The sequence below is a fragment of the Vespula vulgaris genome, chromosome 25, assembly GCF_905475345.1.
Source record: "Vespula vulgaris chromosome 25, iyVesVulg1.1, whole genome shotgun sequence".
Classification (NCBI taxonomy): Eukaryota; Metazoa; Arthropoda; class Insecta; order Hymenoptera; family Vespidae; genus Vespula; species Vespula vulgaris.
This window is the reverse complement of record NC_066610.1, coordinates 3,726-75,814: the sequence shown is the minus strand read 5'-3', so window position 1 is coordinate 75,814 and position 72,089 is coordinate 3,726. Positions and strand designations below refer to the sequence as shown.

General features: G+C 28.2%; 2 protein-coding genes, 2 long non-coding RNA genes and 1 pseudogene across 11 annotated transcripts in view; 4 read left to right on the top strand and 1 right to left on the bottom strand.

Annotated features, from left to right (window-relative positions):
• Positions 1-20,286, top strand: part of LOC127072454 (odorant receptor 13a-like) — a 22,128-nt gene extending 1,842 nt beyond the window's left edge. For 2 of the 7 annotated variants that reach the window (XM_051012892.1, XM_051012891.1), the window contains exon 2: positions 1-5,323. This exon is cut by the window's left edge. In XM_051012892.1, coding sequence (XP_050868849.1) covers positions 1-84 — 84 coding nt within the window. In that variant the 3' untranslated portion in view covers positions 85-5,323. Of the gene's footprint in view, positions 5,325-8,992; positions 11,569-13,738; positions 14,187-15,006; positions 15,293-16,106; positions 16,207-16,274; positions 16,386-16,493; positions 16,650-17,171; positions 17,351-19,796 lie in introns of those variants that run through there. The other 5 variants (XM_051012896.1, XM_051012893.1, XM_051012894.1 and 2 more) reach the window with 5 other exon arrangements.
• On the top strand, positions 4,878-7,017 carry LOC127072410 (uncharacterized; annotated as a pseudogene).
• A 12,997-nt stretch (positions 20,287-33,283) lies between the features above and the next one.
• Positions 33,284-41,501, top strand: LOC127072457 (uncharacterized). The gene is made up of 4 exons (XR_007785453.1): positions 33,284-33,692; positions 34,964-35,151; positions 35,238-35,316; positions 41,387-41,501. It is a non-coding gene; the product is annotated as an uncharacterized LOC127072457 (long non-coding RNA).
• LOC127072456 (uncharacterized) lies at positions 39,141-45,644 on the bottom strand. Of its 2 annotated transcripts, none has more exons than XR_007785451.1 (4): positions 45,310-45,644; positions 44,937-45,021; positions 42,565-44,806; positions 39,141-42,472 (listed from the first exon to the last, which is right to left on the bottom strand). It is a non-coding gene; the product is annotated as an uncharacterized LOC127072456 (long non-coding RNA). The 2 variants fall into 2 exon arrangements; XR_007785452.1 differs by having other exon boundaries at positions 45,472-45,643.
• Positions 45,645-53,880: 8,236 nt separating this feature from the next.
• LOC127072278 (uncharacterized) lies at positions 53,881-56,718 on the top strand. The gene is made up of 4 exons (XM_051012577.1): positions 53,881-54,391; positions 55,252-55,537; positions 56,165-56,264; positions 56,333-56,718. Exons 1-4 carry the CDS (start codon positions 54,139-54,141, stop codon positions 56,483-56,485), a joined length of 792 nt encoding a protein of 263 aa, XP_050868534.1. The 5' UTR covers positions 53,881-54,138; the 3' UTR covers positions 56,486-56,718.
• The last annotated feature ends 15,371 nt before the right edge of the window (positions 56,719-72,089 follow it).

Here is a 72,089-nt window from a genome sequence, read left to right as displayed (position 1 = left end):
AGGAAAGACGCGACTTCGGAGGCGAACCAACAACAGCGTCCAATAGCAACAGACGTCCAGTCGACGTCCGTACAATCCACCTAAATAAACATCCGAGCACTTCTTCGGTCGTTATCGCTTCGAAGAACTTAAAGCAAGAAACAACATTCTTAGTAGACACGGGTTTCGAACCCAACGTTCTTCAAATCAATAGGGCCGACGATCATTTGCCGTGCAACGAAATAAACAGAATTAAACTAAGCGGTATCATCAGAGAAACGATAACGACTTATAGTTCTTGTATTATCGACATCTACGTATATCCCATAGAATTTCACGTAGTCCCGAACTCCTTCCCCATCCCTCATGGCGGTATACTCTGAGCAGATTTCTTCAGAGATTTAGCAAAAATTAATTTCTTGGGGAAAATGTATCCCGGAAAAGAATCATAATGCCATTCGTAGTGTCGAGAGAAAAAGTTATCGCAGGAAGAAGCTGCGATCACAAAAATAAAAATAATTAATAACGAAGTCAAAACGGGTTACATTCCTGTTCTAAACTTAGGCAACGGCATCTACACCGGCGAAGCCATCGTTATTGATTCGAACGGACAAGCGAATGTTCAGTTAGTAAAATTCGAAATAGTTGGTGGCCGTCCCTAGGACATGACGCACATGTGGCCGAAATCCAACGAATTTTTCCCACTGCGATCTCTTTAGCACATGTTCGCCTAAAGGATTGTAGTGGGGATCTGATACGCACTGATACGCCGAAATTACCTTCCCTATAATAAATAATAGAAGCGCGACCGTATCAATTTCAGATCACTACTTTCATCGTTAGCAAAACAAGGCGAGATCTAAACCTAGGTGAGATCGGCAATTTCATCTTTTCCTCCTTCGAAATCAATCGTCCCTGTAAGACGATTACTGAGGCATCCGAAAGCCGATATGAACAAGTATTTCGATATATCAAATTGGACGCGTTAAACAACGAAGAAGAAAAAGTAGCGAAAAGCACGATCAAAACTTGTTTCATTAGCCGGGAGATAAACTCACTCATATCGATTCGATTCCAGTATCAGTAAAGCAGTATCAATTTCCCCCGATCCACAAAAAAGAAGCAAGCAAACAGATCGACGACCTTATTAAAAACGATGTGATACGACCATTGATATTATTTCATACTTCTTTGTTATGAATCGTTCCTAAAAAGCCAAATTCGGACGATATACTGATTTACTCAAATTCTTTAGACGAGCACATAACAAATTTAAGAAGTTATCGGATAGGCTAGAGAAAGCAGGCTTAAAATTACAACTCGATAAATGCAAACCTCTGCGTAGAGAAGTGGCTTATCTGATCAGCGCCACGGAGGTGAAACCCAAGCTGGAAAAAATAAAAGCTGTAAAAGAATTTCCAAGACCCAGGATCTCCAAAAATGTTAAACAATTCTTAGGACTCGCAGGTTACTATCGACGATTTATCTCCAACTTCTCGTCTATGAGTAAAACCTCTTACAAATCTTTTAAAGAAAGACGTGCCTTTCAAATGGGAAGATATATAGGAAAGGGTCTTCAACTATTTGAGAGATCTTTTGTGTCAGAAACCTTTGTTACAATACCCTGAGTTCACGAAACCATTCGTCGTCACGACCGACGCATCGAATTACGCGATAGGAGGCATTCTTAGCCAAAGCGAAATAGGCAATAGCATGCATGCACCTCAAGTTTTCTAAACCAAGCAGAACAGAACTATTCTACGATAGAAAAAGAATTATTAACCATCGTATATACACTAAACTATTTCAGGCTGTACTTATACGGAACTGTACTTATACTTTTTTTTAGTCTTGTTACCGATCATAAATTCTTCGCCTGGTTAAACTCCGTGAAAGATCGCACGTCTGCATTAATTAGCTGGCGACTAAACTCGTTAAATATGAGTACAGTATATAATTTACAAAACAGGAAAGCGTAGCGTGAACGTGGTCGCCTTATCGAGGAATTCGGTAGAATCATATAAACAAATATTTCTTGATAGTCAGCATCAGCAGAGCGATAACTGTATATAACTAGAGATAGATACTTGAAATCTCGAAAAATCTCTTGAAAAAAGATCAAGATAGGATCGAAGAGGTAAACGCAAATAGTTTCGAGGATACTAAAGCACGTGCAATCGGAAACGCGAACAATAACAGAATTGACGACGAAGATGAGATTTCGTCCGGTGAAAACGACTACACGCATATCGATAGCCCTCTCATCGAAATCCGAGATCGCGTAATCATGTACGCGAATGAATGAGAGAAGAAATCGAAGTGAAAGAATGAGCTGATAACGGTAAATTACCATTTACCGATTTCCGAAATTACGCTCGGGAGAGTAAAAGTTACAAAGCGTAATGAAAAACATTTTATAGCACTACCCGTCAAGGAAAGAATATTGGCATTGATGCAGTTAGAGATATTAGACGAAGTCTTGCATTCTCTTCTTGACGCGACTCTGAAATTATGATTGAAAACAATAACCATATCTAGAGAACCAGTGGACGACGTACTCGGGATCAACGTAAAATCCAAACTTCGTTCAATTTTCTCGGGCAGTCAAAGAAAAATCTTAATTTTGAAACATGAAATAATCATATCCAAGAAAATCGAACGAACTTGGATCATTCACGAAAATTATGCGATTCATAATGCGGACATAAAGGAATTACTAAAACATATATTGAAATAAGAGAGAAGTTCTTCTGGTCAAAATTAAAAATAGAGATTAAAAACAAAATTATATACAGAACTGCCGAAACTGTCAGAGGAAAAAGCTTATGAGATTAAAAATGCGCGTGTACTATGCGGGTGTCTGGATTCAGCATGATGATTACCGACACTTCGGGGAAAGCGTTCGACAAAATCTCAATGGACATCGTAGGTCCTTTGCCCACTACTGTAACGGGAAACAATTAGATTCTAACTATTCAAGATCTTTTAACGAAATATTCATTAGCCATATAATTACCACAAGCTTCTTCGAGCGAGATAGCCGACGCTTTTATAAAACATGTCATTTGTCGTTTTGGCGAACCCAAAGGAGTCTTAATCGATCAAAGCACGAATTTTCTGTCAGAATTAATGAAAGCCGTAACTAAAAAGTTTAAAATAAATCAGTATCAAACAAGTGCATATCATTTTCAATCGAAAGAGTCGACAGAGAAATCGTATCATGTACTAACGGAATTTTTAAACACTTTATATCTGACAATAACGATTGGAACAACTGGCTAGAGTATACTAAGGCACGCAATACATGCCACATGAGCAGCCCATCTTTGGTCAGTTAGCCAGAACGCTAAATGTCTTTTTCATAAATAATTTACGAACTGAAACTTATGCATATTATTTAAAAGAATTAACGAGCAATTAAACAAATCTCAAAAAGCCACCAGACATAATTTAAACTAAGCGAAAGAAAGATCAAAAGAGTATTACGATAAAAGAAAAGGATTAGTAGATATCTAGACAGGAGATCGTGTATATCTCCTAAAGGAAATTCGATACTGAATACTTAGAATCTTATCAGATCATATCTGTATTAAGAAAAAATAATGTAAAGATTCAAATGAATTCAGGCACCCACATGGTACATGCGCATCGTCTAAGGTCAGATAAATCAAACGCCGATACAATCGTCTCATGGAGATCATATGACCGATAGACGGTTCAAGTAAAGCGCAGCATGGCGCATTATTCGTTCTCCTTTCCATGCGACGATCGATAAGGAAGATTCCCATCATTCCGCTAGTTAGTAAGTTAGGATTTAAGTAACGCGAATATAACTCCGAACATCATTCGCTTATCGACTTTTAGATTAAAACCATTAAGCGAAAATGAAGATTGTAATTTTACTTACTTGTGAAACGTGGCGAATGCGTTAATTGGATTCGACTGTACCTATATCTCTTTCAACGTATCAACTTTTTCTTTATTGGACGTAGTAGAATGTGAAGTACCCAACCTACAGCCGATCAATAGTACAATTTTTATACAAATTGTTACAAACATCAGATTACAGTAAAGTAAAGATGTGCAATGCCATATAGAAATCAATAGGACACTCATACATTTCTATATCGCATACGGATGAAGGGAATATCTATATTCCGTCACCTATCATCAGCTATGTCAACAATTGCACACGACGGAAGCCTTTCATTAGGGGCAAACATCTTTCTATCGAGGTTGAAGAAAAATAATACGGACACACGAATCCTTACTCTTAGTGGCACTGTTCCACGAATGGTACCTGCAAAGGATCTCGATATAGCAACTCATATGGCACCTGGGACGACATAGTCATTCAAGCCTCTGTAAAAATTACGTTACGCGACTGTGATATACCGCCGCCAAACCACAGAATAATCAGATTCTACTAAAATCCGAAATCACCTGCGTTTTAAATGAAGAGCATTGCATTGATACGGATGATAATGAGAGCTATTGATCTGCTATACCAAGCGACATTGCGGTTTTAACGAGTACGATTTCTCTACGAAGGACCAGCGGTAAAATTGATCCCTACAGTACCGATGGAAGGTTCCACGTGGTAGATAATAACCATCAAAGATGTTACCTTCATATTTACTCGTACGAGCGAATTCGCTCTCTGTGGACAATTCTCAGACATTCTACGTCACAACAGACACACTAATCATTCAAAGAGAAAGCAGATCTAAAACCTCCATAGAAAATCTAGACATATTCGCTTACGTTAAAAATTTATATACGTAGAACGATATATAAAAACATAGTTAACTACGCAATACGTAGATATCATAAAATTTATTCTAGAACAGCAAGTACTAGAAAACGTGCTTTCGTTAGTATTTATTGCTTCAGACGAAATGGCCTATTTAGTAACGACAAAACCAGGATATATGGCAATTGTAGCATCGGAAGTCATTCCTTTAATCAAATGAGTTGCAATCGAAGTAAAAATACGGCAAATAGAAGACTGTTACAGAGAACTACCTAGAACATACGAAAATAAGTCGTACTTTTTAACTCTAAAAACACGAATAATATTGAAGGAAGGTTCACCAACGGATTGCAACGAGTTGTTTCCCAACATGTACAATTTACAAAGTACATAATATCGAATAACACCGAAACTCGTGGAATCGATAACCCCGCGAAAGATACAATCTCTAACTAAACCCAGTTAGGGGTACATCGTTCCTGAACACCTGGGAACGAACAGAACTTATTCAAATGAAGACTTTAACAAATTACGATCGCGCATCATGGAACCAATAGAAAAACGCATCATCCTCGACACATTTGCCATAGGAAATAGCAGGAAGTAGATGTGGACAAGTAAAATCTCACCGTGTAACCTCATAGACGAAGACTCATTAGATAAGATTGCCGCAAGCACAGAGGAGCGTTCGTTACTTTCGAATCAGCAAGTACAGGCATACCCGCGACGTTCATCATTTTTCGATTCATAAACATTACATGGCATTTATGAATGGAACCTCCACATAATAGGAGTTTTATAGGACTTACTCACACATTTTTTAATTCATCTAGCCAGAAAACTGAAAGAGGCAAAAGGAGACAAAGATACCTCGGATTCATAAGGTAACACACGAAGAATAGGGAGAAGCAACAGAAAATTCAGATAAAACTGAGACTACGTATGTACATTTTCAAATGAGGAAGGAAGTGTTACGTCCTACGCCAACCCGAAACTATAAAATAAAACTATAAATTACGGCTCCAAAATTTTTCAAATATTGTTATGAATAAGCGACATTTTATTTTTGTATACTGGGATAAGTTAGAATTAGAATGGGAATCTACCTTAAATAAAATCATAATGACTCACATATCTTTATTGATAGATACATGTTAATAATATTGTAAATAAAGAGCGATGTGAGTCTAGATGTAAGTAAGCTAGAGTAAACTAAATCTAGATGTATGAGGGGTGGGGTATAAGGCATGGGCACTAGTATGAAATGAGCACAAATCCACGGAAACCTATCCCCCACTACCAGCATGCAATATTTCACGTATCTGCAGCTAGCGGTAGCAACAAGTGCGATTTTATTGGTCATTTCCGCCGTAAGCCTAGGGTAGAATCGTGATGATACCGCAGCGGCAATCCACCCCTCGCTAATTTGTCAATGTTCTCTATAAAACCGGCTGCACATGCCGTTTTATCGATTATTATTGCTGATAACTATCAATTACTATTCGATTATTTTCTTAGATTTTATCTTCGATTATCTTTCTTAGATCATTGTTAGACTATTAAGTTTCGATTACTCAACTGTTAATCGATTATTACTATGACTATTCCTTCGATTATTTTTTTGAATGTTCCTTAGATTATTTTTGAATAAAGATTACTTTTGAATAAATTCGGTATTGTCGAATCAGCCTGAGTTAATAATCCCGATTGCATCTAACGGAAACGATGGAATTGTTTCAGTTATTCCAAACGAATCTTAAATGAAGATTTGATTCGTTTGCTTACAAATTATTTAACGTAAGAATATTGTTCTACGCATAGTCGACAAACTCCCACGTATAATTTCTTTTCCAATCACCACGACGTTTTGGGAAGCGAGCCAATCGAACTGAAAACACGGAGAATCGATCCATCCGGTATCAATTACACCGATTGCATCAATCAGGAGATGGATTTCAACGACAAGTTCGCCCTCGATCGATCCCCGTATTCCGAAATACTTCGAAATCGGAAAATTCCAGCATAGCCATTCGTGGAAATGAAGATAAGTGCCAATCAATCGGCTTATACATCCCGTTTGACATCCTGTTAGATGCCAGTTCTGTGCCATTAAATTGCATTCAGCAGGGTAAGGCCGAAAGGGCACAAAATCTCACGCTCTAGGAGCTCCTCGAAGGAATTTAATTTCTCTCGAGACCTGTGCTTAGGTGAGACGAAACAGCATGTTAGGTCTCAGGAAAATAATTCTCCTTTAGAAGTTTCTGTTACGTGAGATTAATGTGCCCTTTTGTGTGCCCTTTTTGTTAATTGTCTGCTAATCATTTGTTAATCATAGTTCTATGGCACGGGGCTGGCACTCAATGGTATGCCAGACGGAGTACGCAACTAATCAAATGATATTCATTACTTTCGACAAATGAAATGTTGCGATTTACCTCTGTTCGGTATGAGCATTGGATGACGGGGACTCAACGCTGGAATCCACTTTTTTTATTGGTGGATTGAATATATTCACTACAGGATAGGTCGATTCTCTCGTCCTCGGCTCGATTGGCTTGGTATCAGAGAGAGTGGAATTGATTGGCGGTGAAATTGGACGAAAGAATTTGTCGATTGTGCCGCGGAAAATGAATTCCTCGATCGCGTTTAAGCGCACCAATGCGCAGCTGACCAACCACACGCTATAGCCACACAGATAATTATTGAAGAGAAGATCCCAAATTCGCAAATTGAGAACAGTATGAAACTTTCGAGATATATGTAGAGCGTACATAGATATGTATTCTGCAATTTTATTTTGTCGCTCCAAAATTTCAAGGGGATAAAATCGATCATTGAAAATTCGTCTATTTCCCGATTTTATATTGTAACTAACAAACCGTAAGAGATAGAAAATAAAGTTTCAGATAAAAGTTATTTCTTTTAATTAGGATTAACATTTGATGAAATATCAAGTATTCATCGTCAATTATTATTATGATTGAATAAAAGTTATAAACAAAAGTATTAATCATTTTTTCTAAAGTTTACTTTTTCACATGAAATCAATCTGGTTAATTATGAACTTATTAGTTCCATAAGAAAAATCAAAAGTCATTAAACTTTCGGTTTACCCAAAGGAATGTTTTTACATACAATTGTACGGTTTTAACTCAAGATATTACTTGATCTTCTGGAACGACATATCTCCTATGGAATCTGACATATCGACTTCGTCTGATAGCGAATCTGACATTATTTCTAGCTCAGCATCGCTATTTTATGTACGACTACTATTCGATGACTCTTGACAGTCGTGATCTGTTTCTCTAAACTGTGGAAAATGAAATTGCTGGATTTGCTCTGTTCGTTTCATATTCATTATATGTCAATAGAAATTAAATTATTAAGCGATATAAGCGACAAAGAACAATTAAAAAAAAAGAAAAATAGATCTCTGATGAAAATTATTTCAATTGACCAGGCACGTCTTTCTTTCTTTAAAAACGTTAGAAAAAATTGAAGAACTCTAATCTTAGCTGGGATAATGTATAACAAAATGTTGCGGCGAGACGAAGAGGTTGTTATATGCTCAATATTATTTACGTTTGATTAATTTTTTGTAAACTGTCTCGGAGTCATAGTCGATCGGACGCAATCGTCACCAGAATTAAAATGTATATAGTGAAGGACCTGTTTATATAGACGTAAACAGCGAAATGAGAGGATCTATACTTCGCATTATACTGTCATAAATCCGCAGTAGATCGCTTTGTGAGAAAGTAAGATTGCCTGTAACAAAATAGGCAACCCAGACGCGCGATACAGACGAGTAACAAGTGACGTATAATGATTCATAGTATTTGATCGTAGTTTTCGTTGTTAATATAAAAAATTAAAAAACAACAAAAAAAGTGTCAACAACGCATAGTACTTGGATGGGTGACCATTCGGGAACCAAGTGGGTTCCCAAGTGAGTTGCTTGATTTCAGTGATAAGACGAGAACTGGTGCTTTCCAACGCAGTGTGATCGTTGATCTGCGTTTCTGGTTTCATGAAAAGTGATTCATTATAGAATATTTCTCATACATACAGGTATATTCAATGGCAGTATATGATTTTAAAAAGAAATATATATATATATATGGTTTTTTATATATAAAAATAATGTTAGGATTTGAATTTATTAAATTTCAATACTATCTTTTACCGTCAAATATTAATTTATAGTTGTCTACATTACCATTAGGCGATATTACCGGCGGTATAGATTTCTACCTTATTTTAGGAGTTATTAATAGAATTATTAATACAAGTTTTATCTTACCGTGGATCAATAGATAATTATGTATTACCGGCTGATACTAACAAATTAGTTAGTAAGAGATACTAATAAAAATAATTATTATTAGTATTTATTACTACTATTTAAGTATAATAATTATTATTAGTACCATATGCTAATTTACTAAGTATCCAGGTAACACACACATGCATGCGCGCGCGCACACAGACACTATTCTTTTTTCTTTTTTACACTATTTTCTTTTTATTACTTGCGATTAAACATTAAATGTAGGGTGAAAATAATAACATAATTTTATTGAATTTCTCGATGGAATATAAATTGCTTTATAAATTAAAATTGTTAGTGAAGCCCTACGATGAAAAATGTTATGCTTTTGATTGCATGGACGAATTCTTACGTACAATAATGATAATTTCTGGATACGTCGGAACTGATTGTTTAGTAACTTCTAACAGTTTTCAGTTTACAAGGCAATTAGCAATATTTAAGTTTAGAATGATGAATGCTTTAAATGATATTTATAATTCACGACAGGGAATGTAAAAAATTTTTTCGACATTATCATTTAATAAGATCATAATTTTTAAGATTAGTAGGCAATAATACTACTTCACACTAGAACAAATTTGTTTTTTGTACGAGGAAGATGTCGTTATAAAAAATCATTTATCTTCTTTGTATCATATTACAGGATAGTTTTAACATCGTTATTAGTCAACAATTATTCGAAACAACAATGCAATTTTGTATATTAGATATGTAATTATTAGATATTCTCCGTACCTATACGTCATTCGAATTGAATTACATTCATTCCTAGTAAATAATCTTAATAATTTTTATTACACAGAGATATACAAGACGTTTCTGAAAATATGGACATAATTTCAAAGATCGATTCAATATGCTAAAATAAGAAAAAAAGTTTATACATACATATGACCGATATGATCTCGTTTTCGAATTATAGCCGTTTTTTTCTTTCAGTAATTAGTATGATTCTCTTGTTAAGAATAATTACTCATCATTTGATCGGACCAGTTTTTTGAATGAGACATTAACTGGCGAATCAATTCATTTTTAAGGAAAAATTTACATGAACTATTGGAAGATGTATTGCTTGATGTCATCAAACGTATGTGGTTTATGCATGATATATGACTACATTTTAATCGACTAACGAGACAGTTTTCAAATGAGGAATTTCCTAATAAATGGATTGGTCGTAGAGAATCAATTAATTGGTCAGTAAGATGACATGATTTAAATTCATTCGATTTTTATTTATGAGGGTACCTAAAGTCTTTGGTTTACATTGCACCAGTAAATGAAGAATTGCGATATTGTATTCAAGAGTATTGTCGCTGAAAATAAACATTTGATACTTTTGAACGAGTGATCTATGATGCGACGTTTGGAAGTCTATATTCAAGTCGAGAGTGACCACTTCGAACAGTTTCTATGAAAATTATTCAATAACAGGTTTCACATAAAAACTGCTATAGTTCAGAAATAAAGTCATATTGAGAATATGTACTTATGAACTTTTGTTCTTATTTTATCGTACTAAATTTATCATCGAAATTATGCTTATATTTTTAAAAACACCCCGTCTAATGTATATTATATGTTATTGATTTATAAATTATAAACAGTTGAGAATAAATAGGGAGGTATATAATATGCGACTATTGACATTGCATATAATTATACGTGTAACGTGCTAATTGTAACGTAAGAAACAAACATTTAAACACTCAGTTTTTTGTCATCAATAATTATTAATCGATTATGCATATTTACCGTAATTTAATAAGAAGAAGTAAAATTTATATAAAAGTAACATAATATTTTTGAGTTATGTTCTTTCATATAATAAAAATACTTCACCTTGGTAAATACATACTTCAGTAAGTCCAGTCCTCATGTGAGTAATAATTTTCGTCACATGAAAATATTTTTGCTTAACTTTCTATGTTTAGTCGAATTTAGTAACAACTTTTGTTATTTCCAGCGGCAACTCCAACGATGTTCATCGATTCCATTTTAATAGCATCGATACTCCACCATAATTTTTGACACTACATAATAACCAGTTTGAAGAAAACAGAAAAAAAAGAGACTTGTGAAAAGCTAGAATACAACTACTCAATAACTTGGATACCCTTTTATTTTCTTTCTTTTTTATTCCGTACTAAAAGTGAGTGTCGTCGTTTCCTTTTTTTGCTCAAGAAATATTCACGAGGACGGTATGTAGAAACTTTCGAAGGATATAGAGTCCGAAAAAAAATTATTCCTTAGCCGATTTCGTTAGTTAACAACTAACCCCTTATTATCTTTTTTTTTAGTCCGTACCTTCCTCCGATCGAAACGGACTCAAAAACGGTCTCGTATTTTCTCTTTTTTTTTTTTTTTCGTTAATCGCATAATTTATTCAACCAATCAATTTCAACCCCTTTCGTACATAGTTTTCTTCGGGAGTAGTTCGTGCCCGGACGAACAGTCCATTGGCGACCTTCGAGGGAGCAATATGGAAGGAACCAAAATAGTACGATGATAATGTCGTTTTATAATTTTTTTTTTTTTTCATAAATAGTCGTCGGTTCTTTGGATAAGTGTGATGTTCAGTGATAATAATTATCTCAAGCTAATTTGTTTGGATTTTCGTGAAGGAAAAAGCCATTGTGACAGTTTCAAAAAATCGAAATCTTTTGTTTTCTTCTTTTTCATTACATTTTTTCAACGTTTGACCTCTCGACAAAGCGTCGACAATTTTTTTAGGGTGCAATCGGAACTACCATTTGGTTTTTTTTCTTTTTAAAATTTTTATTTTTTTAATCATCTTCATGATTTCAAGAAATCGTAAATTTGTTTCGAAAATTTTTTGACCAGTTGATTGTTACAGTGGTATTTCATGTGATTGTTAATAATTTTCTCGGTGAAGTAATGGTATGATTATATTTAATTGATGTACGAATTATTTAATTCATATGTGGTTACGTTGAATGAACAAATTTTTTAATTATATAAATAAATAGAAAAAATGCTTTGTTAAATCATTAATGATTGTTATTAGCAATTTTTCTTTTTTTGTTACCAAATTATAATAACGAAAGTGAGAATAGTAAATATTTATTTTTATAATTTTTTAATGTAAATGTAAATTATTATATTGAATATCATTGATTAGTGTATTAGTGTTTAATGATTCAAGAGTTAATTAACATATTTAACAAAAATCACATTTTATGAGAACGTAAATGAATGTGTGCTTTATTATTGCAATACTTTTATTTTTTGTGTAATTTTGTGCAGTTTTTGTTCCAACAATTTTACATTTTTAATCGACTAACGGATTGATAAGGGAAATTGATATTTTACAACAAGAGTAATTGAAATTTTACAAAAGTAAGGGTATAATTTTATTTAATCGTCAGATCAACAATAATTAGTTATTACAATACAATTATTATAATTATTATAATTTTACTGTAGTTTTTAGGATGAGATATGGAAGTGTTATTGCAGTCAATGTATTCATTTTTGAATGTTAAAAAATCTGCTTTATTAATATTTATATACGCATATGTTTATATAGATATATTTTTATCTTTCAACATTTATTCTCATACAATTTTTTATCATGACATTATATATATATATATATATATATATATATATATATGTATGTATGTATGTATGTATGTACACTTTTTATCTATCATACGAAGAAAAGAATATTACTATATGTAAGTTTATTGACGTGTAGAAAAAGATCTAACTTATCAAAAATAATATTTTTACTTGTGATGATGTCACAATGGTTTTTTTTTAATGATTATTATGAATGATATTTCATCTTCCTAAATAAGATAATCGATTGTATAGCGAAATACAAGAATTTGTAATAAATTTATTTTCATTTCTATAACTGTTCTTTTTAATATTAAATATAAAAAAATTTCAATCTTTGTTTATTTTTTTTCATTGTTTATTAATTATGAAAATATGATTTTAAAAAGTGTTTTCCATACCATAAAAGTGATAACATTGATCATTTGCATTATACAAATTTTTTTATATTTATTTTTAATTTATGATACGTTACTCGCATCTCATTAATCTACTTATTGATTTTTAGGCTCATCATTTTTTGATTTTAATATTTTTTAGAGATATTCCTTTTTGAATTGTTTTATTTTATTATATTTACGTAAAAGTAAAAAAGATTAATAAAATACAAGAAATAGAAAATTTTCTTTGGTGATGGAATTAATCTAATTTTTTTTATTATTTATACAAGATCTTATTTATATATGATGGCCACTGATTTGACCAGAAGTTCATAGACGATTTTAAAAAATCACAATTATTAAGATGGTCGATAAATAATGTCGGAATATTTAACACAGGGCCGGCCGAAAGGGTTTCTAGATGATTTTGAAAATCATTAAATTTGCTTTAATTTAATTTTTAATTTTCTTGACGACTCAAAAGAAGACCATTAGTTTCGAAAAGTCTCGAAAAGGAATAATTGATTTTTGAAATCATTTGGATACTTTAGATCCCACATTGGTATTAAAAATTCCGACATTGCGTATCGATTCATTGGCCGATTGAATGCTATTATTTTAAAGGTATACTTCAGGCTCGCAAGTATACTTTTGAATCTCCAATTCTATATTATACTATTTAATTGCCGTTTTATTTTTTTTAAGGTTACAGATTTCACCAATGCCATGAAAGCGATAACGTGGAGCAAACGTTTGCTTGGTTATTCTGGAATTTGGCCATTGAAAGTTCGGGATTCGCTGTTCCTACCATTTTTGTTTTACGGATGTCTTTACAGTATTCTAGGATTTCTCGATTTAACAGATTTCATCACTGATTTCCATTACGTACTGACAAACATTATGGAGAACATGCTGATGTTTATGACACTGACGAAATTTGTGATATGCCGAATGAAGTGTCAATCTTTGTCAAGATTTTTGATAGAAACAGAAAACGATTATACCGTCGATAATTATAAAACTAAAGAGGAGAGACTAATTTTTATGAAATATAACAAAATTGCCTCTAGATTTATCACTATTACGTTCCCATGGATGACCTTCGTACTTGTTTTACATTATTGTAGATCTGTTATACCGAATATACTTATGGGTAATAACATTATTTTTGATATTTTTATTACATATTATATTTTTTAAGTTATATTAGATTCCCTTTTAACGTACTAATAGACAAAATTCTAATATATGTATTCATCAATTTTTCCAACGAGAGTTGATTGCAACGGAAAGATTTTTATTTAGTGAAAGATTTCAAAGTCATTGTAAGGATAACTTTGTTTTTTCAACCAAAAAAATCTATATTTCTTATAATAGAAACATATTCTTTGTTAATTAAAAGTAACTTTTTTCAAACATTTTTTTATTCGTTTCCTATTTTTGGAGATATTTAAACGATGTTTGTTGTTTAAACAATTTCTTTCAAAACATTAAGATTCCCAAAACGAAATTTGTAACGCTTTATTTTAAACATCCGGTATATATTATGCATATGTACGTATGAATACATAGTATAAATATATAAATTCATATGTAATATATTTCAGAAATCCAAATTATGAATCAATTAAATATAAGCTATATATAATTAATAATTATATATAACTATAAAAATGCAAACAACAACATATAATAATAATTATAATGCAATAATAGAAAGAATGTAAAATATAAAAAAAAGACTTTAGTAAATACAATAATGATAAACAATTGTCCATAAAAATTAAATTTATAATAAATAATATATATATCAAATATAATACGAAATATATAAAAAATTAATTTATTTTAGATAGAAAACAAAAAAATATTCGTCCTTTTCTTGCATTCGACAAAATAACAATTATCTGTGAAAATAATTATGAAAAAAAAGTTAAATTATTAACATTAATAATGATTCTTTTTCTACGCAGTTATGGCGAATTCTTCAATAGAATATAAATTACCATATAAAATAAAGCCGTTAGTGAAGCCTTACGATGCAAAAAGTTATGCATTTGGTTGCATACACCAATTTTTCGGCATAACATTGATCCTTTCTGGTTACGTCGGAACTGATTGTTTATTGGCTTGTACCGGTTTTCATCTTACCGGTCAATTGGCTATATTGAAGTGTAGAGTGAAGGAACTTTTAAAATATACCGATGGTTCTCAGGGGCGAATTCGTCAAATGATTCTTCGACATTATCGTTTGATAAGGTAATGTCTATTGAGCGAAATCTTCTTTACATTTCAAACGATTCAAATCCGTAGAACGCTATGAATTATGAGATGCGGTTTTTTTTTATTGTATTTGTAAAATATGAATTTTTTGAAACTTTTCCTTTTTTCTTAAAAGTTTGTTACAATTTTGTTGTGAAAAAATTATATAGTTTTGTTCATAAGTAGAATTGCTTTTAATAATACAGTTTATTAATGTGATTGTAAGCAATTTAATTGCAAGAAAAGTTTTTGAAGATCGTTGTGTTTCGTCGCAGACTTATTAGAAAGTAAAAAACGTTTTCAACAACAGCATATTAGTTTTAACATTCAAGATTTTGTTTTTAACAAACATATTTTGGTCATAATTAAAATATGTTTAGTATAATTTAGTGTATATATAAAAACATTTTTCTTTATATTAGTTTATTTTCTATTCGCATTTTATTACGAGAAATTAATATTAAAGATGATCCTCTTAACCCTTCAAGTTGCTTTTCAATCCCATTATTTTATATTTAAAATAATACAAATTTTTATTTTTAATACGTTTTTTCGATTACAACGAATTATTAACATGTTATTTTTTCTGTAGAAAAATTCGTAGGGATGGTTTTAACCCTTATAGCCGTTCCTTAGCAAAAACAAAAATGACGCGAGTTTCATACATTTTTAACATCATAATGCATTAATAACACTTCACAGTGGAATAATTTTTTTTTCCTTTTGATCTAACGAAAATGTCACTATAATTAAATAATTAAAATATAATATTAAATATAAAAATAATTTATTTTATTCGTTTCTGTTTCAGATTAGCAGATATATTAGAAGATAGTTTTAACGTTGTAATTTTTCTACATTTGGTAGGTTCAACAATTCTACTTTGTACGTCGAGTTATCAAATGCTCTTCGTACGTATATGTTATTCTATGCAAATTTACACCTTACATCATTTAATAAATTATTTCTAATTTTCTAGAGTTTAGCGGAATTAGAAAAAATCTATATATTTACATTCCTCATATACGTTTGCCTTTTGTTGTGCACATTGTTTGGTTATTGTTACATCGGTGAATGTCTCATCGAGGAAGTAATTAATCGAATTCTTATTAAATTGCAATTTAGTCTGTAATTTGATTCAATCTTTTATTGATACGATTTTGTTTCTTTTTTTTTTTGTTCTCTTTCTGTAATTCAGAGCACGAACTTGTGCGAAGCGATTTATCATTGCAACTGGTACGAGTTGTCGACGATCAATTTACAATCTATTTGCATTTGCATGGTTCGTGCTAGAAAACCACTGCAATTGACGGGTGCGAAGTTTTGCGTTGTGTCCTTGTGCACATTTACCGATGTGAGTCGTTATTGTTAATATTTGTTCTTCTTCTTTTCTTTTTTTTTTATTTGTCACTTGTATTTTTTTCTTTATACATACTCATGTTTTTTTTTCTTTATTTTTCAGTTTCTATTTCTTAATTGTTCCCGTTAATTCCTTACTTTTCTTAGATTTTACTTTAATAATTATTTTATTTTAATAAACGCACTAATTGTTCTTTTTCATTTATTTTTTAGGTGTCATTCGCATTTTACAAATTATGAATTTTTTCAGAAGTTTTTATTTTTATTTATTCTTTTTATTTTTATTAATTGTTTTTATTTATTAAGTTTTCATCATTTATAGGGTTGAAATGTTTCTGTTAATATTTTTTCAATGTATCATTTGTATTATTTATTTGTTTTATTTTTACAAAGAAATATTATATCTCATCGATCGGTTTTTTATTTTTATTTTTAGTTTTCTGAATTTTTATTTTGAATCGATAGTTCAAACATTTCAATATTCAAATGATTTGTCATCTTTTTATAAATTTTACAGATAGTCAAGACATCGATGGCGTACTTATCAGTAATACGAACATTTATGTAAACAAAATATTGAATTAATTAGTCTGGAATAATTATTACTGGAGTACCATAACTGATATGTTGATAAAAATTTAAAACATACTACATGTAATAGATGTGCATACAATCACGTTATATAGATAAGTATCGGTAAGATAATAATAGATGATATATTTGTTAATTATATGAATATATTTGACTCTAGTTATCACTGTTCAAGTGACTTCTCATTTTATTATCTTTCTTTTCCTTAATTTTTTTTTAAATATTAATAAAATAAAAACAAAAAAATATATATAATATAATTATATATATATTTTTTAATATTGATATACCAACACATGATTAAAATCTGGGATTCACCAAATACTGTATATACATATCATAGAACTTGTATACTAATACATAACAAATTTCGAATTTCTAACGAATATTTTATAAAAATGGCTATACTTGCGGCTATTACTTTACAAGTATATTGTACTTGAGATACCCTCCATAATTTCAGACCAATATCTTTTTATATCTTTTTTTTATCTATTTATATCTTTTTATAATGTTTTTTAAAATCCTTTATCGTTAATATACAATGTGTGTAAATTGTTACTAATAGTCTGACGATTTAGAGAAATTTTATTTGATTTCTACGTTATACGACTTGTTAAGCTTTAATATTGCTTTTAATACTATCAATTTAATTGATTTTGCTATTTGAAATAAATCTTCAATGTGGACATCCAGAGACAGATGCGTTCATTTGCAACATTTTATAAGTTCTATAAACATTGAATTACAACTGCACTGTTAAAAATAATTAAAAAAAGAATTAATGCTTTATTTCGGAAATTCGCAAAAGCTTAGGATGTTTTTTTCCCAAACTAATCGTTTGATTTTTTGTAATAATCTAATCTTTTGACAAGTAAAAATTATAAGAAAAGATTATATTTAACACATATTTCTTTATAACGTCATTTAATTGTTTGAATCTAGTATAGTTTTTATTTTTAGAAATAATAGAATCGATTAAAAGTCACACCGCTTGTTTAAAAGAATCTTTTTACAATTTATCACTGTGTGTAAGTAATAAAATAAAGAAAAAAAATATTACTGTTTGCAAAAATTTGTTTTTCATTTACTTTACTCACTTAAAGTGATACATAATAGACAATCACAATTGCATTAAAAAAAAGAAATAAAAATTATCCTCTACTTCTATAAAAAAAATTGAGAATTTGTTAATAATGTTTTAACAGTTTAGATTATAACTTCTTGTAAATTCTTTAAAAAAATAATTACTCAATAAAAATCAAAATATTAAAAAAAAATCATCGTGGTTTATCTTATTCATAAAACGGATTGATGTCAACAATTTAAATGTTTAAACTTTTAAACGTTCTTTTCGCATTATAAATTAGAGACAATCATTTCGAAATGTGCAATTATAAACTTATATTTTGATAATGTGCACAATAATAAATAAATACAAACTAATATTTGCCGTTAAGAAAGCGTTCGTATTGGTTTGTACACTTTCTAACAACTGCTAAGAAGAGAAATAACAACAAGGAGATCCGTAGAAGTCATTAATTCAACCATTTTGAATACACCTTTATTTTATAGTTCGCAGTAAAAGTGTCGCCGTTATTTTTTTTTTTTTCTTTTCTCTTGTTACTTTTTCTTTTGCTTGAGAAGAAATATTGACAAGGGCGATACGTAAAAACTTTCGACGGATATAGGATCAGAAAAAAAAATTGATGACAAAGTATATTCTACCTAGATGATCAACGTCAACCGTTCATCAATTATTTTTGAATCGACTGCGTTCGGTAACGATTCAACCCTTCTCATTTCCTTTTTTTGTCCGTACCTTCGATAATGATCGAAACGGACTTAAAAACTCTCGTATTGTCTTCTTTCATCTTTCTATTTTCTTCTTTTTTTTTCGTTAGTCGCGTGAACTATTGAACCATTCAATTTTCGACGAATAGTCCATCGGTAAATTTCAAAGGTGCAAAATGGAAGAAATCAAAGTACGGTTATAACATCGTTTTATATATTTATTTATTTTTATTTCATAAATACTTGTCAGTTCATTTAACGAATATGACGTTTTGTAACAATAATCATACTGAGTGAATTTGTTTGGATTCTTCTGAAAGGAAAAGCCATTGACATGGTTTCAAAAAAATCCAAATTTTTTCTTTCCTTTTTTTTTGCTTTTTCCTAACTTTTGATATTTCTATAGAATATCGATATTTTTTTTTATGTCGGAATTTGAATCATCTTTTATTCTTTTTTTTTTCATTTTGTATTCGCTTTTCTTTAAAGATCATTACGATTTCCAATAATCATAATTTTCTTCTTGGATTCTTTTTAATTGCTCGTTGCTACAGTGGCATTCCAGGAAACTGTTGATTATTATCTCCTTTTTTTACGTTTCTTCTTTATTAATTATTTCATTCGATTTACGAGAAAGTAGAAAAAGGAAAATGTCGATAAAAGGTTGAAATAAAGTGTGACACATCAGACATGATTTTTTTCTTTCCATTGTACTCATAGCATACGATCGAAGATAATTTTTTATTATTTCTTTCAGGTACCAAATTCGTAAAAGCGACAAAAGGGAGTAAACGATTGCTCGGCCTTATAGGGATTTGGACTACTTACTTTGGAAATTTACGAATCGGTGACGTTTGCGTTCTTACTTTATGGCTGTGTATACAATATTCTTGCATTTTTTAATTTTATCAATCACATAAAAAATTTTTGTTACATTATAGTGAATGTAATGAAGAACATATCAGTGTTATAATAAAGCATCGTTCATTGTCAACATTTCTGATCGAAACCAAAGCTGAGTACACAACTGATAATTATAAAAATGACGAAGAGATTAATTTTTTTTAAATATAACAAAATTTTTTATAGTCATTTTCATCGTCATTTTATTGCCATGATCGACAATCTTATTTCTTTTATATTATTGTAGATCAGTCTTACCGAATATACTAATAGTTTCGATCATATTAATAAATTAATTAAACATTTTCATACGTTTCTATCAATATGATATAAAATGAACAAGGAAAAAGTATTTGCATTATATATAATCATATATACGTATGTACACAGCGAGTCTTAAGCATTTTTACCATCATTATTAATGCTTCTGTTTCTTATTTTTCTCTTTTCTTTTTGTCTATCGTCTGTAAGACATAAGATTTTTTTTTTTATTTTTAAGATCTTATCTTTTTAATTGACATCTCGTTAATTGTTTTTTTTCTTTGATTTAACTTTCGTTATTCTCTCACGATAATTTTTTTTTTAAAATTTGTTATATTTATCTATTTGCTATTAAACGCTTTTATTTATTAGATTATTTAGATTATAACTACGTCATTTATAGACGTGAATTGTTTCTATTAATATTTTTTTCTACGTATTATTGTACTTCTTGTTTGTTTTATTTTTACAAAGAAATATTATATTTCGTTGATAATTTTTATTTATTAGTTCCAATTTTAATTTTGAATATTTTCGATCGTTTAAAAATTTCGATGATCAAACGATTAATTTTATATTTCATATTATACGATTAATTAAATATTATATTTTTATAAATTTTGCAGATAACGAATACATCAATGACGTACTTATCATTCTTACGAACAATTACAGAAACTTTTATATAATTAATCGTGAATAATAACTGTTTAGCTTAATTAATAAAAAAAATTGCAATAATAAAATTTAAATAATACATACGTGCAATCTTTTTGCTTCACATTGAATTGGAATTTGCATCAATAGTCGACAATAGCGTCGATAATCGATTGTGATCATCGAAGTATATTTTGTACCAAGTTGACAGTATAATTCGTGTGGCAAGGACCTCCAAATCCAACGATCTGTCGAATTAATTGCTTCACAGTTGGAGTACTCGTCTCCCACGAAGTCTTTGCTTTATATACGTCCAGACATTTTTTCGATGTGAATTAGCGTCGGACGACTACAACGGCCATTACAATCGGTCGACGATTCAAATTTCACTTTCCGGATAATATAAATACGGTTCCTGATTTTTCGGTTCGTTGTCCTCCTGTAAGATGCAATCTTCATTTTTCTTAAAAAAAAAAAAAAAACAATCAACGTTTTTAGCGGATACCGATGATAGAGTTTTTTTTTTTTTTTTTTTTGATAAATTTTCAACATTTTTTGTCGACAGTCGTAGCACGCGTAAAAAATTACAAGCATTTGCAAATTTGCTTAGATGGGACGATTCGGTTAATCATCGACTTGCATTTTGTTTCTTCGTAACGTTTCAATCACTTTCTAACGGATGTTCTTAACTTATCTATATATTCTAGCGACAACTGCTTTGGACATTTTCGGGTTGCGTTCGGTATTAAAAATGAAATACTGGTTCAAAATGCGACTTATATACAACATTGAATGATGATAACCGAAATTACACTTAAAAATATTGTTGTTTACTGTTGGTAGTTTGTGAAAATAATGAGAAATTTTTTTTTTTTTACGAAACTTCGGAAATTACAGAGGACGTATGTAAAATTTCAATCCCAACAAATCTTGATTAAATTTGACAAAATATTATCTCGGAAATTGAAATTTGTATATCTTAGTATATAAGGTGTGTGTGTGTGTGTGTTATATATATTCACATGTACGGATATATATATATTGCAGTCTCTAATCTTCAACAAGTATTTCAATATCAAAAAAAAAAAAAAAGATTTTTATTTCTTTAGAATATCTCTCAATATGTTTTTCACATAATTATGATTACAAAAATTATAATTTGTGATTTATATAATATATAAAATTTTATTTGGAATAGCGGGTACATATGTACGCATACAAAATTACACAATGAATTAAAAATTCATATTTAGAAAATGTTAAAAATCTAAATTTTCAATGAATTCAGTAATTAAATGATTACTTATTAATATTATTATTATAGTAATGCAAACGATAATAATAACAATAAGAAGAAAAAGAAAAAGAGATAAAAAAAACAATAATAAATATAATTATATTAAAATATTATGTATAACAATTAATTTTGTGATAAGAAAAGTATACATGTAATGTATATCTATATAAAATATATAAAAAATTGATTTATTTTGAATATAAAATATAACATAAAGGAAAAATGTTCTCTTCTCTAATTAAAACGTCTACTGAAGGAAAACCTTTTGTTTTCATTTCAAGAGGTTCAATTACCTATAAATTATGAGACGCTAATTTTTTGGGTATATTTTTAAGATATAAATTTTTTGTAATATTTTCTTCCTTTCTTAAAAACTCGTTAGAATTTTGTTAGAAAGAAATTATATAAGTTTGTTCTCCAATAAGATTATATTTAATGATATAGGTTTTTATTAATGAGATTGTAAGCAAAATTTTGTAGAATTATCTGAAACTAATAATCCAAAAACGTTTTAAATGAGGCCATATTTTAATATTCAAAATGGAATAAATATAGTTTTGTCTTAATTAATATATATTTAGTATAATTTTGTATGTATAAAAATATTCTTTTTTTATATTTTGTTTGTTTTATTGTCAATACTAAAAGTCGAGAAAGTCGGTTTTAGTTAATTCAAGACATTTTTTAGTCACGTTATTTTAGATTTAAAATTAAACAAATTTTTGTTTGAAGACGTTTTTTCGATTACAACAAATTATTAACATTTTACTTTTCTGCCGAAAACTTCGAAGGGGTTATTCTAATCCATATAAAATACATTTTTTTGCTCGTTTCTTTTTCTGTTATTTTTGTTCTCTTGTTATTTTTCTTTATTTTGTCAATTTTTTTTCGCTTTCAGTTCGTTTTTTATCGTTCGCATGGACATACATTGTACGAGACTATGAGATTAAAACATTAAAATTTTTATAACGTTATCGTTTAGATTAATAATAGTGTTTTTGTTGTTCTTTTTTAATTAGAAATGTAAAGTAAAGAAACGTAACGTTGGCTATTTAATTAATTTCATTTTTTCGATAAGATACTTTTTTTTTTAATGTAAGGCTTAAAATACTGTACTGCATTTTGTTTTTTTTTCTTTCTAGTACATTTTTTCTCGTTTTCTTTTTTTACATAAATGTTCCAAGTACATTCATCATTGATGTCTTCCGAACCTAAAAGCGTAAGGGAACATGTGAATAAGGGATAATAATGATGATTCAAAGGATTATATAAAAATATGTATATAAAAATTATATATAAAAATATTGTATAAAAATTTATATATAAAAAGAAATGGCAAAGGAAGAATAAAAAAAGGAAAGGAAGAATGAGAAAAATAATTAATTTCTATTCACACTTGTCATTAATGAGAACGAGCAGAACTTGCCAGTAAGTTGTGTTTGCTTCGCCGATCGCCATATGAATATTTGCATTAGTTTAATCTCCTCTTGTGATGTTATACATTTCCTAGTGATAAAATGATTCACCAAAATACAGACCTTGTAAAATATATTTTACATGTTTACAAGTTTATAATTATAATTATCAATTATTTTCGCCGGATAGAGAGACAAAACGCCATGATAGGTTAAATAGAATTATAAAAAGAACGAAAAAAAAAAAAGAAAAAGATTGTATCGAGATAAGCTTCTGAAGTCCTGATGTCCTAAAATTCTGAAATACGAGATCAAATTTTTTGGGGACATAATATAATATATATTTGTGAAAATATATGCATATATAGGTACATTAATTTGTTTATGCACATATATATATTATATATATATTATATATATATATTATATATATGTAATGTTTTAAAAAAGTAATATCAAAAAAATGTAATAAGAAAATAATAATAAATAAATATAATAAAAAATATATGTGATTATATATGTATACAGTAGTATAATAATAATATACGTAAGTATATAAAATGAATAAATGAACAAATTAATAAATAAAATAAATATGTTTAAGAATACATAGAAGCAATGGAGTAATACAGAGCAAATAAAATAAATATAGTTAATACTATACACACACATACACACATATAATTGTATAAGTATTTTTAGTAGTTAAAAAGTGTCTGGAAGAGGAAAGCAATATCAATACCATTAAAAAAATAATATCATGTGTTGTCCTCTATCCTGGTAACAATATGGACCCGATATATATATATATATATATATATATATATATATATATATATGTATATTCATTATTACATTATTTTAATATAAATTTATTATATTTATTTTATATACTTACGTATATTATTATTATACTATGTATATTATTATAAATTGATACAGACAAAGGCAAACGTAAATTGTTAGCCTAGTTGGTGCGACTTTTGTATGGAAATCTGTATCGGTGAGATTAATATGCCACGACTGTAAGTGACAAAATGATTATAAGACAAACATTTTCTTTATTAACAATTTTTTCTGTTTTTTTTTTTTTTACTACAGGATAACTATAGACCAAAATTTAATTCTTTAATTTTAATTGATAAGAAATGGAAACGAAATCAATTTTTGATTTTCTGCGATATAATAATATTATAATTTTTTATAATATTATTTATATTATATATATATATGTATATATGTATATATATATTTTATAAAAAAATATTCTTAATGAATTATATAAGAATATTTAATATCTTCCTCTAAAAAATATTTTAAAAATAATATATATTTAATGTAAGAGATATAGAAAAAAACAATTAGAAAAAGAATTATATAATTACAAAAAAAACAATTACAAAAAAGAAATATCAATTAGAAACATAAAAATATATTTCAAAACATATTAAAATAAAATATTTTAGATATAAAAAATTATAATAACATAAGAAATTTAAATAAAAAATTAGTTTATATAATTGATATATATATATATATATATATATATATATATATAATAAATTGAAATAGATTAAAATATTTAAAATATATTTACAAATAATTTATATGAAAATTATTCAACAAAATAAGAAAAAAGAAGATAAATAAAAATGAAAATAAGAAATAGGAAAAGGAAATAATTGAGGAATATTTGCAAAAATTGTTGATCGAAATGAAAAGAATAATAAATAGATACATTGTCGAACATAAAGAAAAAATTATTATTCGACATAAAATAAATAAAAAAAAGAAATAAAAAAAACAATTCATTAGTCAAATAAAATTTCGAATTAATTATAAAAAATTTACCAATTTCAATATTAAAAACTGAACTGGATATTTAAACCAGTACAGAGAAGATCGATATTAGAGTGAAGTGGACAAACTTGAAACTGAAATTGTTATATTTTAAAAACGCGATCTTTTTCTCATCGGTTTTGTATCTTCTTGAAATAAGATCAACTTTGATGTCCTTTAAAATTTCAGTCAACGAATTGCTTTTCATTTTGCATATGTATATCTTCAAAAGTGTCGTAAAATTGAATATGAATTGAACAGCAACCGATAATGTATTCCAAGTTCGACAGGTCATCAGTAATCGAGATGAAACTCATAAGTTGTACGAGCAAGTAAACGAAAAAAAAAATGGAAACAGGTTTGTGAGTCCTTTCTGGTTAAATTCCCGCGCCATTTAACACACCTTTGTTCAAATCCATCATCTTACTATTACCACGAAAGTCAAGTATTTAAAACTAAGATTATCTTACTTTTCTTATTCTTTTTCTTTTTTTTTTTACATCCTTTATTTCTCACTTATTTCTTTTTATTTATTTTTTTATTTCTGGCTCTTTATTATCTTTTTAAATCAATCAAGTTAACTTAATTAACTCGTTTAGCTTTCTCAACTTATTGATTCTTCAATTTATAAATTAATTAAATTTCTATTATACTAGTTTTCTTTGTTTCGTTTCTTTTTTCATTTTTTCTCTCAAAAAATCACCTGGTAACTTTAGGCTCAACTTCTCTCCTGCACGCGTACAACGTGACGTAGACATGATAAATAATAACAGAGAAAAATTTGTTTTGAAAACAACAAATACAAGATCATCGTTCTTGTAGATACATTTCTGATGTGAATCATGTGAGTTTCGTGAATTTAACCAATCCTTTCTTTTCGAAATCGTCGTATTTTCTTTTATTCGTTCGTTAATTAATGTTTCTTATTGGACGTACGAAACAACAATGTATCGATCGAAATTGAATCGAATAATGTTCGAAGATTCGACAAAAAATCCGAAAATGAAAGATCGTGTAGTGAGGCAATAGTAGGAAATGGGAGTATAAGCTATGAAGAATGTGGGTAAAAGACAGGAACGAAAGTGTTTGAGGAGTTCGTAGAGAGTAGGTGATGGTTTAGAAGATTCGTTGATTTTTTTCTTTTTTGTTTCCGAAACTTTCCGAAACTTCTTTTTGATTCTTCATTATTTCGTTTTTCCTTTTTTCTTTTTTTTTTTGCATCGCAATTATCTTACCTACTTTCGTGTATTTAACTTCAATCTGTGTCTTTTTTGTCTTTTTTTTTTCTTTGTGAGTATCCAACTCTGCTTTTTCGTTGTACTTCGTACATTTAATTGAATTAATGGGTAAATATATTTTTTGATTGTACCTTTTTTCTTATTTTTTTTTTTTTTGTATGGGTGGAACGTCCTGTTCCAGAACTAAGAAACGTGTTTTTAATGTAAAAATTTAATGATCGTTTGAAAATGTATATTGTGAGGAAAATTATGTGAGAGCATTAGTATAGAGTGTGCAGTGATATAGTAATAGCAATTTGATTGACAGTTTACGATAAAGAAAATTTTGCTTTTAGTTTGGACGATTTTGAACTTTTTTAGTTCTTTTTCTTTTTAATAATGAAGATCCCTAGACTAAGTTTTGCAATCAGATTTCCAAAATTTTTTTTTTGATAATAGAGGATACCGGTATATGATATAATAACTTTTGCGAACAGTTTAGACGATTCTGAATTTTTTTTTTTCTTTAACATAGGTCGCCGTACGATGTATTATTCCTTCTTTTTCGAACTTTTAAATTATGAGCGAGTAGAGTTATAAAATATTCGAGAGGAAATAGAGATAAGAATAATGAACGTTACGCGTTTAAGTTAAGCTCATATTTCCGACTTGAAATTAACTTTTCAAAGAAAACCTTTCTCTCCCTCTCTCTTTCTTTTTCTCTCGATCTCTTTGATTACTTTGCTACGATCGATGAATGCTCGTAAGAGACTCCATGCAATTATTATCGTCAATCGCAAACAGCATCATCTTCCTACGAAGGAACAGTAAGTAGAGTTATCGTGAAAGTAAGATATGAAAATTTTATTTTTTTTTTCTTTCTTCTTCTTCTTTTGCTTCCTATTCGCATTTTAAACAGAAGAGTCATTAAATGAGTCTTCTTTTTCATCTTTTCTTTTTGTTCTTTTTTTTCTTTCATTTTATTCCTTATGTTTATTTAAACAGAAAAAAAACAAAGTTACTTATTTACCTACAAAGTTTAGGTAATAAATAGTTTTTTTAGTTATTTTTTTTTTAATCTGTTGATATTTTTTGTTTCATTACTATTCTGTTATTCTATTTCCATTTTCAGTTTTTATTTATATTTCTATTTTTCTATTTTCTTTTTCCCTATCTTGTAGTCATAATCATCCTTGTTTCTATCCATATTCGTGGATATAAAAATATCTTTGTCTATTAACTTTTCAAAATACTACATGCAATAATTAGAAAAGATATTTTTTCGTCCATACGTATGTAGATTCTTTTAGACTAATCTTTTATAAAAAATTTTAATTGTTAAGAAAAAAAATGTGAAAAAAAGAATAGAGAAAGCTCTCACTTGGAATTAGTTATATCATATTTACCATATTAATAAGTTATATCATATTCAGATTTAATTCGCTTTTCTTATATAATTTATATTTATAATTAATATATCATCTTATATTATCTAATTTAGATTCTTTTTTATTTTATAAAGATAATTATATTAAACCATTATAAACAATTCGCATGAAAAAGAAAACAAAACAACTTAAATGTTTGACAAAATCGTTCAATAAGAATTTCGATGGAATCGGTTCGACAATTAAATTAATTTTTCAAAACGAAAAATTTGTGTTTTAATAAATCGTCATTTTATAAAAAGGAAAATAATTTCTTATTTTATTAACAATTTTCGACATTCAAAAACATATTCATATTCTCCATGAATTATTCTACTTAAATTCGACTTGGCTCGATTCGACTTAAAAATAATTCAATTTAAAAATAATTTTTACATGACAGAGTTCACGATCGACTGGAGGTCATTTCGAAAACTTCGAGAATACAACAATTCAACTCCAATTATTATTATTATTATTTTATTCGTCTTATTTTTATTTTTCTTTCTTAATTTTTCTTTAGTCACCGTTACGTGCCGGTTTCAACAATGACTGAAATTCTTAAACAATAACTTAAATTTACTATTTTAAAAAATAAATGATATATTAATAATATATAAGTAATTAATAAATTTGCGATCGTAAATTTGCAATGTCAAACTGCAATAGTAAACTTACTATTCCAGTAGTAAACTATATTAAATTGCAACTGATGTTTGCAATTCATGATGTGTCGGTAAATAATAGCTGAAGAAAAGATTTTTATGTGTAAAATTTTTAAAAGTAAAATTGCAGTAGAATTTGATAATCTTTTCATAGTATCTTTATCGGTAATAAGACTACGTTTAATGAAAAATTTAGAAGTAACTATGAACAATTCTGGACAAGTTCAACGAAATTTGGTATCTGTTTATAAAAACGTACTTCGTATATGGCAATTTTCTTTAAATAATTAAACGAACGAAATTTTTGGCGATACGCTCACTCTGACAGAAAATTCAAGCGTATATAAGATTCGAGCAGGAGTCACCGATGGTACGCGCCAGCGTGAACATTTTAAATAAATTAATGGACATCGTTATTAATAAATTATCAATACGTAGTATAAGTTGCCAGTATTAAACCGATCGGTACAAAAACTATAAGAATTTTAATTGAAATAATTGTGTATGTAATAATTTATTAATATTTTAAGAAGGTAGATGAGCATTTACAATAAATCCCGACGCAATACGAATACGACATTTGATGGTTTATTATATGCTGACAATTTATACCGCGTACTGATATTTTATTACAAGTAGCAATAGAAACATTTATTGATTTACTGCTTGTCCCTCTATACTCTGCTCTTTCTCGTTCTATCTCTCTTTTACGCACTGGAGAAACGGATACGTAATGAAAAATGTGAAGTTAACGTTTTATCTCACTTTCTCTCATTCTATTTACATTATATTTTTTCATATTCCCTTTTTTCTTTCATTATAATTTTGTTTCACTTGGAAGCTTATTCGCATTAGAGAAGTTCCGTTTGAATAAAAGGTTATCGTATCGTATAAATACTCGTATAAATACGTACGAAATTAAAATCGAAGTTCCCACCTTTAGTTTCGATATTTTACAAAGTTTGGCTACATCGGATGGCCATTCTTGATGAAATAAAAATTTTCCAGGCAAGCTGAAAATTTAGGTAGACATAACGTCATTAAAAAAAAAAGAAGAACGTTTTGAAATGAGCTGATATGACTTATATTTTTCAAATTCAACGAGCCAAGATATATGTCATGAATTTTTACGAGCCAACCTCTAATTATTATTATTTAACGTCACAATTGCCCAAATATTGTAAGTTCCTTCCTATAAAAATAGTTATATTAATGATTTATACTTTTGCACCTGGCTAGCAGAGAAAATATATGTTACAAGGAAATCACCAAGCCAAGTCCCTCATCCCTCAGGATAAAATAAATATGCGAAAATAATAATTGAGTCACAAGTAAACAACTCACGAAATCTTCAATCGGCTTATTGCATTAAAGTAAGTTGCGTTCCTTTTTCTTGAACGTATCAAAAGATAACTGCGGTTCATATCAGGGCCTGTCCTCAACGATTTCTCGATCAATAATATTCCAATAAATTCTGTTCGTTTGATTGTGAATATATGGATTTGACCACGGTTAAATTTCTGAATGAATGTGAGAACGTCGATGTTCTCACAAGCAACTTCTTGTTCTCTCTCTCTCTCTATTAATGGAACCACCATTACTTCCACTACTTGTATAAATCGATCCGAATCAAACGTAAATGTGAAGACATTCTCTGTTTCTCTATCGCATTCATTGTTTCCTCTTTTCTTTCTACAGCTTGTCAATTATTTTTAATTCGCTTCTAGTATCAGATTGTGATTAAAAATAATTGACAAATGTATATGCTCTATATGCATTTGTACTAATCAACATTTGCAAAATTATGAAAAAGCTATATATTTTGAAAAAGCATTTTATTTGGCATAAATAAAGTCGACGATTTTAACACGGTTGTTTGCAAAGAAAATAAAGCCTTTTCAAAGATTCGAGAAAGATCTAGTTGATGACAATTGGTCAAGAATTAGAGCTGTTCTCATCGGTGGCGTAAACCATTATAAAACCGTGAGCGACGAACAGCCTTAATGTCTCTCTTTGTAGTTGAAATTATAATTAAGAATAGTATAATTATAATACTATTGAATATAAACGATAATGCAATTTTATAATTAAATTATAAAATATAATTTTATAATATATAATTCTTTTCGTTAAATCCGCCAAAAAGTTTGTTCCTAAGGAGGTGTACATCATTTACTTTCGTATCCACTCTCGATTACCTGAAAACTATTGCCTGAAAACTTTCTACCGTAATATTTATTCATTTTGTATTATTCTAGTTAACAAACATTTCTCTTTATTGCGCAGTAGCAAAAGATATTGATTCAAAGAAAATCTTTGGTCATATTTATTTCTCTGTCGTGATTTAATATGATCGTTTTCTCTTTTACGTATTTTTTTTTAATACGCTTTACACGAGACAGTCAATATTTCCTATTAGGTAGTCGAAAAGACGGCATGGGTTGCGTCTGGATTGGGAGGAAATGAATTTCCCGACTAATCCCTTCGAATTCGACATATTATATTTTTTTGTTTTTAATTATCGCACGAGATAATCCATATGGCAATATGCTTCGTTTTTACTGATCGCTAGAAAATAGGAATAACATCAATTGAAAAGAAATTAATTTTTTTGTTGATATTTTCTCATATTAAAAATATGTTGTGGACGTTCATACAGATATTTTTCGTTCCAATCTGTTCGAAACATCGGCCAAAAGTGTTGCTTATGCCAAAAATATTTATTTTTACGATTTTTTTTTGGTCGTAATAAAAATTATATCATGGGCGGCTTAACCAGCATTAGATGTATCTGCTTTTCTATTATTATTATTTAATAATTATATATAACATCAACTAACATCGTTCCTTCCTACGAACTATTATATTTCTAAAGAAATCGTTTGGAGGAATCCTTCACCGAAAACATGATCCAATTCATCACCATAACGTGATCCAATGAATTCATTTTTCAAGCGTCTAATTCTGGATTTAATTTTGACGAATTTAATTTATCGTCCAATACGGTGTACTTTACCATTTTAAGATTTTGTTAAGGAAAAAAGGAAAAATACATATCCATGTGTCTCATGCATGCGTGGAGAGCACACAATTATTAATGGTAATAATTTATGGAAACGGTCAGCTGTCACGGAAATCATTCTACTATCGGAAGATTATCAACGGCTTCTTGAACTTTATTAATGCCTATATTTTTATTGAATACTATAAAACAACGTGTTGCATTTAAAGGCAATACATTTCCTTTTCAAACATCGCCTTTGCTTTCAAGTGATTCTTAAAGTCCATATCGAGATTAACCAAAAAGGAGAAGGAGAGAAAATTTATAACGGCAGCGACCACGTACTTTGACGAGATTACATTTTGTTTTAGTGTGTTTTACAAAGGCTTATTCGAACGAATATCGGAGCATCTTAACGAGACGGAATGTCTTTTTCAAAGGGTCCGAAAGTCGGCAGCTTCAGTTTAAGAGGATTTAATCGATTGCGCTCGGAATTATTGTCGAAGGGCCGTTCGATGAGACACGCGCAATGCGGATCAAAGTGGAATTATGTACCGTTTCTCAGGATAATAACGTTATTATCTTGGGAAAGCTTTAAAATCGTACGAGAAATGTTAATACCGCCATTTTTTGCCATTTGCCACCGTGTCAATCGATTGGACACAAGCAATCGTTCGACATAATCTGAGACAGAAAAAATTGTAAATTCAATGTCCGAAATTGTTTGCTATAATATTAACGACATGTACTAATAAAATATTCGTAATGATTAATAATATTATAAATATTTATAACATTAATGTTTAATACAAGCAAAATATACAATTTCACAAATATATTTTGCAAAATATATAAAGGGACTTGTACAAATTAATTCGCAGCGTACCGCGAATTCGGTTGTCAATAAGTTTGAATGGAGATTAAATGAAATTGCGTCTATGTGATACACGTTGTAGAAACCCCATGTATCGTCGGGTACCTTCATTAGTTATCATTCGTTTTGTTATAATCCTTCTCCCTCTGGCTGTGCACTTGGACGCGTATGTATACGCTCTGTCTAGCGTCGCGGGTCAAGACTGCGTGCGCAGATGTGTGCGCGCGCTGTGTATACTGCCAGTTTTAACAATGACAAAGGTATTTTTTCACTCGTTAGACAATAGTAGATATTATTAAACGATAGTAGATAACTGGATAATACGATTGGTTTTATCTAATTATTTAATCACCCGTTCGTTTCTTTCGCAGTTACAGTTGTTACCACATTGTTGCTAATTTACTTCTTTCGTACGAACGACCACATTTTCCTGAAGATTTACTCCCTATTGGAGAATTTAAAAAATGATCGAACCGTACTTTCGGTTCATTAATAATTCGTGCTCTACTAGTTCAAATCTAACTGGTTAGTTCCTACAAAAATATAATATTTCTCCAATCGTTTATTTCTTATTACGTATAATCGCTATAGCATTATTATTATTACTATAGCATTTATTATATTTCTAGCAGTATAACATTTGGGATTGCATTGTCAGAATGATTAAATTTCTCAAAAAGCACTTACGTCATACTTCCCCAACATATACGTCCAATTGTACATCTAAATTATTTCTTAAGACAATGATAAATATTTTGATGATATGATTTTCCATGAAAAAACAACGTTCCCTTCTAAATACAATCTTTTACATTCTATATTCTACAGGGGGAACTGAATGGCGCATACACGACTGGGTTGCGTCTGGGTGTCGGAGGTAGACCAACCTCTTGACGAGAGTTGGACATACGAGGGTTATTACGAATCGAGACACTAATGCGACAAGTGCTAACAAGTTCCAAAAGTGGAAAAATCAAGAAGGAAGATCTAAATAGGAAGATGGGCTTACAAACGGAAATACGAAGCTGAGAAATGTTCAAAAATTTGGAATTGACTTGTTACTGAGAATCGCAGATGTTCTACGTTTCATTGTATTGGTAAGATAAATTATATTTGAATATTATACTAACATGTAATATCCAACGCAACGATTTATTTTCATAGACTTTTAAATTCTTCGTACGCAATGCTATAGAGAATGCTCCATAATTCTATATACGTATCCGTGAGTATACGAGAGACGCTACGTTATACACGATTTTATATTTTGTATCCAATATTACGATCATACCATATTATAACGTACTATAGAAGCTCGCATAGTTCTTTATTATTACTTTACACTATATATTATCTATTCTTTTATATTATATTTGTACATTTTACATTATATTCCACGTGTAATTTGTCTTTGACGTATTATCGTCAAATATAATATTAAACAGAGGGGAAAATATAATTAGAGTTATTTGAATTAGGATGTTCCTATTTAGACATTTATATGACGTATTAGAATAATCGTAAATAGGGTCAACTGTTGCGTAACTCTTTCCTGTTCCTTGACCATCGGTGAAATTAACTTTGACGAGTCATTGGTTAATAATTAATTTGCTGGTTTGACACTAGTTGAATCGTTCCTCTGCTGGTTAGTTAATCAATTGGTACAGAAATGCATGATTCGATTCATTGACTACGAGAACAGAGAAACAAAAAATAGAAGAAGAATAGAAAAGTCCCTGAACGCTCTCAACGAATCGTTGGATCTCTGATTAAACCTTTTAGTTTTTGTTGTTTCAATTATTAAACGGATATTTCGTGAGGTTTGCACGATACGAAAAAGTTCGTGCAATTTTGAAGATGTTTCAAGGAGATTCTGACATTTTTTTCTATATGAAATTAAAATAAAATTATGAATGTTGGCTAAAATTTTTCCATAAATAATTGGAACTTATTTAATTGGAATTAGTAAGTATACTGACAGATTCGTCGAATATTTCGAAGGACACATTTTTGACAAACTTTGAAGTATATTTAATAAATATAGAACACCAAAGGGATCAAAATCTTTTAACAAAGCTTTTTTAAACATACTCTATCAATGTTTGGATCGATTGAAATTATTACCAACTATTCGGAAGGAGTAATTTAAAAGTGTTCGACCGTTATAATATGTCCTACTAATATTATCATTATTAATATTATCCTTTAAATGACGTGCCTCGCGTCGAAATACAATTTGTAACAAGCTTATTACTTATTATTTACTATTTATTCTCAGGAAAATTAATGAGCCAGATCGATCGAAATAATAACATTGAAACTCATTTCTATATGTAAATACGTACTTATTTATAATTTTTCTTCCTAGAAGATGGTGTTAACGGTGTCTCACACGATCGCGCCGATAGGAGAAACTATTACATATTTTCATAATAACTGAAACACGGAATTAACACGGAATAAAAATCTAACATGAAGTAAAAATGTTTGATGGAGCACTAAAAGTATCTCTCCTCGACTACCGAGAGCGTCCTTGATTGATCCACATGGCAAAGAGTAATAATATTTTATTTTCAATGAAACCAATTTTCAAGGAAAGAAATGAAATTAAGTGAGAAGTTAATATTTCGTTCAATGTCCAGGACGTGACGCGATGACAACGATGCTCACATTGTTTAAACACATATGTAATATAAGCAAGCATGGATTCCTGGCAATGTCGTAAGTAATTTTCAATTTTTTCTTTAGCAACAACGCATAATAATGATAGCGATGAAATTAAAAATTCTGCTATAAATCTTTCATCATATTATAATATTATAATTTCATTGCTGCGAAAGCAATGACTATACCTATTGGTTTTCCGCAAATCTATCCCACATTCCCGTTATATCACGTTGCACAAAATTAGAAAACCGTAACAATTTTGTACCTAATGATATATACATCAGGGTGTTCTTAAGGAAATTTAGTAAAATATTTGTAAAAATTTAAGAATACCTTAAAATGGGTAAAATTATCAGACTCCTTTTGAAAGTAATCAGAATACTTACAAAAGTAAATTTCATTCGATCAATCGTGATATAATATTATGGGCTAAAATTTTTCTTGAATACCATTCTGCAAAATTATTATTAAACGATAACTTGCTTCATTACAATTGTTAATAGAACTAGAGAGAATAATTTTCGCTAGTCCGTTGTGAGATCACTACATTATATTTACGATCAGCTCAAAGATAAAATTATGCAATATTTTTCCTTACATACACGTGTATCAATGTAATTTTCTTTATTCTTTTCAGACGACACCAGTATTAAATACAAATAAATACACAATTATATCTAAAATTACGTCGAAATCATTATGTTTTATCGTGTAACAACGCGAATGTGTCTGTATATGTGAATTTGCGTTTGTATCTTCATCTTCTATTCCTATTTATTTTTATACTCGTGAATGTGTGAATCAGATTAATTAAACCTATATATATATACGCACACATACATCCATGTATGTACATATATATATATATATATATATATATATATATATATATATATATATATATATATATGTATATATGTATATGTATATATACACTTATAGAACATGTGTTGATATGTTTTAATGATTACGAATTTTTAAACGGAAAGTTCCTCTATATGTAGGATGTCTCTGTATGTAGAATGTATATAGGGTTAGTAGACATATATATGTATGTGTGTGTGTATGTGTGTATATTTATAAACATACACATATCGATACCCACAAACATATACATATATTATATGTATGTATCTGTGTATGTATGTACATATTAGTATTGATATATAACTATAAGGTACTTGTATCCATTCGAACACATGTAGATATTTAGAAAAATTTATAATTAACCCGTTGCATTAGGGGCCCATTCGGACTGTAGTTTCGATCGAATTACTCATATTTGATTTAGACGAATTTGTAAACCTAAAAGAACATATTTTTTTTTTTTGCAAAATTCAATATTTTATTCCTTATAATTTTCTCGGTACGATAAGTGTTGATGGAATCCTTTTACACCATTTTCATTGATATCGTTATTTATAAAAATTTCTCGTTTTCCGTTCGCTCTGAGGAGACATCCGTGTATGAAGGGATAAAGAAGGACCAAAAAATAAGTTAAAATAAAGCGAAAAAAAGAAAAGAAAATAAGAATTGAAAAAGAAGACAAGAGGATCAGGAGTGTAAAGAAGAAAACGAAAAAGATTAAAAAATAAATCAAAATCCAAAAAAAGATTAAAATTTAAAAAAGGAAAATAAGAAAAAAGAATTAAAATGGAGAAACAAATTCTAGGAGAAAAAATGAAGAAGGAAAAATAAAGAAAGAAAGAAAAAATAAAATACAAATAAATACGTATCGTGAAATTGTACCGATATATTTCATATTTATTTCGAGTAATATCTGTGTCTAATCTCTGTGAGTCGTTGTGATAGCGATCTCGCAAGTGTAAACTCAACTTTTAGTCGATATTTACTAATTCTTCAATTATTCATAATATTGGAATATTCTTAATCGACCGCAGAATTTGATCTTAATTTCTTTAGTTTGATCAAAAATCTTGATTGAGAATGCGGATTAACCGGATATTTCAGGTTAATTCTCTAATCAGTTTGACGACACAAAAATATAGATTCGAGTAAATTTGTTAAAAGTTCGAATAAAATTTCGAGTAAAATTTATTAAATTATATATTGAAATACACTTATTACTATTATAATGTTTAATCAGGTAGAGTTGATTATGTAAAAACTGTAAAATAATTTTCGTATGATATAACAATTATGTTAGTAATGTTAATCATTTGTTAAACGAGATACCTTTAATTACATCATTGTAATAGAGTTAATTTTCATAAAAGAATGATATTAATTATCGACATTACTGATTAAGATATTAAGTCAGGGAGAAAGGTTTCTTCGCATTTTAATGCAAAAGCGATTACGATTTACGATTGTTTAGAATAGAGATTATAATTAATAGATTGAACGGACGGCGACAGTTGAATCCCATTCCATAGACCATGATCACTTTCGCGCATGATTTTGTGCATGATGGACACTTTCAAGAATGCTTCGGTTCCGTTCCGTTTTAGTAACGATTCGCAAATAAAAATACGATCCATTAAATGTTTCATTAATTAATCATGCAGCACACAAGCATTGGATTTTTATTCTTCTTCAATAATTTAAAACTATTTTGTGATGGACGGTTAGTTCCTTGACGGCATCATTTGGATCACTTATATGATACCATTCATACTGGAAACGTTTGATACAGCTTTGTTTGGTGTTGCCGGAGGTTTGACAGACTTGCTTTTTCAAAAGTGACGAACCAACCCTACACGGGACTCGTATATTTTTCCGAAATCCTCCAAGAAGGACCATCCGTGAGTATATCGAAAATCTTTACAATCAAGCACTTGTACGGCAATGGTGTAATATATATTCACAATTGAATTATTCTAAGCTTCTCAAGAAGGTACGAATGATAATATTGGACGATAAAGAATCAGGGGAATAACTACTAGAAATGCTCCAACAATTGGAGAAAGATATATAAAAGCTGTAAAAGCAACTCTACTTTCTAGACTCTCGAAGGGCGAGTTTTCATTGGGTATTTCTGGCAAGATCATGAATACATTCGTTTATTTGTTTGAAAGATATTACGCCTTAAAAATGAGAGAGAATAAAGAAGATACACTTGGAAATTTTATTACAAGGTAGATAATGCCGTTCCAGCTCTTACAAAAATTTGTGATCGATGCGTTATCAATGGCAGTCGCACATTTCTACATCAAACGTTTTCAATATGGAACGTATGATGTTAATAATGCAAAGTGACGTCGACAAGGAACTAACTATCGATCATAAAACAGTTTGATATCATTTGAAGAAGGCTAGATGTAAGAAAAATCCAATGTCTAGGTTCAAATAGTGAAGTACTTAATGGATCGTATTTCTATCTGTGAATCGTTACCAAAAATCGTAACGAAACCGACCCATTCATGAAACGGCCCATTATGTATAATAATCTACGGAGAGGGTCATGATCCATGGAAGGAGAATCAACCGTTGTCGACCGTCCAAACTATTGATCCTAATCTCTGCTTCGGGAACAACAATCGGGAAATGATCTGCTTTTGCATTGAAATACGAAAAGACCTTTTCTCCTAAGTTAATATCTTGATTAGTAATGCCATGGATTAATATCATTCTTTTATGAAAATTAACTCGAATTATTGCAATAATATGGTCGAAGGTGTCTATCTTGCTTAACGAATGAATGACATTACTGATAGAAGCATTCTATTACCTAAAGATTATCGTACACTTGATTAACTGTATCTAATTAAACATTAAAATAATACATTTCGATATTTTTCGATATACAATTTAATAAATTGTACTCGAAATTTTAGTCGGACTTTTAATAAATTTATTCGAATCTATATTTATGTGTCGTAAAACTACTTGAAGAATTAACCTTAGGTATCGGGTTAATTCTCGCTTTTAATCAAGATTTCTAAGTTGATGAAATTGAGATTAAATTCTGTAGCAGATTAAAAATATTGAAATGTCGTAAGTAATTGAAAGAGTAACCATATATCGACGAAAATTTCAGTTTACACTTATAACACCGACATCGCGTAGATTTATGCGCATTATACACAGATGTCATTTTGGATAAATATGGGGTAGATCAGTACAATTTCCCGATACGTACTTGTTTGTATGTTTTTTTTTCTTTCTTTCATAGTATTATTATTTTTTCTCCTTTAATCTCTTTCTTTTAATTTTTATTTTATCTTTCTTTTTGCTGATTTTAACTTTTTATAATTTTATTTTCCCCTTTTAGATTCTATTCTTTCCTTCGATTCTAATTTCTTTTTTATCTTTTTTGTTTTCTCCCTTTTATAGGTTTTGATTTCTTTTTCAATTCTATTTTTCTTTTTTTCTTTTTTTCTCTTTTCATTTTAATTTATTTTTTAATCTTTTTTTAACCCTTCGCATTCGCTTGTTCCCTCAGAGCGATCAGAAACCGAAGAAATCTTATAAATGATGATATCGATGAAAATGGTGTGAAAGTATTCCTTCAAAACTGCCCGGAAAATTATAAGAAATAATATTTTGATTGTTTTGCAAAAGCATATATTCTTCAACATTTACTAATTCATCTTAAGCAAATACGAATATGTCAAACGAAGCTTACGTCCGAGCCGGCGCTGAATGCAAGGGATTAATTTTAACTTTTGCTAAATATTTACATGTATATTACATACGGATATAGGCCCATTACAGTTATTCATCAATATTAATACATACATGTACATGCGTGCGCACGTGCATCCATTAACCCTACGTACATTCTATATGTAGAGAGTACCTTCGTTTAAACATTCGTAATTATTAAAAAATATTAGAATCAACCCTACAAATGTTTTGTATGTCTATATATATGTATATATTGCGTTGTTAATCGATAAAACATAATGATCTGGACGTAATTTTAGCTATAATTCCGTATTTACTTGTATTTAATCCTGGTGCTGTCTGACGAAAATAAAGAAAATTACGTTGATGTACATATGTATAAGAAAATATATTATATAAGTTTATCGCTAAGCTAATTGTAAATAAAACGTAATGAACTTAAATGTAATGGACGTAAAGGTCAGTTTTAGCGGATAATATTGTGTCGCGATTGATTGAATGAAATAAACTTTTGTATCTACCCTAATTAATTGAAAAGGAGACTGTTAATTCTTATCATTCCAAGGTATTTTGATATCATTAGAAATATCTTCATTCCTTAAGAATACCTTGATGTAAACATCATCTGTTCAAAAACCATTCAAACATCGTATCAATGAAGCAATTGGAACTAATCTTCTGTTACAAGAGCACGAATTTTCTTCCGAGAATTTCTTTCTCAAACAAACGAATTTTTTTTTCGATACAATAATTTGCATCAGAGAATTTCTGGTATCAATGTTTTGTCAACATTTAACTCATATCATAACTCGTTATCTCTCTCATTTCGAACACGCGTTTTGTTCATTTCTTTCTCTTGATACGTTCGATGTTGGAAATTCGAATAGTTGGAAATTACGTCCATAAATCGGCGCATTGTTAAATTAAAATCTTGAAATTGGCTTAAAACGGACAAAGGATATCGCTGAAAGACTCCTGTCTTTCACTTGTTGACAATATTATTGATTGTTCTCAATTCTAATAAATAGAAATTATTCTTCGCATAATTTGATCCATCCGCCATTTTTAATACGTTTTATCCATACTGTCCAATCTTTCATAAATTCTCAACGGGAAAGTCCCATTTTATCTTTCTTCCTTCTCGGAGGATTATTGAAAATCCATTCCCCATGGTTTCACAGGTTAATTACTTCAACTTTATAAACCTTTGGAATTACGTAATTATTCCTTCATTATCTTTTCTTGCTTGAGGCCTGTGATCTTTTAATCGACTTGATCGATCCGTCAATCAACTAGATCGATGACGTATTTCTGCTTTATCCTCATATTTCATTCCTTATAAGAGACAAGATATCGATTCGAACGTTTCAAATTTATTCGGTATTTGGAGTGTACGCTCAAAATGAGTGATATGTCATTTCCACGTGGCGCAAAAGATTTTTTTTTTTGTTACGCACAAAATCATTTCGAGCTAGTTTTGATAACGCACGAATGTTATATTTCAAAATTTCGAACGATTGAATTTCAATCGCAGATGTACTCTCCTACAATATCATCATCCCTCTCTGTCCTACGAAGCGTTTGGCACATCACAAACTCGACGTACGACGTTCCAACATGTTTGAACGATTTATCGACCAACTAAACTCTAACATCTACGAATTCTAACAGTCTTGAAATAATGTATCTCTTGTTGTCGCGAAAGATTAAATGAGATTTTGAACAATCGTCCGTTTCAAAATTGTTTTTATACGAAACAACTGCTCTATTTACGCATATATTCAAGGACACAAACAAAGAGATAAGAGACATATAGAGGCTTTTATGGAATTAGTGATTGGTCGAGTTAGTACCTTATTAGTTACACATATCAAAAGAATTCATGATATTATATCTTTTTCGATTTAACCGTAATATACGATATTTCTAGAGCGAAAGGTTTAGATTAAATTAAAAGATAAGAAGTGCATTCATTTTATAAAAAATAAAAAAATACAACTGCTCGTGTGTATCGCATGATATCGAATGGCAAAAGCGAAGTTCTATTTCTATTTTAACTAAAGTTTCTAAATATTAAGTCAATATTTTTCAACATTTTTAATCGTTATTTTAAATAAATTAATGGTCATAGTTAATAATAAATTATCAATACGTAGTATTAACCGGTCAGTATTAAATCGATTATTAGAAAACTATAAGAATTTTAATTAATATAATTGCAAATGTAATAATTTATTATTATTTTATATAGAAAGATAAGCATGTACAATAAATTCTGACAACATTATATTTGATTATTTAATTTATATTGACCATTTATACCACTTACTGATATTTTATTACAAATACTAATGAAAATATTTATTGATTTACTGCTTCTCTCTATACTCTGCTCTATCTCTCACTCTCTAACTGTTTCGTACATCCTTCCTATTCCTTTCATACGGTCAAGAAAAACAATAATACTCTATATCACTTCCTTTCTTACGATATCTACATATCTCCCTCTTCCAATGCTGAAGAACGATATCTTTCTCTCTCTCTTACTCTCTCACTCACTCACTCTCTCTGTATCTCTTTGTGTCTCTCTCTATATCTCTTACTATTTCTCTTTCAGACACTAGAAAAACGAAAACGTAATTAAAAATGTGAAGTTAACATTATAAAGTTTCGTTTCAAAAGAAAATTACGCATAGACATATAAATACGTACGAAATTAAAATCGAAGTTCGCACCTTTAGTTTTGACATTTTATAAAGTTTGGCTACATCAGATGGTCATTCTTGGTGAAATAAAACCACGTCAAGCTGAAAATTTAGGCAGAAATATTGTCGTTAAAAAAAAAAAGAAAACTGTTTTGAAATGAGTATGCCTTATATTTTTTAAATTCAATGAGCCAAGATATATGTTATGAATATCTATATCTTATCTGATTTATATCTGATCTAACGTTATACTTCAAATATTATAAATTCTTTCATATAAAACTAATGATAGTAAATTTGAGTTGTACTTTTATAACTGCCTACCAAAGAAATATATATTATAAGAAAATCTCTAAGTTCATTCAGGATGAAATAAGAATACGAGAATAAAAATGGGATCACAAGTAAACGACTCACTAAATCTACAATCATCTCTTTACGTTAAAGCGTTCTTCTTTTTTTTTTGAATGTCTTAAGAGATAAATGCGTTTCATACTATGGCCTGTCCTCAATGATTTCTCGATCAATAATTTTCCAATAAATTCTGTTGTTTGGATTATGAATATAATTTATATAATTATTATTATATAACTATTATTATAATAATGAATATAATTTGACCATAAGAAGACTTCTGAATGAGTGTGAGATTGTCAATATTCAAATTGAAAAGAAACTTCTTATTCACTCTTTTTTAATGGAACTAATATTGTTTCTACTTCTACAAATTGATCTGTGAACATAAATGTAGAGACATTTTGTGATTCTCTATCGTACTTATTGTTTCCTCTCTTCTTTCTACATTAAGGTTTTTAATTCACTTTTAATATCAGATTGTACGAGTTAAATTAATAAAATAATACCTTTCCAGATAATGTTTTGGATTTGCTCCATCGGTCATTTTAATAAGTTTATTATAGAAAACTACCTAAAAACATGCAATTCTAACACTGTAATTTATTATAATTACAATTTTGATTTGTCATTATTCATAACCATTGGAAATTATGAATAACATATACACGCACTTTCAAGTTGCAATTGTGCAAAAAATAATAGTAGCACGAAATAGAATTATAGACCTATCTCACTAACGTTAAATTCGCTAACTTCATGATCTATTTTTTGAAGAACTGTTGCGTTCAATTTAATGAAACTTTCATGGGTTACTTATATACTTTGTATATTTATTCTTTTATTTTCATTGAACTACATATATTAAGAATTAAGACAAAATCTTTCTTCTCTCTTCTTTACATTCCATCTTTCTCAATACTTCTGTGTTTATTTTATACTATATCTCTATAATTCTAGAAACTTAATATCAAAAAAATGTTACAAATGAACTATAAAAAAATTAAGAGTCTTATTATAAGTTATTATATATGTCTTACGTACTTATATAGTTCCTGAGAAAACAGATTTGTTTAAAAAAATAAAGCTTTTCAGAAATTGCATATAAAAAATAATTTAAATAAAAATTTTCTTTTTAGTAAAAACAACAGTCAAAACTATTCATTGCTTTAATGTTCATCTTCTTCTGTATTACTCAAATGAATTTTCTTTCATCTTATTAAAAATCTTGATTTGTTAGACAATATTTATGTTTGTATTTCTTCTTTGTCAACTTGCTCCTTGTTCAGTTCCTTCCAGTATGGCCGTTTTACTTCCTAATTCTTTCTATCTGCTTGGATTACCAGCAGTAAATGTGACGACGGCATCATATATACGAAGTTTCAATGTACGAGATTCCACAAATACATTTTTTGGTACACTTGTTCACACGACGTTATTGAATGATTCATTTACATTGTACCTTCTTCTCGAGACATTCTTGTAAATAAAGCTCTGCTCCAATTATTTTACATTTACAGCAATTGCTTGAAGAAAAATTTTGAAGTTAATTGTCATCCACCGATACTATATGGAAGAAAGTTGTACAAATGGCTCTTTTTATAACATTTAGGTTATGTTCGTTGTATCGTATAACTTAACCATAATATTCTAATAGTTGATCAATGATACAGTCTGGGAGACAACCCTTGATAGTCTTTTCGTCAAAACATGATCTCTCTGACAGATTCTCTTTTCTCCGTTGAAGTCATGTTTCCGTTCTTTTCATTATCCTTGTGGTTAGCCAATTTGAAACATTGTTCGTGGCTTATACAATTTCGACAAGAAATTATTGAACTCTACAAACGAACACATTTCTTGTAGCAACGTCTTTAATGTCGTTCCTTCTCCCTTCACTGCAAGCAGGAAATTATAATCATTAAATACAGAATTGAGGATACTCAAATCTATGATTATATCATTGTCATTATCGTTTGTACTATCTTATTTGAATATTCATTTTATTAAATTTCACTAATCTTAGACCTCAATTTTTCAGAAACTTGATGAAGTAGTAGTTTATATGGCCGATGTATTGAATGCATTTCAATCCTAACTTTGCTGACAACATCTGAAATAACAAGATAAGTTCTGTATTTAGCTTTATTTTTTTACTTTCGATTTGCTTTATTTTATTACTTTCTCAAATATTTCTTTAACTCCTGTCATTGTCAAAAATTATAATTAATAAGAATCAAAACATAACCAAATTAAAAAGAGAAAAATTGCACTAACATCATAAATAAGAAGAATAACAAGTAAATTAGAAAGATGAAAAAGTAAAATAAAAATTGTAGATACTATTTTAATGATAAAAAAATCAAGGTTAATTTTTTTTTATCAAATTGCACTACATAACCTTTCTTTACACCGTATGGACATAAATTCGACATGTAGGAGAAAATATGTTTATTCGATAATTTGTCAAGAAAATTGTTTTCAATTTAATAATTAACCTTATGAAAGCATAAATCAAACAATATCATTCAAGATTATTTTTTCACAGAATATAAATAGTAACCTCTTTTTCACGATATGTAATCGCAGCTTAGTAAAATGCCGAAGTACATGTATACATATGCGTCCTCGGAGAATGTACTATTGAACGGTTGACTAATCACAGGGTAATGAAGCGACCAATAAGAATGCTTCATATGACAATGGTGCATATATAAATATGAACGAAGACTGCCGAAATGCTTGCACATATAAAATCTGTACATCATTGCGTATTAATTATTAATGTTAAGTTCTTTCAAGAGAAAATTCCAAATCCGCAAATTTCAGAAAAGTGTGAATGTATCGAGATATGTGGAACGTATATAGGTATGATTAAGCAATTTTATTTTGTTGCGCAAATCCACTTCAAGGTGATAAAATCAACGAGTGAGGATTGGTGTATTTTTCGATTTTATGTTGTAATTAGCAAAGTAATAAATAGAAGACAATTATTTTTATAAATGGATAAACGTTATATACAAAAGTATTAATACTTTTTTCTAAATTTTATTTTTTCACGTGAAATCAATCTGGTTAATTATCAACTTGTTAGGCTTATACTTGTTTAATAATTTTTTAAAGATAATTAAAATATTTAAGTTAATTATAAAAGTATCGGATATACTGTAAGACAAATCAAAAGTCGTTAAACTTCCCGTTTAACCGAAGATAGGATGTTTTTACATACAATTGTTCGGTTTTAATTCAAAGTATAAAATTGATCTCTTCGAACGATGTATCTTCTATGGAATCTGTCATATCCACTTCGTTGGATAGCGAATCTCACATTATTTCTGGCTCAGCACCGCTGTTTGACCATCACCCGATGACTCTTTGCATTCGTGATCGCATTCCAGAAATCGAAAAAAATAAAATTGCTCGATTTGCTCTATTCGTTTTATATTCATTAAGTGTCGATAGAAATCAAATGATTAAGCGATGTCAATGATTAAGAATAATTTTAAAAAATTGAGCAAAATAGACCTTCGATGAAAATTATTTCAACTGACACGTCTTTTTTTCTTCGAAAGCGTTAAAAGAAACTGAAGGTCTCTAGTTTTAGCCGGAATGTTGTACGACAACAAAATGTTGCACCACAAGGAAGAGGATGGTCGATAGTATTTACGATCGATTAATCTTTTGTAAATTGTTTCGGAGTCATTGATCTCGATCGGAAGCAATCTTTCCAAGAACCACCATACCTACACAGTGACGATCTATACATCAATTATACTGTTATAAACTCGCATCAGAAACTACGACAGTAAAGGACAAAATTTAATTTCTTCATTTTGGGAGAAAGTAAGATCGCATGTAACAAAACAGACAGTTCAAACGCTATGCAGACCTGTAGCATCTGACGAGTAGATTATGTGCGTAAATAAGGACGAGTGTACGATTTAAAATATATATATATATATATATATATATATATATATATATATATATATATATAAATTCTGTTGAGATATTAATTTATTAAATTTCAATTTAAATTTTACCGTCTGATATTTATTCATAGGTTTCTACATTACCATCAGTCGACATTATCGGCAGTGTAGATTTCTTCCTTACTTTGAATTATTACTTGGAATTTTAATGGTATTTTTATCCTATCGTTAATGGGCGGGTAATTGTTTATTTCCGGTCAATGTTTGTAAATTAGTTAGGAGGATATTATAGTAACAATAATTTTTATTAGTATTTATTACTAACTATTTAACTATGATAATAATTACTATTGCTATTAGTATTACTATTAGTAATATTAGTATTATATTAGTAATTTAGTAATATTTACTATTAGTATCTATTATTAATTACCAAATATCTGGGTAATAAATTAGTATATTACTCATTATTTACTATATACGTAAGGAAGATATATAGGGTACTTGTATATATTTTATATCTTACGAAATAGTTATTTTTGATTAGTTATTCGTAAAAATGTGCAATTTAAATAAAATCGATGTAATTTTTCGAATATTTTCTTTCTTTCTAAACGAACTTTTATTAGGTACTGTTATTAATAGAGCGTTATGTATTTCATGTGATTTCGTGTTCGTAAATATAATATAAAAGTATTTACGTTTAATGATGTAGAAACTGGTCTTTTATTTGGTAATAATATTTATGTTATTTATTTCTTCGTGATTTTTTGAATAGGAATTTGATATAATTGTCTTGTAAATTTACTTACGGCTTCTAGTTGATATAAGTACTATTACGGAAATAGCTGTCGACGAATTCAAATTGATTATCGAACATACGTTTTCAAATCGACGGCAATATGATCCTATATATATTAATTTTTTAAATTAACGAAATGGCCGAATGGTTTCCATTTAAATTTTACATAATACTTATATGTATTATGAAGACGTTCTATTTTAAATTTCAAAGAAGTTAGATAATTATATAAAGAATGATGTCCATTTATTTTACGTAATTTAATCTAATTTATAAACTATCCATAAAAGCGGTTTACTCGTTATTTTTTTGTTCTGCATTCAACACAGGACCGAATCAAATGTCATTTATTCTTGTTATTATCTTTTCTTCTTTTTTCTTTTCTTTTCAAATAATAAATTTCTCTGATACAGTAGAAGCGATGACAATCGACAAACGATTGCTTGTTTGTTGTGTCAGGAATTTGGCCATTGGAAATACGCCACAGTTTATTCATATCGTTTGCAATTTGTGGCTGTGTTTTCAATATATTGGCACTATTAGATCTGTTAAAATTCATAAAAAGATCTGATAAAATAAATTAATGTAACGATTGTTATTAATATAGATTGAATTAATAACATTCGTTACATTATGGCGAACATAATGGAGAACATGTTGGTGTTAATGACGGTGATAAAAATCTCAATGTTACGATTAAAGTATTGTTCGTTGTCACAATTTTTGATCGAAATCTGGAAAGTGGAGTATATAGCTGATAATTGTAAAAACGATGAGGAGAGATTAATTCATTATAAATATAACAGAGTTTCTTATAAATTTGTCGTAATTTTGTTTGGTCGACGATTTTAATTCTTCTATATTATTAAAAATTTTTCTTATTGAATATACTAATGGGTAATAGTTTCGATCATTCAAATAAATCAATTAAACATTTTCATTCATTTCCATCAAGATTAAAAAAATTGAACAGAGAAAAAATATTTCGTTATATTTAGTCAAATATATGCAGGTATATAATAAGAATAACCATAACTATATAACCATTTAAGATTTTTTAGGAAATAATCCATCTTCAATTCTATTTAAATCTCGGACATGTGAACGTGCATTATTTTTTGTCCTATTTAATGAATTGGATCATGGATTCCTCATTTTGAACAAAAAAAGAAAAGTTTATATCAGAAAAGTCAATATCATAAAACAAAATGGAAGGCTAACAATCATCGAAAGAACACGTACGTTATCGTTTGCAGTTTTATTTTCGATAAGGAAGATCAATAAGTGCCAACGTCGGTTCAACAAATTTAATAAATGGTCAGATTGATTTGATTCGATAATATTCGAAATGTATAACCTGTTGAATTCGATAATGATGTTTTAAAATCACTTCTCGAATCGGATCTAAGATTTTCAGTGTGAGCTGACACATTTGCAGTCACATATGCTGACACATTGCCGGTCGACGGTGCAAGGACACCTTCATGAAATCGGAAAGGTATCTAATCAAAGTATTTCTATTCTAATTGTCGAATAAGAACGAAAGTCAGCGGGATAGAATTTGCACATCGTTATTGATCAGACAACATAGTGATACATTTTTTAAGCGTAATTGTTTCCGTAAGTCAGAAATGAGTCCTGTACAGCAATTTGAAACGACACCAATCAATAACTTTCTTCGAAACATCCAGCTCTATTCATATCTAAGGTAAGTTTGAAATTGAAAAATTTCTATCGTGCGTTTGACGATACCACATAGGTATAATTTATTTTGAGTTTCCATACGCCAGTTTGGATGAAGATTATTGTCCACAATTGAAACGGTGGCTAAACAATAAAAGCGTAAGAAAAACAACCCAAGAAAAAAATAAACCAACTAAAAAAGCACTATTATTGACTTGTGAGAAATCTTGCGTTACAACATTTTTTAGCACTTCTACCGACATGAATTTTTAACGTAAATACTTCTACTCTCTTTTTCTTTTTTTTTTTTGCTTGCAAAACAAAATTGCTCAAATTTATTTTTCAGGCTATTAACGTTTTAATCGGTATTTTGTTCAATTTTTTCCCTTCATTTAACCTCCGCTATTTTCTCACGATAATCTTTTTCTAGAAATTTCTATATTTATTCGTTTTTCATTAATCGCTTTTATTTATTAGATTATTTAGATTTTAACTACGTTATTTATAGATGCGGATTCTTTCGTTTAATATTTTTTTCTATTTGTACTTTTTGTTTGTTTTATTTTTACAAAGAAATATTATATTTCGTTGATAATTTTTATTTATTACTTTCAATTTTAATCTTTAATATGTTCGATCATTTAAACGAATAAAACCTATTATATTTTTATCGATTTCGTAGATAGTAAATACAACAGTGGCGTAATTTTCGTTCTTACGGACAGTTACTTAAAGGAAACTTTTAAATAATTAATTGTGAAATAATCCTAATAACTACTTTAATTTATAAGAAAAGTTATAATAATGAAAGTTTGAGAAATACATACGTACAACTTTTTTGCTCCGCGCAGAAATGGAATCGACTACCATTACCGAGGTAAACTTTGTACCAGGGTGACAGTATAATTCGTGTGACGAGGACCTCCAGAATTCAACGAACCTGTTCCATTAATTGATTCACGATTTGAATACTCATTTTCCACAAAATCTTTGCTTCCAATACGTCTAGACATTTTTTCAACACAAATTAATACCGGACAACTGCCATGGCCATTACTGTCGATTGATGATTCATATATCACTTTCTAGATAGTATAGATTCAGGTCCCGATTTTTCGGATCATTGTCCTACTGTAGAATGCAATTTTCATTTTTTTTCAGAAAAAAATCGATGTTTAGTAGATGTCGATAATACCGTTTCTTTCTTTAATGAATTCTCAACATATTTTTTCGGCACTCATAGCACTTGTAAACATATTCAAGCTTATTATATTTATATCCTTATAGTATATTTTCGAAAAAACCTTATACATAACCTTATATATATATACATACTATATGTATATATATAATATGTGTTATTAATTTATAAATTATAGACGGTTACGAATAAGTCTGAATATATGTGCATATGTGACTGTTGACGTTACCTATAATTATATTATGCTAATACTTCCAGTATATCTCTTAAGTACTAGTCTCAACAGATCAGCCATTTTTATAAAATATTTTCTAGAAAATTGAAATTCGTATGTATTAATGCACAAGATAAGTGTACGTATATATGTACATATATATATATATATATATACATATATATATTCTCACGTGTACTTCGCAGATTTATATTCTGCATGCGTATTTCAATATCAAAAAAAAGAAATTTTTATTTCTTTAGAATATCTCTCAATACGTTTTTTACATTATTATGGGTATTACAAAAATTATAGTTTGTGCTTAGTATAATATGTAATATTCTAATTATACACACACGCAAATACACACACACATTTCGTCAAATTTATATTACATATATGTTATTAATTAGCAAATTATAGACGGCTAAGAGTGTAAATACGTGACTATTGACATTACATAAAATTATACATGTGTACGTGCTGATTGTAACGTAAGAAATAGAACATATAAACACTCAATTAATCGATTATATACATTTACCGTAATCAATCTCTTGCGTAGTATAACAATTTTCGGATAGTTTCTTTGTCATAATAAAATATTATTCATCTGGTAGTTCCTCACTTCAGTAAGTCTGCTGTGTACGTAAGTAATGATTTTTGTCGTATGAAAATATTTGTGCTTAACTTTATACGATAATCGAATTTAGCATCAATTTTTGTTATTTTCAGTGACAACCTCAACGATCTTCAATAATTCCATTCTAATGGCATCGATGTTTACCGCACTTTTTGTATACTTCATAACGACTGGTTAGAAGAGAACTGACAACAAGGAGACTCGTGGAGAGATAGAATTCAACTTCTTAACAACTTGGATACCCTTTTACTTTCGTTTTTTTTCTTTCTATTCCGTAGAAAATGTGAGTGTCGTCGTTTCCCTTTTTTACACGAGAAATATTCATGAGGACGGTACGTAAAAACTTTCTGGGGTATAACGTCCGAAAAAAGAAGAGAATGCAAGGCATATTCTACTTGGAGAAAAGGGATATATTAACGTAAAAAACCGTTGATCGAGTTAGCAGTAGGTAAGAACTTACTATTTTTTCTGTTTTTTTTGGTCCGTACCTTTGATACCGATCAAAACGTACTGAAAAATTGTCTCGTATTTTCTTTTTTTTTTTGTCGTTAGTCGCATGAATTATTCAACCAATCAATTTCAACCCCTTTTATACGTAGTTTTCGTCGGAAGTAGATTGTGCTTGGACGAACAGTCCGTCTGCGACCTTCGAGCGAGCAAGATGGATGGGTCTATAATAGTACGGTGATACCATTGTTTTATTTTTTTTTTCTTTTTTTTTAGTTAGTTGTCAATTCTTTGGTTTGTGCAATAATCGTCTCGAGTTAATTTGTTTAGATTTTATTGAAGGAAAAAGCCATTGTGACGATTGCAAAGAATTAAAATCTTTTGTTTTCTTTTTTTCTTTACATTTTCTCAACGTTTGAGATCTCGACAAAACGTCGGTTCTTTTAGATCGTAATCGAAACAGTTTCGTTTCTTCTTTGCTAAATTGTCATTTTGTTCATCGTCATGATTTCGAGAAATTTTCTTTTGGATATTTTTTGGCAAGTTGATTACTACAGTGGTATTTCACATAATTGTTACTTATTTTCTTAGTGGAGTCGTAATGTGATTATTTTTAATTGATTTAAAAATTAATTAATCCATTTGTTAAGTGACATTGAATAAAAAACTTTTTTAATTTTACAAACGAATAAAACAAATGCTTTGTTAAATCATTAATGATTGTCATTAACAATTTTTTCTTCTTGTTAACAAATTATAATAATGTAATTGGGAATAATAAATATTTATTTTTATTTTATTAGTAAATATAAATTATTATTTCGAATATCATTGATATTAGACTTTAAAGTTTATTAAACTTTAATGATTCGAAAGTTGACTAAGATATTTAAGAAATGTTACATTCTATGGCGACGTAATTTTTTATTATTGCAATAATTCATTATTGCAATATTTGCTTCGTTGCTTCCTTTCTATCTGTAATTTTGAGCACTTTTTGTGTCAACAATTTTACTTTTTTAATCGAGTAATGTATTGATAAGAGAAATTCAGAGTAATTGAAATTTTACAAGATTAAAAATATAATTTTAATTATTCATTAGATCCATAATAACTATTATAATACAATTATTATAATTATGATAATACTACTGTGGCTTTTTCGACGAAGTATGAAAATAGTATCACTGTAGTTAATGCATTAATTTTTCATTGTTAAAAAATTTCTTTTAAATTATTATATACATACATATATATGTACACACACATACACATATTATTAATATTTATATACACATATGTGTATGTACATTTCTCAACATTTATTCTAAAATTTGTTATCGCGATATATATATGTGTGTGTGTGTGTGTGTGTGTGTGTGTGTGTGTGTATACGTATGTATGTGTATACTTTAATATTATAGAAACTCTTTTTATCGACCATATAAATAAAAGAATATTATTATAAAAATATAATTATATTATTATATGTTTATTGACGTGCAAAAAAACATTTAACATAACAAAAATGATATTTTCATTTGTAATGACGTCACAATGGCTCTTCTTTAATGGCTATTATGAATGAAAGTAAAAAAAATTAATAAGATACAATAAATTGAGAAATTTTATCGGTGACAGCGTTAATTTAATTTTTTTCTATTATGCAAGATAGCCACTGATTGGACCAGAAGAACTTAGACGATTTTAAAAATTCATAATTATTAAGAAGATCGACAAGTAATGTCGGAATATTTAATACAGAGTGAATCGATAGGACCCTTAGGTGACTTTGAAAATCAATAAGTCTATTTTAATTTGACTTTTTAAATCTGATCTCTCTAAATACTAAACTGCAGAGCCTTGAAGCGATGAACTTCTTGACGATCCAAAAAAGAACCATCAGCTTCGAAAAATTTCGAAAAGGAATAATTGATTTTTGAAATCATCTAGATACTTTTGGTCCCAAATTGGTATTAAAAATTCCGACAATGGATATCAGTTTATTGGCCAATAGAATACTTAGGCTCGCAATTTTACGAACTAAGAATACTTTTGAAGCCCCAATTCTATACTATATTATTTAATCGAAACATCGTTGTTTTGTACTATCTTTTTCAAGGTTATCAACACCCTAAAAGCAATAACGTGGAGCAAACGATTGCTCGGTTATTCTGGAATTTGGCCATTGGAAGTTCGGGACTCGTTGTTCCTACCATTTTTGTTTTACGGATTTGTTTACAGTATTTTAGGATTTCTCGATTTAACAGATTTCATCACTGATTTCCATTACGTACTGACAAACATTATGGAGAACATGCTCATGTTTATGACACTGACGAAATTTGTGATATGCCGAATGAAGTGTCAATCTTTGTCAAGATTTTTGATAGAAACGGAAAACGATTACATCATCGATAATTATAAAACCAAAGAGGAGAAACTGATTTTTATGAAGTATAACAAAATTGCCTCTAGATTTATCACTATTACATTTCCATGGATGACCTTAGTACTTGTTTTGCATTATTTTAATGCTGTCATACCGAATATACTTATGGGTAATACCATTATTTTTAATATTTTTATTACATATTATTTTTCTTAAAGAATTTCAAATTTTCTTTTGACGCAGTAATAGATAAAATTGTAGCATGTGTATACGTATACATTTTTCTGACGAGAGTTATCTGTTTGCAACGGAGAGATTTTTTTTTGATAAAAGATTTCAAGGTCATTGCAAGAACAATTTTGTTTTCTCAAAGAAGAACCTACATTTTTTATGGTGGAAACATATTCTATATAAATAGAAAGTAATTTCTTTTCAAGTAATTTTTTATTCGTTTTCAATTTTCGGAGATATTTAAACGATGTTTGTTATTTAAAGAATTTCTTTCAAAACTCTCATTGAAAGATGTAAGACTATATTTTGAACATCCGGTATAAATAGTACATATGTACATATGAATACATAATATAAATATATAATTTCATGTGTAGTATACTTAAAAAATTCAAATTATGAATTGATTAAATAATTATTTATCTATATTATACTTAAAAAATCAAAAAACAACACAAAATGAGAATAATAGTAATAATAATAACAATAACAACAACAACAACAACAACAATAATAATAATAATAATAAAAATAATAATAATAATAGCAACGAAAAAATATAAAAAAATATAATGAAAACTATAAATAAATAAAGTATGAAAAAACTATAATCCATATAATAATGATAAAAAATTGTGTAAAACTTAAATTATATAATAAAATTGGTTTATTTCAGTTAGACAACAGAAAAGGATTCTGTCCTTTTTTGTATTCGATAAAACAATAATTATTTGTAAAAATAATTACAAAAAAAAAATTACGTTATTAACATTAATTATGATTCTTTCTCCTATGCAGTTATGGCGAATTCTTCAATGGAATATAAATTACCATATAAAATAAAGCCGTTACTGAAGCCGTCCGATGCAAAAAGTTATGCGTTTGGTTGCATACACCAATTTTTCGGCATAACATTGGTCCTTTCCGGTTACGTCGGAACTGATTGTTTATTGGCTTGTACCGGTTTTCATCTTACCGGTCAATTGGCCATATTGAAATGTAGAGTGAAGGATTTTTTAAAGAATACCGATGGTTCTCAGGGACGCATTCGACAAATGATTCTTCGACATTATCGTTTGATAAGGTGACGTTACTATTCTAATGAAAACGTCTAATTAATAAGGAGGTTTTAATGATATAGGCTTTAGTAATAAAATTAGCAATTTAATTGCAAGAAAAATTTTAAAGATTGTTGAGTTTTGTCGCAGATTTATGCGAAAGTAAAAGTCCAAAGACGTTTCCAACGACGCCATCTTTGTTTTAACATTCAAAATGGGACAAAGATATTTTTGTCATAATCGATATATATTTACTATAATTTAGTATATAAAAATATTCTTTTTTATGTCAATTTATTTTTTATTTGTATTTTATCGCGAGAAGTAAAATCAGAGATCGTCGTTTTAATTCTTCAAGGCCTACTATTTTAGATTTAGAATGGTACACATTTTTATTTAAATATGTTTTTTCGATTACAACGAATATTTTAAATTTAGTTTCTTCCACAAAACATTTTGAAAGTGTTGTTTTAACCACTAAAGCCGTCCCTTAGCAAAAACAAGAATGACATCAGTTCTACATATTTTCAACATCAGCACGCATTGATACCACTTCACAGAAAACAAATTTTTTTGAAACAAATATTTTTATTTTTTAGTATAAGGAAGACGAGATCGTAACAAATAATTTATCTTCTTCGTATCTGTTTCAGATTAGCGGATATATTAGAAGATAGTTTTAGTATTGTAATTTTTCTACATTTGGTAGGTTCAACGATTCTACTTTGTACGTCGAGTTATCAAATGCTCTTCGTACGTATATGTTATTCTATGCAAATTTATATCTTACATCGTCTAATCAATAATTTCTAATTTTCTAGAGTTTAGCGGAATTAGAAAGAGTCTATATATTTACATTCCTTATATACGTTTGCCTTTTGTTATGCACATTGTTTGGTTATTGTTACATCGGTGAATGTCTCATCGAGGAAGTAATTAATCGAATTCTTATTGAATTGCAATTCAATCTGTAATTTGATTCAAACTTTTATTGATACGATTTTGTTTCTTCTTTTTTTGTTTTCCTTCTGTAATTCAGAGCACGAACTTGTGCGAAGCGATTTATCATTGCAACTGGTACGAGTTATCGACGATCAATTTAAAATCTATTTGCATTTGTATGGTTCGTGCTAGAAAACCACTGCAATTGACTTGTGCGAAGTTTTGCGTTGTGTCCTTGTGCACGTTTACCGACGTGAGTCGTTATTGTCAATATTTCTTCTCCTTCTTCTTTTCTTTTTTCTTTTTTCATTTATCATTCGCATTAAGCATATTTTTCTGTTACTATTTTTTAATGGCCATCTCGTTAATACCTTTCTTTTCTTAGATTTTATTTGAATTATTGCCTCGCGTTAATTTTTTTTTTTTTGTAGTTATCATTCGCGTTTTACAAGCTTTGAATTTCTTTAGGAGTTTTTGTTTTTATTTGTTTTTCATTAATCGTTTGTATTTATTAATTTTTCTTTAGCAAACGAGGTGGAACGTTTTGATCAATATTTTTTCTATGTATCATTTATATTTTTTCTTTCTTTTATCTTTATGAAATATTATATCTCGTTGATCGTTTTTTTTCTATCTTTTTTAATTTTCTGTATTTTTATTTGGAATATATTCGATTGTTTAAATATTTCGAAGGTCAAATGATTTGTCATTTTTTTATAAATTTTGCAGATAGTGAAGTCATCAATGGCGTATTTATCTGTAGTACGAACATTTGTGTAAACAAAATAGTGAAACAATTAGTCTTGAATAATTATTACTGAAATATTATTACTGATATGGCGATGAAAATTGAAAACATACTGTATGCAATAAGTACATACAATCACGATATATAGATATGTATCGGTAAGATAAGCATGATAAATGATATATTTCTTAATTATATGAATATACTTGACTCAAGTTGTCTGATTTCAACTGATTTCTTATTTTATTATCTCCTTTTTCTTAAAATTTTTATAATATATATATAAAATTACATTTTTTATAATATATACACATATATATATCGAACTGTATTGTAATTACAATTTCCGATTCATAATAATTTTTAAAGTTAATATATATGTGTGTATGTGTGTGTGTGTGTGTGTATGTATGTATGTATATATTATACATACACGTAAATATATATATAGAATATATATATAGAAATTAGAATCATATTTAAATATAATGAAAATTATATACATATATTATACAAATTATAAATTATAATTTTTGTAATATCGATAGTAATGTAAAAAACATTGAATTATTCTAAAGAAACACACAATTTTTTTTTTAAAGTGGAATACCAACACATGATTAGAATCTGGGACACAGGCAAGCACTAAAATGTATCTATATATATATATATATATATATATATATATATATATATATATATATACTATAATATATAATATATAATATATAATATATATATTATAGTACTTGTATACTAATACATAAAAAATTTCAAATTTACAAAACGAATATTTTGTAAAAATGGCTGAACTATTGCGGCTACTATTTTACAAGTATATTGTACTTGAGACGTCTTCCATAACTTCTTTTTCAGGACCTGTTTCATTGTTAAAGTTTTTCAAGATTTTTTTTATTGTTAATATACCTCTTATATCATCTATAAATTGTAACTAATAATCTCACGATATAGAAGAATTGAATTTGAATTCGTACGTTACAACGATTTGTTAAGCGTAACGATCGCTATTTATTATTGCTTCTAATATGATCAATTAGACTGATTTTGCAATTTGAAATAAATATTTAGTGCGGTTGTCAAGAGACAGGTGCGTTCATTTACAAAATTTTATTAGTTTTATAAATGTTGAATTATAACTGAATTGTTAAAAATAAAAAAAAAATTAATATTTTAATTTGGAAATTCGCAAAGGATTAAGATGTACTTTTCTCAAATTAATCGTTTAATTTTTTGTAATTAACTTGATTTTTTGACAAATCAATATTATAAGAAAAAAGTATATTTACCATATATTTTTTTAAAACGTCGTTTAATTGTATGAGTCTAGTATAGTTTTTATTTTAGAAAATGACAGAATCGATTAAAAGCAACACGCTTATTTAAACACGCTTATTTAAAAAAATTTATTTACTATCTATCACCACTTGTATGGAAGTAATAATATGAAAAAAAAGTATTATTATTTGAAAAAATTTGTTTTTCATTCACTTAAAGTGTATGAATACATACATAATAAGCAATCGCACTTGCGTTAAAAAAAGAAATAACAATTATCCTTTATTTCAATGAAAAAAATTAATAATTAGTTATCAATTTTTTAATAGTTTTGTTTATAACTTCTTGTACATTCTTTAAAAAAAATAATTGCTCAATAAAAACTACAATATTCTTAAAAAATCATTGTTGTTTATCTTATTCATACGACGGAATGATGATGACAATTTAAGTATTTAACCTTTAAACGTTTATTTCATATTATAAATTAAAAACAAAAATTTCGAAGGGTACAATTCTTTACAATTTTATCTAACTAAAAAGTATCTTAAAGTTTCACCCAAAGAAAAAGAGAAATAGAAACAACTTTTATTTTGATAAAGTGCACGATAATAAATACGTACAAAGTGCTATTCACTTTTAAGAAAGCCGTCGTATTTGCTCGTAAACTTTAAAACAACTGCTTCGAAAAAAACTAATAACAAGGAGACTCCTAGAAGTCATTAATTTAAACAATTTGCAACTTGGATATATTTTTATTTTCTAGTCTGCAGTAAAATTGTTACCGTTTTCTTTCTTTCATTTCGCTTTTCTTTTTTCTTTTTCTTTTGCTTGAGAAATATTGACGAGGGTATCTAAAAACTTTCAACCGAAATAAAGTCCGAAAAAAATGCATGACAAGGTATATTCTACTTAGAGGAATCGGTGGACAAAAATGATTAATGCAAAACAACGTACGTCAACTATTCATCAATTATTGTGGAATCGACTGCGTTCGATAACGACTCACCCCTTCTCACTTCTTTTTTTTTGGTCCGTACCTTGGATAATGATCAAAACGTACTTAAAAATTGTCTTGTATTTTCTTTTTCTTTTATTTCTATTTTCTTCTTTTCTTTTCGGTATTTGCATTACCGACGAACAGTCCGTCGGCGACCTTTGAGGGTGCAAAATGAAACTCCAAATGTGAGATGGTAACGTCGCCTTATTTATTTAGTTTTCGTATAGGCAGTTGTTAGTTTACTCGTCGAATACGACATTTGATGACAATAATCATACCGAGTGTATTTGTTTTGATTCTTACGAAAGGAAAAGCTATTAACACGATTTCAAAAAAATCGAAATTTTTCCTTTTTTTTTTGCCTTTTTACTAACTTACAATATCGAGATCTCGATAAAATGTCGATATTTATGTCGATAAAAATCAGAATCATCTTTTGTTCTTTTTTTTTTTCATTTCGTATTTGCTTTTCTTCAAACATCATTATGATTTAGAATAACTGTAATTTTCTTTTTGGAATCTTCTTAGCGGTTCAATTACTACAGTGGCATTCCAGAAAACTGATGATTATTATCTCCCTTCCTTTTATGTTTCTTCTTTATTCATTATTTCATTTGATTTATAGAACAATAAAAAAAAGGAAAAATTTCGATAAAAGAATGAAATAAAGTGAGAAGCTTCAGAAGTGATCTTTTTCTTTCTCATTTTGAACAAAAAAAAAATAGTTTAGATCATTTCCAAAAACAAAATAGCAGAATAATAATCATGGAAAATATACATACGTACACCATCCATCCAAAAAGTTTCAAGACTGGATTAATAAAAAATACAGAGAAGTTAAAATGGCGGTTTTAATGCTTCAGGTGCTCTATATAATCTACCCCACTTGAGTACAATGCACAAAACTGTCATACAGTGTGAACCTGTCAGAAAAGTCCTTCTTTGGGATGTTGTCCAATATGTCGTCAAAGCGTTGACCCTTTATGTGAATTTTTATTTTGGGGAATAAGAAAAAGTCATTCGGTGCCAAATCGGATGAATATGGAGGGTGATTGAAACATTGCACTACAAATGCACTCCCCTTCCATTGTTGTGGATGAACAGTCTGAACACTCGTACATGACTTAACAATTATCGCCATAAGCCCATTTCATGGACTAAATGTCACCATAGCCGTTTTACCGAGTAAAATGTGAAATCGAATCACTGCTCGTTGCTCCATTGCGATTTATGATACAACAACGTTGACATACTACGGCTGCATGTCCATTACTTAACACTGCCAGCTCACAATTGACTGATTGAATGCACATCTGTTATTTATAGTTGTTATTTCAAACTGCTATCGTAGTTACTGCGCTGACGTCGCTTATACGCCTAGAATAAAATCAGTCGCGGAACTCTTTGGACGGTCGGAGTACGTGCTGTTTGAACGCATGCGTGCACCGTTTTCTGTTTCATTTTCGATAAGAAAGGTCAATAAGTGCCAACGTCGGTTCAGAAAATTTAATGAATGATCAGAGTGATTTGATTCGATAATATTCGAAATGAATAATACGTTGAATTGATAATGATGTTTTAAAATCACCGCTAAAATCGGATCTATGATTGTCAATGTGACACATTTCTGACACATTTGCAGTCACATATGCTGACACATTACTGGTCGACGGTGCAAGGATACCTTCATGAAATCGGAAAAGTATCTAGTCAAAGTATTTGTATTCTAATTGTTGAATAAGAACGAAAGTCAGCGGGATAGAATTTGCACATCGTTATTGATCAGACAACATAGTGATACGTTTTTTAAGCGTAATTGTTTCCGTAAGTCAGAAATGAGTCCTGTACAGCAATTTGAAACAACACCAATCAATAACTTTCTTCGAAACATCCAGCTCTATCCATATCTAAGGTAAGTTTGAAATTGAAAAATTTCTATCGTGCGTTTGACGATACCACATAGGTATAATTTATTTTGAGTTTCCATACGCCAGTTTGGATGAAGATTATTGTCCACAATTGAAACGGTGGCTAAACAATAAAAGCGTAAGAAAAACAACCCAAGAAAAAAATAAACCAACTAAAAAAGCACTATTATTGACTTGTGAGAAATCTTGCGTTACAACATTTTTTAGCACTTCTACCGACATGAATTTTTAACGTAAATACTTCTACTCTCTTTTTCTTTTTTTTTTTGCTCGCAAAACAAAATTGCTCAAATTTATTTTTCAGGCTATTAACGTTTCAATCGGTATTTTGTTCATTTTTTTTCCTTCATTTAACCTCCGCTATTTTCTCACGATAATCTTTTTCTAGAAATTTCTATATTTATTCGTTTTTCATTAATCGCTTTTATTTATTAGATTATTTAGATTTTAACTACGTTATTTATAGATGCGGATTCTTTCGTTTAATATTTTTTTCTATTTGTACTTTTTGTTTGTTTTATTTTTACAAAGAAATATTATATTTCGTTGATAATTTTTATTTATTACTTTCAATTTTAATCTTTAATATTTTCGATCGTTTAAACGAATAAAATCTATTATATTTTTATCGATTTCGTAGATAGTAAATACAACAATGGCGTAATTTTTGTTCTTACGGACAGTTACTTAAAGGATACTTTTAAATAATTAATTGTGAAATTACCCTAATAACTGTTTACTTTAATTTATAAGAAAAGTTACAATAATGAAATGATTTGAGAAATATATACGTACAATTTTTTTGCTCCGCGCAGAAATGGAATCGACTACGACCACCGAGGTATATTTTGTACTACGGTGATAGTATAATTCATGTGACGAGGATTTCCAAAATTCAACGAACCTGTACCATTAATTGCTTCACAATTTGAATACTTATTTTCCATGAAGCTTTTGCTTCCTATACGTTTAGACAGTTTTTCGACACAAATTAATCCGGACAACTGCGATGTCCATTACAATCGATTGATGATTCACATATCACTTTACAGATTCAGGTTCTGATTTTTCGGGTCATTGTCCTACTGTAGAATGCAGTTTTCATTTTTTTTTCAGAAAAAAATCGATGTTTAGCAGATGTCGATGATGCCGTTCCTTTCTGTAATGAACTCTCTACGGCTCTTTTTCTCTACTCTCTTTCGGCTCTCGTAACACGCGTAAACATATTCAAGCTTATTATATTTATATCCTTATAGTATATTTTCGAAAAAATCTTGTACATAACCTTATATATATATATAATATATGTTATTAATTTATAAATTATAGACCGTTACGAATAAATATGAATGTATGTGCATATGTGACTGTTGATAATTATATTATACTAATACTTCCAATATACCTGGTAAATATCAGTTTCAACAGACCAGCCATTTTTACAAAATATTATTTAGGAAATTGAAATTTATATATATTAATGCACAAGGTAAGTATACGTGTGTGTATATATATATATATTTCTCACATGTAAGGGCATGTGTACTTCGCAGATTTATATTTTGCGTATTTCAATTCACGCGTATTTCAATATCAAAAAAAAAGAAAATTTTATTTCTTTAGAATATCTCTCAATATGTTTTTTACATTATTATGGATATCACAAAAATTATAGTTTGTGCTTTGTATAATATGTAATATTCTAATTATACACACACGCAAAAACACACACACATTTCGTCAAATTTATATTACATATATATTATTAATTAGCAAATTAGAAACGGCTACGAGTGTAAATACGTGTCTATTGACATTACATAAAATTATACGTGTGTACGTGATGATTGTAAAGTAAGAAATAAAAAATTTAAATTTATTTTCATCAATAATTATTAATCGATTATTTGCATTTACTGTAATCGATCTCTCAAGTAGTATAAGAATTCTGGGATATGTTCTTTGCCATAATAATTCACCTGGTAGGTTCTCACATTAGTAAGTGCACTCTGCATATAAGTAATAATTTTTATCGGATGAAAATGTTTTTGCTTAACTTTCTACAATGATTGAATTTAGTAATAGGTTTTGTTATTTCCAGCGAAAAGGCCAACGATATTCAACAATTCCTTTCTAATAGTATGGATTTTCCACCACACTTTTTGTACACTTCATACGATAGAAGAGAACTGACAACAAAGAGACTCGAGGAGGGCTAGAATTCAATTACTTAACAACTTGGGTACCCTTCTATTTTCGTTTTTTTTTCTTTCTAGTCCATACTAAATGTGTCGCCGTTTCCTTTTCTTGCTCGAGAAATTTTCATGAGGATATACTGTTAAAACTGTCAACAGACATAGAATCCGAAAGAAAAGATAAAGTATATTCTACTTAGGAAATAGGATGAATACAAAACATCGTCCGTCAAGTATTAATCGATTATTGCTGAGCCGACTTCATTCGTTAAGGACTCACACATTGCTATTTCTTGTTTTTTTGTTCCATACATTCGTAACGTATTCAAAAGTTGTCATAATTGAGATATGTGTGTGTATTATATACATCTACAATATACATATATGTTTGTATATATATATATATATATATATATATATATATATATATATACATATATTGAATCTGTTTGTGTGTGTATGTGTGTATACATTTTTTTGGCAACAGTTATCTGATTGTAAAGGAGAGATTTTTATTTATTGAGATATTTCAAGGTCGTTACAGAGACTACTTTTTTCTCAATTAGGAACTTACATTATTTATAATGGCAACATATTCTATATAAATAATCAAGTAACTTCTTTTGCAAATATTTTCTTATTCATCTTTAATATTTTGAGATATTTTCACAATGTCTATAGGTTTCTCAACTTCTTTCAATACCTTCATGTTTCCAGGATAAAAGCTTGTAAGGCTTTATTTTGTACATCCGTTATATATGTACGTATACAAAATTGCGTACGTACACAAAATGGATTAAATATTCATATACAATATATGTTAAAAATCCAAATTTTGAATGAATTAAACGATAACATGTTTATATAACTAATATAATAATGTAAATGTTGATAATAATAATGATAATAATAAGAATGAAAAGAAAAAGGAAAAAGAGATAGAAAAAAAGAATAATAAATATAATTATAATAAAATATTGTGTATAAAAATTAATTTTATGATAAGAAATGTATATATGTAATATATAATTCATTTATATAAAATATATAAAAAATTGATTTATTTTAAATATAAAATATAATATAAAGAAAAAATTCTCTTCTCTAATAGAAGCATCTAATGAATAAAGAAATGTCTATTGAATGAAAACCTTTTGTTTTCATTTCAAGCGGTTCAAATACCTACAACGCTATAAATTATGAGACTCTCGACTTTTGGATGTACTTTTAAGATATAAATTTTCGGTAATTTTTTCTTCTTTTTTAAGAGACTAGTTAGAATTTTGTTCGGAAAAAATTATATAAGTTTATTCTCCAGTAGAAGTATGCGAAACCAAAAGTCCAAAAACGGTCTTAATATTTATGGTTTTAATATTAATATTTTTGTCTTAATTAATATATATTTAGTATAATTTTGTGTGTATAAAAATATTCTTTTTTCATATTTTGTTCGTGTTTTATTGTTGATACTAAAATTCGTGATGGACGTTTTTGGCATTCAAGACACTTTTTAGTCACGTTATTTTAAAGTTAAAGTTGAGCAAATCTATATTCAAAGACGTATTTTCGATTACAACAAATTAATCTTTTACTTTTCTGCCGAAATATTCAAAGTGGATGTTTCAACCCATATATAATATTTATTTTCTCTCTTGTTTTCTTTCTCTCCTTTTTTTCCTTCTTCTTTCAATTCTTTTCACTTCCACGCTCAGTTTGTTTTTCATTGTTCGCATGAACACACATTGTACGAGACTACGACATTAAAACATTAAAATTTTTATAATGTTATCGCTTAGGTTAATAATATTGTTCTTTTTTAATTAGAAATTAAAAATAAAGAAACGTAACGTTGTCTATTGAATTAATTTTATTTTTTCGATAATATACTCGGTTTCCTTATTGTAAGGTTTAAAATTCTGTACTTTATTTTTTCTACTTCTTGCTGGTATATTTTCTTTCATTTTTTTTTTTGACATAAACGTTCGAAGTACATTCACCATTGATGTTTTCCGAATCTAAGAACGTAAGAGAACGTGTGAATAAGGGATAATAATGATTTAGAGGATAATATAAACACATATATATATATATATATATATATATATATATATATATTATATCTAAAAAATCTATATAAATTTACATATAAAAAGAGATGTAAAGGAAACAAAAAAAATAAGGGAAGGAAAAATGAGAAAAATAGTTAATTTTTATTCACACATATGAATGTTATAAACGATAATGGGCAGACTTGCCGAAAGTGAATTCGCCGATCGCATCATGAATATTTGCATTAATTTAATCTCATCCTGTGATACATTGTACCATTTACACTGATAAAATGATCCACTGAAGGTCAGACTTTGTAAAATATGTTTTATACGTGTACTATTTTATAAAGATAATTGTCAATATAAAATTCAAAAATGTAAAATTTCTGAAAGTGCAGTGCCTGAAATTCATAAAAATTATTTCAAACCGAATATTGTCGAAAATTTAATCGGTAGAGTTCGGAAACCTTGCACTGATAGACGAATTGCAAGAGGAACTTAATGTAATCCATTGATAATATTACGAAATATTGTTGAAACACCAAAATTTAATATTTCTTAAAATAACGGTGAGACGAAGATTGAGAAATGCGAATTCAAATAGTTGTTTAGTTTAACGCAAACCACACATTAATAAAGTGCATGAAAGAAAATGTTTAGTGTTTGTGAAAAAGTATGTTAATAAGCCATTATTATTTTAGAAAATAATTATATGGAGTTATGAGAGTAAATCTGAATTATTAAATAAAAACAAAAGAAAGATACGATTGTGGAAAAAATCAAATGAAACTATAAAAAAGCAGCATGTGTTATCTACCAACAAATATAAAGAAGTTTCCATAATAATACCATTATGGAGTTGGCAACTTAGCACCCTTGCATGGAATAATGACAACAGATAAATAGTCAACATATTTAAATTTGTTTAAATTTTTAATGAAAATTTTAAATGAAAATCTGGAATAATCAATCCTAAAAATGGATCTCAATGAGAGATTGCTACAACAGGATAATGATCTTAAACTATATGCTGCAAAAAAAGATCAATAAATTTTTGCAAGACTGCGAGAGAAATTCTTGAATGGCCAACACAAAGTGCAGACCTTAATCTTACAGAAAATTTATGAAGTTTATTGGATTCAGAAATATCATTAGAAAATTCATCCAAATTATCTTGAGAAAATTGTGGAAAGCATACCATGATAATTAGAAGCGGTAAACTAATCAAAGATACTAAATACTAATTGCTTAATTTGCAAATATTTGTGAAGTGTCCACTTAATTTTATCCTCCTAAAATGTTGTGTAATTCCCATTAACATTAAAAACTTCCATTCGAATATATTAGTTATTATAATTCATATTCCTGTTTATTTCAATAAAGTATTCTTTGTAAATTTAGATATTCCTTGAAGTTCTAATTTATTACTATTATTTGCTAAATTACATTTTTATTAATTTTTATTAATCATTACACCTGTCCACTTAATTTTGTTCACGACTGTACGTACATGCATATGTATAATATTATAATTTTGTATAATTTAATTTTTTAATCTTTTTTATCGTATACAATATTTTTTTTTGTTTTTAATCTTATTTATATATTCATTATTATTATTATTATTATCATTATTATTATTATTATCATAGTCATCATTATTAATAATATTATTAATATCGAAATCAATATTATCATTATCATTATAATTAGTATCATCACCATCATCATCATTATTATTACTACTATTGTTGTTCTTGTTGTTGTTCTCGTTGTTGTTGCCATTATTATAATTATTATTATTAATACTAGATTATTATTATTAGTACTAGACGTATATGTCTCAAAATTAAATTCCTTATTCGATGTCCACGATTCTCTGTAATGTTCAAAATGTGTTTTACTTCGCAGAAAAGCGCAGAGATAATGCTGCCAATGTGAAGTACTAAATTAATTGATAGATAATTCATTCCTATATAACCAAATATGGTATTTAGTATTATTATGAATTGATATAGATAAAGGCAGACGTAGGTTATCATACTTGTCGACGCGATCAGTGTACGACTTTATATGGAAATCTGTATCTGTGAAATGAATTTGCCGCAACTGTAAGTAATTATTATAACGATTATAAAACAAACATTTTGTTTTATTAGAAATTTTTTCTTTCTTTTTATTATACAATAACTGTGGAACAAAATTTAATTTGAAGTTAATTAGTAGATTTGAAGTTAATTTTTGATTTTCTTCGTTATAATAATATTATAATTTTTTATAATATTATTTATATTATATATATATTATAAAAAATTATATATATATTATAATTTAAAAATTATTATATAAAAATATATAAATATATATATATATATATATATATATATATATATATATATATATATATATATATATATATATATATATATATATATATATATATATATATATATATATATATATATATATATATATATTATAAGAAATACTCTTAATGAAAGATATAAGAATATTTAATATCTTCGTGTAAAAAATATTTTAAAAATAAATGCATATATAATTGAGAGATATTATGGATGAAATATATATCAATATTTTATACTTTCTCTTAAATTCCAAATTAAAATAATATTTTTTAAAATTAAAATAAAATTTATTTTACGTGATTAAAATTTCTAAGGTTTTTATTTCGGAGATCCGATATATAAATTTAGTATCTATTTTATGTTACAAATAATACATATTTATAGTAAAAAATAAAGAAAAAGGAAAGAAATTAGAAACATAAAAATATACTTTAAAACGAATTAAAACCAATTTTAGATTGATATTGTTATATTTTAAAAAGGCGATTTTTTCCACATCAGTTTTATATCTCTCTGCAATAAGATCGATTTTGATGTCTTTTAAAAGTTCGGCCAACGATTTTCTTTTTTTTTGCACATCTTTTACTTTATTAGTATCACAAAATTGAACATGCATTGAATAGCAACCAATAATGTATTCTATGTTGGACACGTTATCGGTTATCGAGATGAAACTTGTAATGATGTTGATGAACAAGTAAAGGGCAAAAAAAAATGCAAATCGGCTCGTGAGTCTTTTCTGGCCACATTCCTGCTTAATACACGTTCGTTCAAATCCATCATCTTGCTGGTAACGCGAAAGTCAAGATTTCTTATGCTCTTCATTTTTTGCTTTTTTTTAAACTAATTGATTTAACAAGTTAATTAACTTATTTAGCTTTCCCGAGATTTATAAATTTCATTTATAAATTCATTTTTATAATTACATTTATATATATATATATATATATATATATATATATATATATACTTTTTTTATAAGAAATATTTTTAATGAAAAATAGAATATGTAATAATAAAAATATTAATGGAAATATAATAATTTTATAATTAAAATATAAATATTATAATTATTAAAAATACTATATATATTAATTATATAATTACATTTATAATTATATAACAGAATAATTAAGTTTTTACTGCACTGTTTTTCTTTGCTTCGTTTTTATCTTTTTAAATTACTTCATTGTTACGAAATTTTATTTTTGCATATCTTTCTGTGCTTTTGTTTTATCTTAATTTTCTATTTCTTTTTATTAACTAATTAACTAACTCTTTAGCTATCTTGAATTTTATTGATTAATTAATAATATTTTCATTACATATTCCGTTCTTGTTTTTTTTATTAATTAATTATCAAACTCTTTAATTTTATTGAAATTTATCGATTAATTGAACTTTATTTGTATATTTTTTCGTTTACTTTTTGTTTTTCATTTTTTCTTTATTACCTTTCTTTTAATTTCGTCAAAATGTGGTGGACTTTCTTTTTGTTTTTATACATTTATCTTTTAGTTTCATCACCATTTTTTTTATTCATTAGATTCATATTATATATTTACTAATTAATTATATCTTTTTAGAAATTTTTCCTTTACTATTATATTTTGTTTTTTTTTTTTGTAAAAATTCCCACGGCATTATATATAAAATAGTGTTACACACATTCATTGGTTTAATTTTTTTTTAAACATTTTATTTTCGTAATTCTATCTTATTAAAAAAACTCCGAAACTGAAATTTATTCAATGCGATGAAATAAATTAATTACTTTTTTTTTTACTTTTTTAAAATTATTTCTTCAGCTTTCATCATATTTATTGATTATTTAATTGTTTTTTGTGTACTTCCTTTTGTTTGTTTCTACATTCTTTTTTTTAATTAAGTAATACTTATACTAAAATTTAATTCACAGGAAAAAAAGGATAAAAATAAAATTTTTTTCCTTCGATATAATCGTATTAAAATTTTTTATAAGATTATTTATGTTACTATATAAGAAATATCATTAGTGAAAAATTCATGAGTATTTAATACTTTTGTATAAAAAATAATATGAAAAAATGATATGTATAAATAAGATATATTATGAATAAAAATTATGATTAATCTTTAATATAGTTTTTTGGAAAATTATTATAAGAAAACAAAGTAAAAAATTTTATATATATATATCGTTTTGAATGAAAGAAGGGGAAAAGAAAAAAGTATGTCATTTATTGTGGTTCACTTAATAAAAAATTTTCTTGATTTAATAATTTATTTTCCTTTATTATAACAAAAAATAAATAAGATATTTCAAATACATCTCAGAATGTAGATGAAAGAGAAAAAAACTTCATCTATTACGATTTACTTAACAAAAAAGACACGACATATACTATGATTTACTTAATAAAAAAACTTGTCGTTTTTTATTGTTTACTTAATCAAAATAAGATACACACACGTACAGACATATTTTTCTGTAATCTTACTTTACCAAATAAGAAAAACGAAATTGATAAAAAAAAAAAAAAAAGAAGAAAGAAAAGAATGAAAGGAAAAAAAGTAAACAAGTTCGAGAACATATATTTATCATACTAGCAAGAACGACACATGAAAGAAAAGAACAATATAACTTCTGATCACAGATCGAAAAAAATTTCCTTTATATGAATGCAATATTATTTATTTATTTAACAATTATTTCTGTAATAGAATTTCATAAAATCCGAACTATTTTCTTTTTTTAGCTCTATGGTATACATGCGTACAAACACATACGTACGTGCACGCACATATTTATGCATACACACGTACGCACACTGGTTGATTTGAAAAATCGATTAATCGCATTTGGAGATACATATTTTCGACGAACATTTTCCACTCAGATCGTAAACACTACAAGCTTAGGAACTTTTCGTTGTTTTTTTTTTTTTTTTGTTTAACTTGACTAAAAAAAGTAAATTACTAGAGGAAAATAAAAATCAATAAAAGGAATCACGAAATCTCGTGGTGAACGATGAATGTTTGTTTTCTTCGAATTATTTGTTTTTCTTCAATCTCCCTCAAAATATCACCTAGTAACTTTTGATCCACATACTCTCCCACATATTCCACACCGCAAACTCGCTTTACGTGTCGTAGCCATGATAAATGTTAGCAAAAGAAAAATTGTTTTTTTAGAGCAACATATGCATGGTCATCCGTTCCACTGGATATCCACAGAAATATCCTGAAGGTGGTCACAAGAGTTTCATGAATTTAACCAATCTTTTCTTTACGAATTTGTCGTATCTTTTTTTTATTCGTTCATTAATTAACGTTTGTTATTGGACGTAGGAAACAACGACGTTTTAATCGAGTAATGTCGGAAGTTTCGACAGTAAAATCCAGAATGGAAGATCGTGTAGCGAGACAATGGTAGTGGATGGAGTTGTAAGATGTGATGAGTGAGAGTAAAAGATAGGAATGAAAGAGGTCTTCAGGGTATCGTGGAGGGTGAGAACCGCTTTAGAATATCCGTTGATCTTTTTCTTTTTTGTTTTCGAAACGTACCGAAATTTCCTTTTGATTCTTCGTCATTTCGTTTCCTTATTTCTTCTTTTTTTGCATTGCAATTATCTTACTTACTTTTGTATGTCTGACTTCGATTTGTGTCTTTCTTGTTTCTTTCTTTTTTCTTCTCGGACGTCACTTTGTTTTTTCCTTGTATATCGTACGTTTAATTGAATTAATGAGTAGATGTATTTCTTGTTTTTTCTGATATTCTTTTCCTTTTTTTAATAGATGGAACGTCCTTTCTCGAACGTTCACGAAACTAAGAAACTTTCTTTTTAATATAAAAATTTAATGATTATCCAAATAGACATGTGTACTGTAGGGAAAATTACGTGGGAACGTCAGCATAGCGTACGCAGTGGTATAGTAATGATGGTGTGGTTGACAATTTATAGTAAGAAAAGTTTTGCGATCAGTTTAGGCGGATCTGAAATTCTTTTTCTTTTTCCTTTTTCTTGTAGGGGAGATTTCCTGTATATGCGGATAAATTTTATGTATAATTA

What these genes read in the sequence shown, in the direction of transcription:
- LOC127072278 (XM_051012577.1), top strand. Translation starts at nt 54,139, where the DNA reads ATGGAGAACATGCTCATGTTTATGACACTGACGAAATTTGTGATATGC. An exon ending in CATACCGAATATACTTATGG is followed by an intron (nt 54,392 to 55,251) that starts GTAATACCATTA and finishes TCTCCTATGCAG; the next exon opens with TTATGGCGAATTCTTCAATG. An exon ending in CGAGTTATCAAATGCTCTTC is followed by an intron (nt 56,265 to 56,332) that starts GTACGTATATGT and finishes CTAATTTTCTAG; the next exon opens with AGTTTAGCGGAATTAGAAAG.